This window comes from Centruroides vittatus, unplaced genomic scaffold (genome assembly GCF_030686945.1).
Source record: "Centruroides vittatus isolate TY-2023 unplaced genomic scaffold, ASM3068694v2 contig_345, whole genome shotgun sequence".
NCBI classification, from domain to species: domain Eukaryota; kingdom Metazoa; phylum Arthropoda; class Arachnida; order Scorpiones; family Buthidae; genus Centruroides; species Centruroides vittatus.
The window spans coordinates 2,978,440-3,039,387 of NW_027122170.1; the positions used below are offsets into that span (position 1 = coordinate 2,978,440).

At 34.3% G+C, this 60,948-nt stretch overlaps 4 protein-coding genes across 5 annotated transcripts in view; 1 reads left to right on the forward strand and 3 right to left on the reverse strand.

The window, feature by feature from the left end:
• Positions 1-1,706, reverse strand: part of LOC136974236 (UPF0547 protein C16orf87 homolog) — an 8,843-nt gene extending 7,137 nt beyond the window's left edge. The window contains exons 1-2 of the mRNA XM_067269063.1: positions 1,635-1,706; positions 1,498-1,575 (exon numbers count right to left, since the gene is read on the reverse strand). Of these exons, the coding sequence (XP_067125164.1) occupies positions 1,498-1,548 (51 nt within the window). The 5' untranslated portion in view covers positions 1,549-1,575; positions 1,635-1,706. The remainder of the gene's footprint in view (positions 1-1,497; positions 1,576-1,634) is intronic.
• A 7,976-nt stretch (positions 1,707-9,682) lies between these two features.
• On the reverse strand, positions 9,683-15,034 carry LOC136974237 (toll-like receptor 13). 2 transcript variants are annotated; one of them, XM_067269064.1, is made up of 3 exons: positions 14,871-15,034; positions 14,118-14,296; positions 9,683-12,281 (listed from the first exon to the last, which is right to left on the reverse strand). In XM_067269064.1, exons 2-3 carry the CDS (start codon positions 14,265-14,267, stop codon positions 9,993-9,995), a joined length of 2,439 nt encoding a protein of 812 aa, XP_067125165.1. In that variant the 5' UTR covers positions 14,268-14,296; positions 14,871-15,034; the 3' UTR covers positions 9,683-9,992. The 2 variants fall into 2 exon arrangements, with proteins under 2 accessions (XP_067125165.1, XP_067125166.1); XM_067269065.1 differs by lacking the exon at positions 14,118-14,296.
• Positions 15,035-19,849: 4,815 nt separating this feature from the next.
• LOC136974238 (methylmalonic aciduria type A protein, mitochondrial-like) lies at positions 19,850-34,170 on the forward strand. The gene is made up of 6 exons (XM_067269066.1): positions 19,850-19,994; positions 23,055-23,417; positions 25,608-25,730; positions 26,259-26,429; positions 28,323-28,558; positions 33,782-34,170. Exons 2-6 carry the CDS (start codon positions 23,075-23,077, stop codon positions 34,067-34,069), a joined length of 1,161 nt encoding a protein of 386 aa, XP_067125167.1. The 5' UTR covers positions 19,850-19,994; positions 23,055-23,074; the 3' UTR covers positions 34,070-34,170.
• Positions 34,140-54,474, reverse strand: LOC136974240 (coiled-coil domain-containing protein 22 homolog). Its single transcript, XM_067269070.1, is given in 16 exon segments — positions 34,140-34,506; positions 35,320-35,394; positions 35,459-35,518; positions 35,590-35,685; positions 35,759-35,866; positions 38,711-38,812; positions 38,929-39,165; positions 41,314-41,490; positions 41,566-41,754; positions 42,067-42,236; positions 42,319-42,389; positions 42,391-42,395; positions 43,482-43,609; positions 43,698-43,830; positions 43,919-44,090; positions 54,282-54,474. Coding segments are annotated over 16 exon segments (1,890 nt in total). The 5' UTR covers positions 54,332-54,474; the 3' UTR covers positions 34,140-34,389.
• Between the last annotated feature and the right edge of the window lie 6,474 nt (positions 54,475-60,948).

A 60,948-nucleotide genomic window follows, 5' to 3' on the forward strand; every position in this document is an offset into this window, starting at 1 on the left:
TCACCCAGATTATATCAGATTACAATTATACAATATCAGATTTATATCACCCATTTTCAGAAATTTAATTAATCATCCGACGACAAACGGCATAAACCCAAAAGCAATCGAGGTAAATCCGATTTATTTTTTTAATCCAGGTGTTTTGATCAAAATCCGAAGTACCGAAGACCTTTCATATAATCTGATTTAACTAATTCATTAAAATATAAAAAATTTAAAATAAAAAAAGAAATTTCGTAAACTCCCGATTTCTCATTCGACGTGAGAGAATCTCTATCGTTGCACAACACGCGTCTTAAAGTTGGTTGTGGGACTATGGGCAACAAAAAAAGAAAACAAAATTTTCATTACAAATATACATCAACCAAAGCCAAATATAATCGGACGAGAAATGGCTATAATACTAATAATTTAATAGACAATTTGGCATTAGAGGTAGAGGTATTGTTTGATTATTTTCATTACATAAAATGAAAGAGAATAGAAACAAACTATAACTAAATTAGTTTGTTTTCAAATATAATTAGAGAACAACATTACAACCAAACAACGGTAGACACCGGCCAGACGGCCAAACGGTTCGGGCGGCAACCCACCGATCCACGAGACTAGGGACAGAATCCGGACGAGTCAAAACCCCCGGAAATTTTCCGAGAGGCGTCCGTCCGGATACGTCGAGCCCCGTCCCACGCCACCCGGCCGACCCGCCGCAGGCCGGCAAAACCCATAACGGGCAGATAAAAACCTTTTGTAGTTCCCACGGGTCAAAATGTTCAAAAAACAAAACAAGACAAATGGCAGACACTTATAGACCTCGAATAGTTATAACCAAACAACTACCAAATCCTTTAATGCATGACAATTTTTTAATTCAATTATTTTTTTACTAAATGTTCAGCTACTTAAAGAACATATTGATCTTTTTAAAAAGTTAATAAATAACTTAATATTTGAAAAATGAGGAAATTTTATAATTATGCAAATTACATAGTGTCTTGTACTACTTTATTATGGGTAATTTATATATACAGTAGATGCATTTATATAAACCCATTTTATAATGGAAAATTTAATAAAATATAACTTTAGTTTCGAAATGTTGTTATTATTTCGCTAGATTTAATCACGGAATTGCAATTATGGAATTCCTTCAGGCAGACACTTAGTGACCATCATCAAAGATGATGAGAAATTTATAATTAATTACTGTGCGAGACATCAAAAGAAGTATTTATAACGATTTAATAATACATCTTTAATTAATTTCTTTAAGAAATTTCATTAAAACAAAAAAAAAAAAGTTCATTCCAAATATCCCTGTTAACTGCTTTTCCTTTTATGGGTGTCACAGACACTTATTTTTGACATTTTGTCTTAAAAGTAAGACGATTGGCCATATTCAAATTAATCGAATTTCTCTAAGCCAATGGGAAGACTTAGTATAAAATAGTTATCGGGATGACAGTTAATGAGAAATTAATCAACGAAACTCACCTGCTGTTTACACTTGGGACATGGTTTTGTCACCATCTTATTCTTTGGCATTTCGAATTATAAATTCATTATATTCCACTATAAAACAATATACGATATTATTTTAATAAGATAAAAGTAAATAACTGTGACCTCACCGAATGACATCATACGAGGAATTGATGCCAAATTGATTATTAACAAATACTTTGGGCTATTTTCGTTCACGTGACAAATGACTTCATTATTTAATTGTTCTCATTTTTTCTTAGCACACTTAATCGACACTACTTTTAGATAAATAAAGATTTAAATGAAATTTTTACTTTAATAATAAATAAAATTTCTTACAAATTAAATTTTTCAAATAAATTCATTATTAAATTATCATTTAATTAATTAATTTTTTTTGTATTAAAGTGAAATTCCGGGTTTAATCTATTAAGACATAATTAAATCTTATTTTCGTTTTGTTAATTTTTTTAGGATTTATTATTTAAATATAATATTAATTTATATTGTAAATAAAAGTTCAAGCTAAGATGGTGGTATGTGCAATGTTTCATATTTATATAGAGAGAGACCGGTTGCTCTCTATATATAAATATAAAAGATGGTTCAAAATGGTATAAAACACTTGCTCTGGTTCTAAGTTACATAAAGTATCCTCCCACATTAATCAAAACGTCGGGCCTAAACTGTAATTTACGTGCAAATGACTGATTATCGAGGATTTTTGCAACAAACCAGTCATATAAAAGTTTAGATAAGTTATTCAGTACTTCTTACAAGTACAGTATAACTTGGCCTTACATATAAACTTCCCATTAAAATTTTCAAATGCAAATAATCAAAAATAATTATGAATTAATAATAGGAAGGCAGGCTCAATAATTATTAATTCTGCTTCTGTAAAGTATATCTATACTTCTGTACTATATAAATGTTATATACTGTATATATCATTTATTTCAAATTGATTTTAAAATATTTCGGTAAAAATTGTAAAAAAACCGAGTTAATAAATATATAACGTTTAGTTTCGTTTTCTCTACAGTTCTCGGTATTTGTGGAAATTTATAGGACTGATGTAAGAAAGAGCCTACTAAGAGAAGAAATACAGTATTATCGGATATGAGATTGGGAAATACAGTACTCATTGTGCAATAGGCCTGTCTCCCCGAAAATATTGAAATTTGAGGTCTTCAATATTCCTGAATTACTGTTTAGCTACTTCAATAATACAGGGTGTACTGTACATAAAAGAGTATAGCAGTTTGAATTCGTTATAGTATCACTTATGTAAGGTGTGAAAAGTTGGTTATAGGCTAGAAGGAAAGAGCGAGGAGAACAGTTTTAGTTGCACGAGATTGGTTGAATGATGTTGTCACTGACCGCTGGATTGGTTGCCGTGGAATCGATGACGGGGCTTATCTCGTACGGACTCCAAGATCATCCGGTCTCACCACCCGAGATTTTTTGGGGGGGATTTTGTAAAGGACCGAGTCTACGTGCCCCCTTCCTACGAACCTGCCCGAGGTGAGACACGGGATTGAAAAAGCTGTTGCTACCATCACTCAAGAAATGCTTAAGGTATGGAAGAATTAGCCTACAGGTTGGATGTGTGTCGCGTTTAACGGAGCTCACATTGAACACTTATAAGATAAACTGGAGATATTACTTTTTCTTTTCACATTTGGTTTGGTTTAAAGTGAAATTAAACACCTTTGAAACTGCTATATTCTTTTATGTACACCTTGTATATATTTAAATTAGGATTTACGTACTTCTGTATATTTTCGTGTGCGTATTCGTTCGAAGGACGGTTAATTTGATACGATACGATGTAAGGTAGGGGAACCCACCAAGTTTAGGCTATTATTTTGAGGAACTCCAATTTTTTCGGAATTCATTTGTATGAAGAAATGAAATTGCCATTTTTCATAACGTAAACATTTGGCTTTGAATTTAATTAGATTCTCTAAAACGTTACATGACTAATTCTAGAACAGTGTTTTTCAACCTTTTCTTTTTAATAATGGAACCCCAAACTTGGTAATTTCTTCTTGTAACACTCCTACTTCTTTGTATATCTTACCGTACTTTAATACGTATTAAGTTACGTGTACAATTAGTTTAAATTGTATACACTATTTTAAATAAATTGATTACAAAAATGTTAAATAATACATTATTTTAATTATACATGAATATACAATAACTTTTAATAATACACGTGGTATTACTCATCGGTTTATTTCATGGCACCCCTGAAGTGTCATTGCGGCACACCGTTGAAAATCATTATCCTAGGAGATCGAGTTTGAATTCGAGCCTTATTCCCAATAAAAACAATAATAGCCGAACATTCGGAGAAATGGAATGAAGAAAAAGTCAATTAGCTGACAGATGGAGGTCATAATCTGATATAAAAAGTTTGTTATGTAGTTTGATCTTTATACATTTCGACAAGATTTGAACAAACGCAATGAAACTTTTCGGGGACCATCCTCTCGTCCGAGGAAAGGTCAACCACTAGTTTCGGTCTAATTAACTTCAACCCCTCGCTGGCAACAGGCCTTCTTTCTATCCAACCAGCGGAATGGCGCATTCAAATAGGAAAAAATTCAACAACGAGTCGCGTAACTTTCCCGGCAACAACATTTAACACTGCGTGTGTCGCCATCTGTTATGATCTTTTATTTTAAACATTTTTTATATTTTTAATTATTATAAAATGGCAAAAAGCTTAATTTTGAGGATAGGGACGAGTTTTATGTGTGTAGGATCGTTTGGATCGGATAAAACTGGCGATCTCCACAGTTAAAACCAAGTTTAAAGTTGAGAGCAAAGAGATATGTTTAACTGTCGAAATGAAAAGTATTTAAAACTTATAGATGGTAAATAAAAACATCATTACTAAAATATCCGATAATCTGAGGTTAAAAAAAAAATATGCATTAAGAAACAATTTTACGAGATTATACGGCGTGTACTCTCCCATTTTGCCGTTTTGTGAGCAATTTCATTCACAGAACAAATACGATTCGATCCTACTTGTACACTTTCCGCCAATTAAAACACACGACAAAGACTGATCCAATCTAACTTTTCGTTTCAGATCGATCATCGATCCATCTGAAACGAAAAGTATGTGCACCCCTATCCTCCGCGCGGATTAGTTTTATCACGATCCATTCGTATATGTGGAAAGAGATCGATCAGATCGCTACAGTTCGTTTGTATACGGGATTTGAACAATCTCGGATCAATGATTTTAAATGTAGGCCTATATGTATCCAAGGCGTTTGTTTAACACATACTAAATTATTTACGAATTATTACAGTAAAACCTGTCCGAAATGAAACACGAATAAAGAAAAACTGTCTAAACGAGAAAACTTCTTCGGAACGAAGCGATTTTCTAGGTTAAAAAAGAACCTGTTCAATCGGAAAAATATTCGTGCGATTCCGATTTACACAGGTTATACTGTATTATAATTTTAAATTTTCAAAATTTTTTAAATAAAAATTTCTTTAAAGATTTTAATACTTTAACAATAAAATTTTTATTTGCTTTTTACATTTCTTGAAAACATAATTTGTTTAATTTAAAAAACATATAAATGTTGTTAAAAAACAAAAAAGTTGTTTAATATGCAAACGAGATTAAGAAGAAGCTGGTGAAAACCAACATCACCAGTGCGCTGTCGGGAAATTTTAACTGTAAATATGTGTATTTTAAAAAAGGATGTGTATTAGTTAGCACTTCTACTAAATGTCTTAAAGAAAAAGGTACTGTACATTGTAATTTACCATTACAGTAGAGAGTCGTAAATCGGCACCCCGGTAATCAGAATCGCCGGTATTCGGCACGATTTTCAGTCGGACTGTATCGTGCTGAATCGAACGTTTTTGATACTAAATTTACTTCTAAAGTATAATTTTCATGTTTTTATATTCTTCAATATATTTATTTTGTTTGTACAAAATGCAGAAATAATTTTTAACGATACGATAGCCTCGATTATTATTATAAAAATTTTCGTTAGGCTTAAAATCGACGAAAATTCAACACGAAGCGACACGCAACGGAGAAAAATTCAACGCAAAGGGACACGCAACGGAGAAAAATTTGAACATCGGACAGGTTAATATATTTTTTCGTACATAGACCGTAATCGGAACAAATCCCTAATCTGAACAACCCCAGTCCCCAATTGATTCCGATTTTCGGTTCTCTACTGTATATAAAAAGCTTTGTAGGGGAAGGTCGGGTAGTATCGGACAAGCTTTGTTTCTAACATTTGCTGCAGGTGCAGAACCCGTGAAGACACCAGCGTGTTGGGTGAAGAAAGAAAGTTCGGTTAATGTTACCTATGGTTCCAAGATGGCGGCTCGTCTCTGATTCTAGCAAGAAAACAGTGGGGACGCACGTTCTAACCTAACCTAACCTATTCTAATAATTTTGTTGGTAATGATTTCGGTAATTTATTAGAATAGGTTAGGTTAGGTTAGAACGTGCGTCCCCACTGTTTCCTTGCTAGAATCAGAGACGAGCCGCCATCTTGGAACCATAGGTAACATTAACCGAAAGTTCAAATTCCGCCATATTTAGTCAAGCAAAAAATTGGTTTTTTTAAATAGTGTTTTGAGTGAACGAAGATAACTTCTGGCAGTGTTCAGTAACGCAGAATTCTTGTTAAGTCTAGTTACGCTGCGATGTTGAATTCGTTTCTAACTATTCGCTTGTGCCAGTAAATGTAGGTGGCGTATGAGTCGACCAAAATGGCTGCCACAAAGGTTATAACGTGCTTGACAACGTACGAGAGTTACTTGCCTGTTGTCTTTTTAATAACTTTTCTCTCTGTAGTCAAAACGTTTTATTCGCATTTGTATCCGACATTAATCCTAGTTGAATTCGTAGTTGTTTAAGTCACGATGATTACACTTTGTGGCATTTTAGAATATGTGGCTGATCGAAAAAGATGTCTTACAGAAGGCGAGAAAATACTAAAACTGATAACTTCACATCTATCCAGCTCTTTCTCAGAAAACAATTCACTTCAGTTTCGCCACAGCTAATTTTTCTGAGCTTAAAATTCTTTTATACAAATGTTTTCACCCTATCTAATATAGGCCATCGTCAGGTTTAATATTATAAATGTTCCAAAATGGAACGTACCGTTTTCGAATATTTTACATATTTAAAATTTAAAAAAATAATTTAACTTTAAAATAAATTGAAAGAAGTGTGTATATTAAATAAATAAATAAACAAATAAAACATAGAAAATAAAGCTAAGTAGAAAGAAATGATTTCAGGGTTTTTAAATGCCATTCTTTTTTCTATTATATATTTCCACGCTGTTGGAAGCGCATTAGCATCCATAGCATTTAGGCAACGGTTTTTCATTTTACTTTTATAAATTTCCACCTTTTCCATCTCCAACGCAATGGATGGAGAGTGCACCGTTTAAATGACTTTAGCCTCTTCTCATTTTACAATCGCTCCTTCAGTCTGTGCCATAGTTGCTAATAGTGTTGTGTCCTTTGTCAAAATTGTATGTGTGTTCTGCAGACGTACCGCCAGGTTTCTTCTAGTCACACCCACATAATCTTTTTCGATTCCTAACTGCTGATTTTCAAATGAAATTTTATATACCGCAGCTTTACCTTCCTTTTTTACGCTGTCTTTATCGTTACGTGGCAAGCTACAGATATTAGGTGCTCTTTTATAGATCATTCTCGAATTTTATAAAAAAAAACAAAAAAAGAGCATTTAATACAACTTTCACAAACGACACAACACAATATTATCAATTATAGCACAGACTGAAGGAGCGATTGTAAAATGAGAAGAGGCTAAAGTCATTTAAACGGTGCACTCTCCATCCATTGCGTTGGAGATGGAAAAGGTGGAAATTTATAAAAGTAAAATGAAAAACCGTTGCCTAAATGCCATGGATGCTAATGCGCTTCCAACAGCGTGGAAATATATAATAGAAAAAAGAATGGCATTTAAAAACCCTGAAATCATTTCTTTCTACTTAGCTTTGTTTTCTATGTTTTATTTGTTTATTTATTTATTTAATATACACACTTCTTTCAATTTATTTTAAAGTTAAATTATTTTTTTTTAATTTTAAATATCTAAAATATTCGAAAACGGTACGTTCCATTTTGGAACATTTATAATATTAAACCTGACGATGGCCTATATTAGATAGGGTGAACACTTTCTATTCTAACAAACTACTTTATACCCATAGCAGCCGCCATTATGTAGTTCGCGCTAATACCGCTAGGTATCAGATCTATCGTTGGCACAAGCGAATTGCTCGACTCCTCCCATCGCTAGACTTCTAGCTGGTTCAGTTAACTTTTACTAGTGACGTCGTTGTTTTTGTGTAGTCGTACGATTCGCAAGATGGCTGCTCGTGATGGACTAAACGTATTTTATAACAATCACAATGTTATTCTCTCATTCTAAATCATTAACTCGTAACAGATTCCGAATACATTTTAACGGAAGATGGCGGTCCATTTCGTTGATTACAATTAATAATTGCTTCATTAATTTCATCACCATTGAGCGGCTCCATTTGAGACCACTTTCTTATCACGTATTAACTTAGTTTTAATTTCTGTAATTTGTACTTTTATAAATTTCTCAAAAATAGCTCTGCCTAATAATAAAAAGTTGTTTGTGAAACCAAAAGTAATTCTCTTCTTGAAGATTTTTTCCGTGTCCGATACAACCCTCCACAAGTAAAATTGATAAAAATGTAAAAAAAATAGTTAATATTTTTATCTTAGAAAAATGAGTTTTAACAGGTGTTTTTATAAAACAATGAGGTTTTGTATGGAATGTAATCTGATCCAACTGAGCTGTAATAATATTTTATAATATAGGAGAAGATTAGGTGTCCGATACTACCCGACCTTCCCCTAATATAGATAATACGTGTTCATATTCTATTATGTAGCCGACGGAAAAGGGGCGTATGTCCGAAACGCGTGTCGGTGTGTAAGATATTCCCGAATAGAAGGTGATGTTAAAGACGCCCAGTGTCTACTTATGCACCCAGTTGTGAAGTAAAGAATTTTGTAATCAATTTTATCTGTAAAGGATATAGAGATAAAGTGTTGTGGAAATTATCTATAAAGACCATTTCACACCAAAGTTTTATGCGTTTTGCGGGCGACCTGCTCGATATTTTCAGTAAATAGTTTTTTTTTTTTTTTTTAATTTAAACAAATATATTCGCATCCGTGTGGTTCTCTATGGCGGTCTTTTAGGGAAAACGCGCCCCTATTCGGGGGTTAACGGCGTGACGAAAACCCCGAAAACTTTACCAGCCAGCTCTATGGCATTTTAATGTGGTATCACTGGTATGCGAGAGGAGGCTGTAGCTCATATGTGGCTTTATACTCCAGAAGAAACAGGAGATGATCGCACAGCGACCGAAGAGACGGCCTTATAGAAGACAGCCAATCCGGGAAGACAGATAAGAGGTCGCTGATGCAACCAAAGTCGGCCTTATCTAAGACAGCCACCGCGAGAAGGGGGGATAGGGAATGCCTTCCGGGAGGACTTGAGGGGAAGCTGGCCCCTATTCAGGCGTCATTGGCGAGGAGGAAAACCCGGAAAAACTCCCGCTGCCAGCTCGTCCGAGTGAGGCGCGAACCCCCGATCGAACTGCGGTGTTTAGGGTCTGGTCACCGCCAGTATGAGCGGAGACGGAGTCCACTCGCCCACATTTTAATGTGGTGCTAACTCGAAGTTTTTATACGTCGATTTAGCGCCGTCGTTTGTTCTCCTCCGAACTATTTTGGAAGCGACTGAATACAGGTTTGCTGACCCCCATACAGTAGCCACTAATGTACTGTACAGGTTAGCTTAGAAGTCGGTTAACTAATTTTGGGGCTCCTCTCTATATGTCTGAAATATTCATTTTGTAGTGCCAATGATAAATTGTGGGACCGGCTTCGTACTCGGATCCCCCATTCAGTCGACTCGTTTATTGGCTGCTATTAACGTTCAACGAGTTATAGTGAGGCATTTCTTTGTGAATAATTTAATTGACAAAGGAATATTTATGTACATAATACGTAACTAACTTGGTATATAATATTCTTAATATTTATGTGCTGTATAGCTTCCATTAAAAACGAAAGAATAATATTTTCGTAATAAATTTATATTAAATTACAACAATTGAGAAGAGCGATTACGAATAAATTCCAATAATTACAACAAACAAATCTCGATACAGCACCAATGTATAGGCTACTTACGAACGGATCTTCCTCATAAATATTAAATGTGAATTACTAATTGTACCTGTACGTTTATTGCAATCGCAAGTTATACGATCCGAACTGCCGGACTTTTTTGTACAGACCTCGTTACTGCATGCACTAACAGGATTCAGATTGGAACGAATGGTGGCGCTAAATCGAAGTTCTAGCCGTAATTTAGTAATATCTCAAGAAGGAATCTGTTGACTTTGTCAAGTCGAAGAAGACACGTTCTTTTCTAAAATATGTATTAACCTCTCCCAAAATAAACGTTGTCCCGCGGGTGTAACCGCCCAACTCAAGTAAGTTTTCGTTTTCAGCAAATACTGAACAATCCTCGACATTTTTTCCTTGGAAATTGTGTGTAATTTAATGATCAAGAGATTATCCTGCTGTTCGACCGCCATCTTACTAATGGCCATGTTGAGTTCCCACATGCACCACTGACTCAGAAGAAAATCCTCGGTTAAGACGGCAATAAACATTTTACTCTTGTCGATTCCCTCGAAAATATTATCTGTGATATTTTTCCCGGCTTCGAAGTCTCTTTCGTGTACACAAAACCGAAATCTGGTCTCTAATCGGGGTATAAGTTCCTTCTTAACCCAGTAACAATCTTTCTCACAGTAGGATATAAAGGCATCGTACAAGTGGGATTTCTTTCTTTGTAAGGGTTTGTTCCAGTTTTTCAGATGGCACCGCGTGACGTACCATCGATATCTTAAATACCATCTAAAGTTGTAAACAAACCAGCTCGCAGTGACGATTAAAATAAATAATATCCCCATGGCAATCCCCAATGGTACATAATTAAAGGAACTATTCTCCTGGCATCTTAACGGTACGGTACTGTTTACAACGTACAATTCACCTCGGAACGTATACAGACACTTGTATTCCTCAACCCCTACATTGAAATGCTGCATCCAATCTTGCAAATTAATTACCTCGCAGTCGGAGCAATTGTAAGGATTGTTGCTGAAGTCGCCGTAGTCTAAGGTTAGTAGATCTTGTAACATGGGTGTACTTATTGTCTTAATCTCGTTGTTTTGAAAATAAACAGTCTTTAAACTGTTGGATTTGGGAAATGCTCGCCATCTCCACCCCACAATTTTATTATAACTCATGTCCATGTATGTTAAATTCGATAAATCGGTAATTAACCATGGCCAAATCTCGCAGAGTGAATTGTATTGGAATTCAATTGTCTGCAAGTTGTGCAGAGATAAAAATGGATGATTGTGCGGATAAATTTTAAGGTTGTTGCGAGACAAATTGATGTAAACGAGAGAAAAGAGTTCTGCAAACGTATCGTTCACAATTTCAGACAGGAAATTGGTAGACAGATCTAGATGGAGCAAGGAATGCAAACCACTGAATGAATATGGCTCTATCGTTTCCAATTGTGCGTTTTTTAAGGCCAAATACTTCAATTCCCCCAATCCCACAAAAGTGTGAGATTTCAATTCGATAATATTGTTGTTTGACAAATCCATTGCTTGTAGAGATACCATTATATCGAATTTGATCTCTTTTACATCGAAAATTTCGTTTTTGTAGCCATTGTACGACATGTCCAACTCTCGCAACGTTTCCATCCTCAAAACTGTCGAGGGTACCGTTAGCAGATTGTTTGCTGATAGATTTAACGTTTTCAGTTGGGTAAACACTCGAAATGCACTCGGGGCTACGGTTGAAACCGAGCTTCTTCTCAAGTCTAATAGTGTCAGATTATGTAAGGAATCAAAAAGATTTTCGCCAACCGTTGAAAAATCATTTTGATCAAAGCCCCGGTCTTCTTCCTCGTTACCCAAGTACAGTTCTTGCAGTTGTGATTTCTCCATTTTTAGGCTTAAAGTCTCCGATTTCAACTGATTGTTGTTCAGATATAACCTCCTTAGACTCACAAAGGATGTCAAATTAACCTTTTTTAATCCACAGTTTCCTAATTTTAACGTTTCCAAGTTTTCCAGAACCAAATCTTCAGGTTCTATACTCGAAAAATTGTTGCTGCTCAGGTCTAAATAGTACAAGTTGTGCAGAGGAAGTAAAGCTCGATTGAGTGGTGATAACGCATCGAACCTATTGTTCTTCAGAATTAATACTTTCAGGCGAATACAGTCGGAGAAGATGGAAGGGGGCAAAGTTTTTAGTTGATTGTCACTTAAATCTAGTTCAGTTAAGGTTCGAAGTTGCTCGAACACAGTGGAGGGCAGTTCGGCGATGGAAACGTTCAATAGAAGCAAAGTGTTTATCCTTGTGAAATTATGAAAGCTATCTTCGGTTAGCTGAAAATGGGGTGAATTGGATATGCACAAATACAAAATGGAATTATTTATGTGCTGAAATATATTAATATCGACATTTTGGAGGCAAGTTTCGGTGTTAGCAGTAGTGGACCCAATATGCTGCAAGCTGGAATTAGTTATGGAAGACTTGATATTGACGATATGTCCTAAAATAATCACGCAACTGATCACTTCGGATTTCAGTTTCATGATCTGCAAATATATATATTAAAAATTAAATATAATTATCAATAATTTAGTGTATTATCTATTGTCTAATAGTCATACACACAAATGAACGTCTTTAGATTATACCGCCATCCACAGTTAAGCCCATTATGAACAGATCCAATCCGAAATACAGATGAGAGATGGAGAACGATACCTTACCCGAATTACTCGTGCTAAATTAGGGAGTTCGAACCCGAATCCTCCGTGTGTACATTATTATCATCAACAAGTTAATTTATCTAATTAATTTCATACGGTTAAGGCCTGTTACAGAGAGGTTTGCGACTGGCCTTACGGTCAGTCGCAAACCTCTCTTAGAGGTGCATCTTTAATTCGACACTGGCTCATTTGTGTACCACCAAAAATTAATTTATGTAAAAGCTAATATTGCATATTAATAATGTAAAATGTTTACCCGTCTTCGAGGCCCGAGAGAAAGGAGAACTGTCGGCGCAATAACCATTTTGGGTCCCCCTTTCGGAGACTCTGCTTATACAAATAACATAATGAAAGGCCTTACGAGACGGGGCCTATCAAACGGACCTTACGAGAGGGGTTACAACCCCTCTCGTAAGGCCCGTTTGTATGATTACGTAATAAGATATTGTCTTTTATTGTATGACTTGTCTTATTGTACGACTCTATATAAGATAATATATAGAGTCATACAATAAAAGACTGGATAATTTGTCATATTCTAAAGCAATTCCACCCAATAATAATAGAAAAGATAACGCCTATTACATGACTTAAGCAGAATTTAATCGATGGACAACGAACAACTTCATTATAAATATACGAAAATTGTACTGGTGGGATGAAGCGACACAACACTCGGGCATCCGCTAAGGGAAGGACACTACGAGAAAACCACCCTATTTAGGTGAAGAAAGCCGGTAGTATCCAACGTGGGTCCCATCTCACCTCCCACAAGACCGAATTTCATATACCGCATATTTTCCACATTTCTCGCCCTTTAAAACTTTCTTTTATTTATTCTAAATTTCAAATTTCTAGGATCGGTGAATGCAAGTTTTGAAAGAATATTTTGTAATCCAATTGTGAAATAATTCACGTTTATTTTTACAGATTTACGAAGATAAATATTCTCGATCAAAAGTTTGTTCAGCCGATAAGAAATCTCGACGAAATCCGGAAGGGTTCAACGCTAAAAGGGGGTTAAATATAATTTAACCACTAATTACAATTAATTGTTTACCGCAGCGCTGTAAGCGGGTTTATTCGGAATATAATATAAACAATATAAAATTGTCGAGAAGACATTAATTTAATAATCTCAAACCCTGTGATAACGCATCACTCGATATTTCGAAATTGCTCGAATAAAAAAACGGGTGGAATTTTATAATAGTTGTCAGGCTCGGATCTTAAATATGGTCCTGTATATTGAAGTATAAATACAATAAAGTCTAAATTATTGTTAACATTGGTTCTAGATGAAGATTCTTACATACAGAGGGTGGCCCAAGAATTAGTTAAGCGAGATTTGTATCGAATAGCTCGATCGCTTCCAACGAAGCTCCTAAACCACGAATGACGCGGCATGCGGGTATATAACGGGGTGGATTTTGGGCCACCCTTTGTTTGTGAATATACTGTACCGAGACGCAGGGATAATTTGGTTTGCGGATTATCCGTGCCTCTTAATACCAGTAAAATGTTGTAGTATCCTACAATGGAACTACTGTATTGTGTTTATGGCTTGAAATGATGTATGTGAACGAAGCTGTTTTTCCCTATATAAACGGATTAAATAATTATTTTACTTAATAAAAAAACAAATTGTAAAACCCTTACTTTACTGAAGGGCCCCGTGATTTTCCTAAAAATCCTGTAATACTGTCTGCGATCCTCGTAAAACTCGTGATAGGGCTTTACTAATCCCTCGTGACAGGTTTCTTTATTCCTGTGATCTTCGTAATTCTTCAGGCTCACTGTAATCCTCATAAATCTTGTGATGTGACCCTGCCGATCCCCTGCGATAGAAAACCATCGAATTTACTAGAGCTTCAAATACGATTGTTACAAATTATTCATTCCGTTATAGTTCTCGTGTACTACAAATCTTTTTAAATAAAATTAAATAATTGGAGGCTTTTTAATTGTGCCAGGCCCTATACAAAGTGCGACCCGCCACTCTCCCCTTTTTAAATGTAAATTTATATAATTTGAAGTTCGTATGGATACTTAATACGAATACTTAAAAAGGGCCCTACCAGTTCAACCTTCTAAAGAGTGAACTGGTAATACTAGTAATGTCTGAGGCCCCAAAAACGCGAGGCCCTAGGCAAAAGTCTGGAGTACTGTGCCTTTTTTGTTCTTTGATTTAAAGCGTAAAACCGAATTTAAAACATACAAAATCCACCCCTTCTTGTGATTAAATCCCCCCATTCACCTGTATATAGCGATGTGCCAGATGCATCAGTCTTCCACCCCGTCACAAACGGGCCTTTGGGGCCGCGATGTCGATGACTTCCTCCCACCCGTTATAACTCAACTCGATTATAGAACACTTAAACGTAATTAAAACGAATTATAATTAGAACCGACCTTTTCTTATGTTCGTCCATTCTGAAATAAAAACAGAAAACGTCAGGAAAAGGAGGAAAACGTGTGTTTGCTTTCCAGGAAATTGTATAATCCTCTCTAACACGTAACTCGTGTCGCAATCTTCGATCGTAAAACCGATTCGATTCAATAACACAAAACTGTGATTTCGGTTACTTTGAATTAAATAATATATTGTATTATTATCTTAAAAACTGTTTACAAATTGCACGTATCGGTAACACGCTATTGGATGTTACGGCGATTTGTCAGCGTCACACCTAATACATATGTATACATTTTTATGTAATAGAAAGTAAACATACCTCTGTATTGTTTTTAAAACTAGATAGATGTGTAAGAGCCTCCTTAAATACAGTTTATAGCCAGGCCCTATCGCGGAGGCCTCACATCTTAGTGTCGATTTCCCAGTGGCCTCTTCCGCTTTAAAATATATTTATGATAGTTCAATTGTCTTTTTAAATTCTCCTGGCGCTAAGAAGGCCTTTTTTAGGGCCCGTTTGTTTTACTGCGGGTTGGGCCAGCCAGCCTCGCACTATGTTCGGTTTGGTTTTATTTGTTTGTATACGTCACCGAGTGTTCGGTGGGCTTATCCACTCGGGCACTGGTGGCCCTACAAGTAATTTGAAGGTCTTTCCGCCCCGGCTCCTCCGGAGAACGTATTATTTTTATAAGAAGTTTAAACAAGAGTTAAAAAGTTTTGCTAAAGTAAATAATTTTCAAAAGGTGATTAAATAGACTTTCATTTTAGAAAAGTCGTGTTTAAAACTAGAAGAAAAACAACTTACGTTGATGAATTTCACATTTTTACTCATTTTTTGCTCGCGAGAAGTCCAAATTATTACTATTTTTAGGGGGGCAAAGAGTTCCAAGCTTCTTGGAGACCTATTTTTGATTTGGGACATATTTTTAATATTTGAAACAGGACGTATCCAGGATTTTGAGAACGCGATTCTTGGAAGATCGAGGCACCCCAGAATACGTGTGAACCCTAACTTCGAGACAATGGGCGCTCCCTGTTTTCGGAGGATTTTACTCTATTACCTTAGAATTACCTTAGTTACAAAATTGGTTGATGATATCAAGGGGGTCCTGCAGCATCACGAGCACTCCCGCGGAGGTCCTTCCCACTTGGAATTTCGTTTGGTGTCTAGATCTTGTTTATCCTTACTATCTTTACTATAGTACGACAATGAGTGTTTTTAAATGGTCTTTATTAAATTCCACTTTAGGAAGTGTAGTAACTGTTACGTTTACCACACTTCCTAACAGCATTTCGAGAAACGCCCTTTATTTAGGCCATTCGTCGTCCAACAATTGAGCTTTTAATGCACCTCGACTTAGAATGATGCGACTAAAACTAGAAACCTCCCAAAATCCAATCAACGGGGAGTTTCATTCATCGTAAGCCGATGCTGCACGAATCGTAACGTTACACCGATTAAGGAGGACGCAATTGGGCGTGCCCATTCGTAAGGTTCTTCGGTTAAATCCTTAAATTTCCTGTCATTGCGAAGGACTCGAATGCTTCAAATGCTAAACCACCATTGTATCGAGCTATGAGCTTTTACTAACAATTTACAAGAACGTGAAGATAACACCTTACTAATTTACTTATGTATAGGTCTAAAGCTCGGTGGCATCGGGCACGGCCCGAGATAAACGAGGCCTCTTTCAATTACATTTTATGGAAACTTTAGTTACAGTTCATGCCAGCGTGTGGAGCTGTTTAGAGCTATGTATGAGCCCTATATATTACAACTACGTTAAATCTCGTCGGTCGCGTGATATTAGGGCGCCATTTTGTCCCTTGGAAAACTGCTGTATTTGTACTAAATGTAAATTTACTCACACGTATATTTGTCAAAACTGCTGTATATCTAAATACAAATGTATTTAGGTATGCCGATTTGAGTAAAGTTAGAATGGATTGTTTGGGCTACGCGACACTCGAGCCTTTTTCCACAAGGGGCCTTCCGAGAGGACTTTCTACGGGAAAACTGACACTCGTTTAAGTGTTAGGCACGTGGAGAACACCGGCCTAACTATCGTTATCAAGAACAAATACACGAGTGCGTCTAAGCCTGGTCGAACCCGTGACAAGTCCTCTTAATACCAACAACGGACACGCAATTGCAGTCGTTACTCGATATTGATGGGATAATTACACAGAAAGTGCGTATCCTGAATAGTTTTGCCACTTGGGGCACGCAGTAGGGTGTCCCAGTAGTAAAACTATTGCTATTTTTTCAAAAAGTATTTTTGTTTTTTAATTACAAAATTCTTACATTATACGTTTGGGTGTTCCTAGAAATAAATTGTGACATATACAAAAACTTTATTTGGACGGAAATGAATGACATGTTGTTAATATATATATATATATATATATTTATTTATTTAAATATTATTTGGAGTAATTATCTGAGATGATTTGGTACAATTAAGATGCTGAATAAGGATTACGGTGCAATCTTCTTTCGACGTATTACCTCTCATTTGTAATTTAGTCTTTCGTATTTTGTATTATACGGCAATAAATCGGTTAACTGTATACAACTTGATACAGTGTGGGTGTTTAGATCATTTAGTTTGTACAGAATAATTTCTCCTACTACAATAGGAGAAATTGTTCCGTGTTTGTGTCATTATGTTATGCATGGTGGGTTGAAAGTAACTAGGCATTGAGAAATCGATATAATTTTGTAATAATCATGCAACCGTAATAAAATTTGTATGCTCATGTAGGTACATCAATCGATAGAATTTTATTATTCCCGCATCGGTGGTGTGGCAGTGACCGAGAAAGGCCGCACGTGGCGTAAAGGATGGCCAATTGCCCATCTGTTCGGGAGCGGGTGCAAATCGTTGCACGCTACGAAGTGTGGAAATCGGTGGTTTCTTTGCAGAAAGTGGCGTACGGTGAAGGGACGTCGTGCCACAATCCGTCCGGAAAGAATCGAGAATTGTCAATCGAAGGTAGACTGACCACCGGTTCGGTCGCGGACGCGCAGAAGTGTGCCTGTCCATCCACATCGTAATCCGAGGAAAACGTGTCGTCGGTGGATGTGCCTACATCGATCTTTAAGATATGCACCCGTATTTCCATTTAACAAGGTGCGCGTCAAATAGCTTTCATCAACATTGCTTTAGGAATATAGAAACTATATTGATTTCTCGATGCCTAGTTACTTTCCATCCACGCTGTACAGTACGCATCTAATTACAATATACTGAGTAATATTTCATATAAAGGGCCGTCCATAAATTACGCAAGGGCGATTTCGACCATTCCAGATCCCCACCCAGCCCCGTGTAAGAAACCATAATATTTTCTTTGATCCCCCTCTCCTTTCCTATCTTACGTAATATTTAGGCATGATTTTATAAAAAGTTTTTAACAAAAACAAATTTTATATGAAACCCTAAATACTTTAGGTCCAAAATATATAATTATTAATTAGTTAATTAATATGTACTATTATTTATAAAAGACTTTATGTGAACAAATTTAAAAATATAAAAATTTAATGAATTCGAATGGACAGTTTAATTTAAGAACTTTATTTTTTAATTATTAACAATCTTTTTATTATTATCATTAATCAGCGTCATAATATTCATTTTTATATTTATTTTAATTTTCACAAAAGAACGCAAAAGACTTTGACAGATCGACTGGCTAGTGCACGTGTAAACAGAAACGTCATACAAAATAAAACAAAAGAGAATAGAGAGAGACCACATTCCGTTGTCATATTGGTTACATCCTGGCTAAGGCCAAGAAAATAAACTACACGCTGCTAAAATGTGCTAGGTGCACCCGGGGACTAAATCGTAAAGCATGTAAAACTATATATAATGGGGCAATACAAACAATGCTACTTTACGCGGCCTCTAGCTGGGGTCGTGTAACTAGTAAAGATTCAGTAGCCAGTAAATTACTCTCTCTTCAAAGACAGTTTGCCATCAGAATTTCAAAGTGCTGCAGAACTGTTTCTACTAATGCCTCTCTGAAACTAGCGGAGCTCCTTTCTTTGCCACTATGTACTGTAGAAAAGGTTCTAAATTACTACGTCAGAACTATAAACATCGAGGCTCAACAACGGTCTGTACTCCTATCTACGGCTGTTCGTATGCTACCACATTGCAATTATCCTACTGTCTCTGATCGTCACCCCGTAAACAAGGTTATCCCCATGTTACATTTGGTGTCATCCGCTTCCTCCGTGGATAACCGCGCAGACATTAATATCTACACTGATGGGTCCAAAAGCCCCCTTGGTGTCGGCTCCAGTATCTGTATCTTCCTCCAAACTGACATTTTACTTAAAATATGTTAGAAGGTACAGATACCCCCCGCATACCTCCATCTATCGAGCTGAAGATGCTGTGTGCCAAGCTGTTCGGAGGGCCACTTCGCTATTAAACAAAACTCTGTCTATCGACATTTACAGTGATTCTCAGTCTGTCTTAAAAGCTCTATTAAATCCCAATTGCAATAGCAAATAAAATCACACGATATTAAAAATCTTGTAAATAAGATAACTTTTATATTTGTTCCTGGCCATAATGGCAATGGAATATTATTATTGATAAGAATATTACGTAAGACGAGATCTATTACCCCCTACCCCCGAGTAAGAAATCGTAAGAAATCCTCGATCCCCGTCCACCCCAAAATATTTTACGTAATTTATGGACGGTCCCTAAAGACAATCGCATTAAGTTCAGTTAAAGTAAATTCCGTATAAAGTTATCCCAAGTACCAGGGGCGCCCGTACATAGGGGCACGTGCCTTTTTCCTTATCTCAATCTTCATTCTCCCATTCAAATCTTCGTCTTCCGCCGCGCAGTTTACATTATACGAACCACGTGACTACTACGTCACAAATAATTGTAAATAACGTGACGTTCGAAAACTCGTCATTCCGATTGGTCGATTTGATAGAGACCGACGGTAATCGCCGATAGAGGCGCTGACGGTCGGATTGTGGATTACGGGGAATTCGCCAGCGAAATTGATCAAATTCGGGAATTAATTTGAATCTTATTGGCTGGAATCTTGTTCTCGGTGAGGAACCACGCCGGAAACACGTCACGCAGGTAAAATTGTAGATAAAATCGATGGTTATCGTAAATAACGGCGATTTTTACCTGCGCACGTTAGTCAAAACTGTGTTCTAGCTGTTTATCTTCACTTTAAATGCCTAATTATCCATTTAAATTGATCCATCTTATTTAATTTTGTTGCTAATAATGTAGTTCCAGAATGTAACGTTGTCTAGAAGATGTGTTTAAAATTCCATCCAAAACAGTTTTTATGCTCTAAATTCCCATTTTTTAACTTACTCAAATTGATGCTAATGCGAGTAATGTGGAGATTTTTAACATTTCGGGCCATTTGAGTGGAAATTTAAATATAAAACAAGTATTTGACCGAGTAATTTGTTAGCGTGTTGGTGCCACCCGCCGAGAATCCTACGGGGGGCCTTAATTTCCTGTTACGGATCGGCTCGGCCCCGGATAGAGTTGCCGGCGTGGCGAGAAAACCGGGACTCGTACGGATTGGACCGACGGATTTTCTGTGCTTCCGATCCGGGTTCGAAACCGGTCCGTCGGCATTCCGGATTGCGCCTCCTCGGTCCGGCCGACGGACGCCGGAAATAATTTATATTATTGTTTTGATTCTTCTAACAAATGTTAAAAAATGTCATTGATGTTTATCTGTGGGGAAAGCTAATATTCGATATATTAACTGCTAGATATTTTTTAAAATACTTCAAATAAATTTATTACACACGAGGACAATTTTTCTTTCGATTTCGTGTAATTAATACAAATGGAATTTGGTGGTTGTTACGATTTAATTTTGACGTTATCCGATGCCCAAACGTATAAGATTAAAACGAAAGACGTGTTCTTTTATACGTTTGTTTGGCTTTGTGATTTATGTTTTGATATTTTGAGTCTGGGTAGTCTCGGATATATAATTCGGTAGTAGTTCTCACAAAAAGTTTGCTTAGGGTGCTATTTTTGACGAATGTATCTACTGGTGGCACATCCAGAGGGAGCCTCCTTGGGCCCAGGCACTCCCAAAGTAAAAAGAAAAAACAACTAGTAAATTTTCTTAAAATGTTTTTCCAATTAAAATTTATTTTTATATATATATTGTGTGATGTCTTCTATTTCTACATTACTTATGAATTAGCAGTCACATAAGGGGAAATTTTATTGAATTCTCATTAAAAATGTCTTCTGTTGGTTCAACTCTGCTCCCCGAGATAAAATCCCAAGTGTGCCGCCGGTATCTACCTCGCCGTATTAAATGGGTACTACTTGCGTTCTTAATATTCTTCCGTATATACTCTTAGCTATAGTTTTATAATAGTATTTTTCATTTGTCATTTTAATTTTTTATTTAAATCATTTTCTTTCGTTAATTAATACCAAATGATACCATAATACATTGGGTTATTTTTCAGCTACATTACTTTAAAACATTTAATTATTAATTTGTTACTAGAGGTAGATGTTAGGCACCATCTCTAATTTAATTTAATAATTATAATTTATTCTAAATTATTTATTAACTGTTCATTTTCTGGAAGAAAAGAATCGGCCCGGATTGGGACTCGAACCCGACTCCCACTTACCGTGCAGATGCATTGCCAGTTAACGTTATCTGGACCCCGGAGTGATTCTTCGCTTCCAGACATTTTAATCTTAGATATAGCTATTCGTGGTTACTCGTGGTGCCGACCGGGGACGACTCGTGACTCCTATGCCCGTGACCTTATAATCGTCCACTCTGGCATCTATGCATTATCGTATCGTTTGGCATTAACTAATAACTATTCCATACTTCACAATTGGGTGCATAGGTAGACACTGGGCATCTTTAACATCACTCTTTATTCGGAAGTGATAAAGAATGATGTTAAAGATGCCCAGTTGTGAAGTATAGAACAATAAATTAAAGGAGACACGGTTTCAGAATAAGTCAATTAACTAATAACATTGAGTAATTTATCATAGTTTATTGTATAATAATAAGTTAACACATAGTTATGATAATACCACCAATACCCAATGAAAATGAATCGACTGGAGGAAATAATGGTCCAGAAATCGATAATATCCAAAGTTTGATAAGAAATGTAAATAGTTTACATTATTGTAAATACGAGCGAAACAAACACTATACTTTTGTATCGACGTAAAGAACAACTGGACAACGAGCCGTCCGACGGTCGTTTGTGCATCGACGAGTCGACTTGGCATACCGTATTTCCACTACAACTTATGCCTCGGAAGAAGCAGGTTTAGACTGTTATTTTTGAAGGTTGGCGTATTTATAAAAACAAAAAAAATTGCTTAAAATGAAAATAAAGTTTGATATCTGTTCTTGTTGATAACACTCTGTCATGATAGATAACAGATTGTGGTAACTTTGGCTAGCAGACTCGCATTAAGATTGATTTTTAGGGTCGTCTTTAATGTGCCAAAACAAGTTAAATATTTTCTTGGTCGTCCTAACGCTATCTATCAATCAGTCTATTTGGTTTTCTACTTGGTGCAGTATTTCCAGAGAATTGCATCGGAACTCCGGAAATTTTCGGCAATGGTACCATTCAAATCTTACTCTTTCGGTATCTAAATCTGAAGTTTTAAATGAATTTTATACCCGAGTCATTCAAAATTGATCTATAAGTTGTAGAGTAATAAGATTATCTGTTCTAGGATTTCAGATTTTAAACTTTATGTCATCATCATCTATGCTTTATTCTAAATCTTTCTACTTTAGATTATATCTTTGAACAGAATATGGTTTTCTCACTGGTTTATGTATTGTTTCTGTCAGTTATTTTTACATTGAATTTCTATCTTATATCTTGAATATTTTCATCTCAAAGTGTTATGTTGCTCATTTTAAACAACGTTATCATCATTTATTTTAAAAATGTCTACTTTTATTGAAAATTTAAAATTGATAATTTACATTAATGCTTTTATCATTTGAAAGTATTAATTATAATTAAAGTAACTATAGATGAGCTAGAAATTTTTAAGGCTCTTTCTATATATGTACATAATTATTATTTTATATAATTTCTTTAAGTTTTAATTTAATCAAAATATTTAAATTGGTTTATTTTGTTTCAGGAAGGAAGAAAAATAATAAAATGATATGTATGAATTATGGAATATTCAGGAAAATTGGACATTATTCACAATTCTTGTGCAAATCTATTCGTAAGTTCGACTTGGAATTTTATAAGAAACTGTCAAATGTGCCGTACGTGTTTCCGATCAGTGTAGGAGAAACGGAAGGTGACCCCAGAGTTCGTCGGCTGTATGCGGGACTGTTAAACAGAGACAGAGTCTCTCTTGCCGAAAGTATAACCTTAGTAGAATCTCACCATCCCAAGAAGAAGGCACAAGCTAATGAGTTGTTGTCATTAATACTGAAGAATGCAGAAAACAAATATCAAAAGCTAGGCCAGAAATCATTAAGTTTCAGAATTGGTAAGTGCCTTATAACATTATATGAACCATATAAGAACACACACTATAGTTTTCAGCCACATAGTTGATTATTGTAGTAAAATTAACTAAACAAAGCTGATGTTAAAAGAATATAAAATACTGTAAAATCCATTTTGTGTAACTTGCTATAATTGAAAGTTTTAATAGTCAATTGAGAGGGAGAAAACACGAAGAATAATTTTTTTTTTCACATGAGAGCTACAGCCAGATATTTGTCAGAATATTTCTTTTAACAATTGCATCCTTGTTACCAAGCTGACTTGGCATATCTTTAGGGAGAAATGTGCCTCCTATAATGAGTCAAAAGTTCTTAAAGATGATCCAGAAACACTCGAATGCTTGGGACATAAACATTAAAAGAACACTTCAATAGAGCACATCCAGTCATATTTCTTGTGTAACTCAATTAGACGTGTCTTTAACTCCAACTTTCTAATTGTAAATGCCTTCAAGATAGGTGTGGTGACGACACTAAAGTCGGTAGTAATTTACAATTTGCAGTAAATGCCACAAAACATTTCTAAAATAAAATTGATCCTTTGCAAGACAATTTTGTTGTTATTTCAGAGAAAACATATCAGATTTAAGCAGCTATTAGTTTTGTAATTACTTTTAACAAAAAAGCACAAAATCTTTGATCTGCATTATTTGCAGCAAATTTTTTAAAGTGTGCACTGAATAAAATACAGGATGTTTCACAATGTTTTGACGATTTCAAAGTTGAATAACTCACAAACTAATCGCTAAAAAAAGTTGAAAATTTTACACAAGGTACAAAATTTATTTGATTTTACTTATGAAATATTACGTCGGACAAACGATAACCATTTGTGGCTACACAAGACTCACCCAGCTTTTGAACACATTTTTCGTTACTGCTAGAGGACTTCTGGAAGTTTCATCTCAAATTCGATTTCTTTATTGTTCCAAGCTTCTTGGCCGGTTGGAGTACACTCTTGCCTTCAAATAACCCCATAGGTAAAAGTCTGGTGGGGTTAAATCAGGCGAGCGAGGTGGCCATTCAAAATGAGTGCGTTTGGAAATTATGCAGTTGCCAAAAGCTTCACGGAGAACTTCAAAAGTCTTGTTGGCTGTGTGGCATGTTGTGCCGTCTTGTTGGAACCAAGTCGACCGGAGATGTCTACGATGGCAAAGGGTAGGGATTAGGAACGTATTCGACATCTCTGTATACCGAACAATGTTTACAGTTCCTTCAAAAAAATACGGGCCGACGATGCCACACCTGCCCGTACGATTACTCGCTCGTCGTGTAACGGCTTTTCTTCGATGGCCTTGGGATTATCGCTCATAGGAGCTCAGTAGTGATAATTTTGTTTATTCACAGCGCCAGTTATTAACAGGAAGTGCATCTCGTTGGTCATCAAAATTTTATCGGGATCAATTTCTTTATTCTCGATTTTATCAAGAATCTCCTTGGCGATTCTTTTTCTTCATAGAATATTTTTGTTTTTTAATTGTTTTGTTGCATACAATAATTGCATGCATGTTAACTTTCACCCTGTTTTAATCATTAATAATTGAGATATATGACAAATTAAAGGCTATGCTTATTATTTGGACAAAAATGTAATATTTATAAAGCTTTATATAGATATCTATAAACTGTTTGTTTCATGATAATGTATATGCATGCAATATTTTGTAAATGCAGCTTCATTAACTTAATAAAGTAATGCATGTGCATTCCCTGTGTGTGTACAGTTCCCTTGCACACACACAGTACAGTATTGTGTGTCACAGACTTGCAACAGTAATAGTTCAAACACAGAGTTAATTTTCACAAAACTCAAATCTTACTCTTGTTTAAATCTTCCATTTTTATAAGAAGAAATTAATTTAAATTTGGGGAAATTAGTAAGTATATATACAGAATTACCGAAATATTCTTTTTTCTTTATTATATTAACTGTGATGAAATAAAAGGAGAAGCAAATACCAAATAAGAATCTCTGTTCAATGCACATCATGTCCAAATTCTCAAAAAAATACATCACGTCTACTAGCAATGTCTAATGTTGGAGGATAAGGTGGATAGAACCTTAAAAGTAAATGGAGAAAGAAACAGAAATTTTTTAATTCCAATATACCACAAATTAGAACCAAGAATTTTATGAAATGTTGTAATTAATCGATTTATAAATTTTCCAGGGCTCACCGGTCCTCCCGGTTCTGGAAAATCGACGTTCATAGAAGCTTTTGGTAAAATGCTGACGAGTGCGGGACACAGGGTGGCAGTTTTGGCCGTCGATCCTTCTTCCTCGACTACCGGAGGTGAGGTAATGATTTTTTTTTTGTTTATATTTATTCAAAGTTTATTCTTACGAGACAGTTTTAGTAAGAATTTTTTTAAATAAGTTTGTAAGTTAAGCATAAATAATAATATATGAGATTTAGTCAAAACATTTTAACACAATTTCTAATGAGTTTTATTATGTGTGCAAAAGTTTGTTTTGTATACATAACACGGTCGTCAAAATAATTACCTTTGCCAACACTCGTGACACTTATCAAATACACTCTTGTTTAACACTGAATGTCTCTTTTTTATCTTTTCTGTTTTTTTTTTTTTTGTTTTTGGATTCTCAAAAAATCTTCAGGAGCTAGATTGAGATTGAAGATGGGGTGTGGAAGAATGTAAATCTTGCTTTTTATTAGATATGTATTTATTGAGAGTGGCCAGCATGACAGAGAAGAGTTAACAAGAACGATACTAAAACATTATTAATAAATTTGACAGTATTTAGATCAATAATAAAATTTATTGAATAATAACTAAAGAAAAATTTCTCAATCTTGTAGGTTCGTTGCTGGGAGACAGAACAAGGATGCTGGAACTCTCGAGGGATCCGAACGCTTACATCCGACCCTCTCCGGCCGGCACGTACGCCGGAGGGGTGGCCAGGAGCACCAACGATTCCGTTCTGCTGTGCGAGTCGGCCGGATACGACGTGATAATCGTGGAAACCGTGGGTAGGCGATGCTTTCTTCTACAATTTGTATGTTATTGAGAGCTAAAACCATGTAACGTAGGCAAGTTTTTATTGATAAACAGATAACATAATTATCTACGAAAAAAATACGTGATTAAAAATTGCCTAAAAGGTCGGCTTTGTTGTAATCCCTACATTTTTCAAAATTAAATATACACGTGTAATGCTTGATATGTGCAATTTCGGTCGGCGAGAGTCCATTCCGAGGGAAGTTCGACTCCGAGCTAGCGGCAATAAACCGATCGCCTCTTTCCACTCCCGCCGGCTGTTAGTTACTAAGAAAAGTGAACCTTAATTTTTTTATGAAGTGCTTTAACGTGTCTGGTTTTGATGTATGCAATATACTTGTGGAACTAATTGACTGTATACATCAAGGATTATCCATACTTAGTTGTATGTGTGTATTGATAATTTTATTTATGATCTAAAAGGCTTTAAATTTTTACTACAAAAGTTTTTCTTTTGGATTTTTCTTGTGATAAAAACTCAGATATTTCAATGCTAACTGCTACTGTTTTCATTTGTACTCAGACTGTCTTTCTACTTAAATAATTATATTGTAACTTGTTTATTTTACAGACAGTGGCTTTGGGCATTTTCTTTATAAAAGAAATATACATAAAATTTCTGAGATTTATTGCCAGTTAACATGCAAATTTGTATAAAATCTCAAGAAAGAATTAGCGATATTGCATGCTATTATTCCTTTTAAAGAGCTCTTTTTAATATGAGTTGACCACCAATTTTCTGGCATGCTTAGTTTTGGAGATGTATTGAATTATTGTGCAACCTCGGTTGTCTGGCAAAATTATTGACTCTACGACAAGTTCCTAATTCCTTAATTATATGTCCATTGTGTCTCTAAAGCATTATTGATCTTAGAAACTTGCATTTAACCCTAGACTATGACTTCTAAAAAAGCAGAAAGTAAAATGAACTAAACTTGTATGGTATAGATCAGGGATATGCATTTAGTGGTTTAGGGGTATGAAAAACAGAAATTAACGATGGCGGATATACTATAAGAATATTCAGATTCCACATCGAGGCCTTTGGAAATGTCACGGCACTCGATGCTTAGTTTTAAATAAGAATACAATTATATTTTTATTATATTTATCTGCGTCCTCCGTCAAATTTTCAATTAAGAAATCTTTTTTTTACTTGTAATTGTACGGCACCACTATTTGACAAACGTGAAATAAAACTTAGGAAAATGGGCCGGCAAAGGGCACACGAGTCAAAAAAGGTTGGGAAGTGCTGGTATAGATGGATTATCTACGCTCAATTATTGCAACGCCATCCAATGAACGAGTCTGGCAGTACGGAAATTTTAAGTGACATCTTGTAATTCCGTCCAGATTAAAAGAGGTCCCAGACTGTCGGGTGCATGAAAAACAATAGAAAATTTATATTTTAGAATCTTTATCTAAAAATTAGAATAATGCAAATTATTAAGTGATAAAAGTGTAAGTCCATCAGTGTATTGTGTAGTTCCTGCTTTTTATCTCATATTGCTAATCATTATGCTATTTAAAAAAAAATATATTTACAAATGATAAAACCAAATTTAGATAAAAATGCAACATTTTAGTAGCTAAAATGAATACAAAAATAATTCATTCAGTTTTAAGATGAATTGGAAATTTTTGATTGTTCTTCCATCAGAATATTGTTTACTGTCTGCTGTTTGGCAGCTTGGGAATTTTCCACTAGATTTGCTATTTGGCTTGTCTCGTTATAATTAACCGTCTGTGAGGAAAATTGTTGCACATTTACTTAAAAATTATCGTCAATAGACTATTAAAGTCGTAATAATTTCTAGCATTTTCGTCTCCCTCGACTAACCCTTCTTTATTAAACTTTGTTTCAGGGGTGGGCCAGTCCGAATATGCGGCTGCCGACATGGTGGACCTATTTGCCCTGCTGTTGCCGCCCGTGGCCGGCGACGAGCTCCAGGGCATAAAGAGGGGAGTGGTGGAACTGGCCGATCTGATTATAGTTAACAAGGCCGACGGAAATCTGGTCAAGGACGCCCGCCTCAGTCAGACGGAATACACGAGTGCCCTGAAGTACGTTCGTAGTAGATCCAAAGTTTGGAGACCAAAGGTGAGTTTTGTCGTGGCATTGTTTTATTCCAAATCTGTTGGTTTGTTTGTTTATTTTGTTAGGTTACGGAAATGCAACGCTCGGGCAATCTGCCTAGGGCAGCGTTTCTCGACCCGGGGGTCGCGGCGATATTAAAGGGGAGTCACAAAACAATAATGAAATCATTTTACGAGAAAAAATCATTTATTATAAACTTATAAACGAAATGTTTTTCATATTTTTTGCTTCTTCCACACCTATTAAAACACTGACCATATCAATTGCAGCAGGCAATATGAGGTTTGGACATCTTAGCTACTGTTAATGCTACAAGATAAGATGCTTCAAGTACACTTTTGTCAGTATGGCTTAACTTACAAATAGAAGTTTGTTGATTTTTCAAGGTATATAATTTTCTTTTGAAAAATTCCAAGGGTTTGTTTTTACGAGCCGGATATTTAGTTTCCAAGTGTCAAACTAATTTTGATGGCTTCCCGCTTTTGTCGGAGAGAACTCTAGAGCAAACAATGCACCGTGTAGTTTTTTCTTCATAAACCCAATTATTAAAGACGAACGAACTGCCGAATTATCGGGCTACAAGCTCAATGTTTCTATTAAAGCAGCCGAGGTAGACAAATCAAGAATACTAGAGAGCAAAAGAAGTACTACAATCTAGAAAATGAACTACAAATCTTCCAGGCTAAAAAAAACATCTGTCTTCTCTTATATGCATTAAAGACTATTCCACCCATACGAATTGAATCGGAAAGGGCATTCTCGGTAGCAGGCTTTTCATTAGTTAAATAAGAACCGGATCGAGTGATCGGAGTATCGACCATCTTTGCTTTATAAAATCTTCTTATAACACAAAATATTATTGTAAATTTTTATGTTTTATTTAAAAAACAAAAATTACCTTTTAAGTTAAAAGTTTGATCTAATTTGTTTTTTTTTAAATTTTCAACTCAATTTAAAGCATTTTTTTGTTGTATGCAGTTTCTAGCAAACTTTAATAAATCTTATCTTATACAGCATTATTAATGATTTTGCAGGTTGCAGAATGTATTAAATTACTATATCATTTGATTTCAAGATATTTTGTATATCTGAAAAAGAAATAATTCTATCCCGGAAAACAGTTCACTTTCCTCCCAAAATCCCGGGACAAGTAAAAGACTGGGAAATGAGAAACACTAGTCGGAACCCATTCGAGTGCACGGAATAAATTAGAAACGGATCTTCTTCGGAAAGTCGAACGCTCGGAAGTCGTTATTGCACGTGGAGTTTAAAATTTTATTTAAAAACATTTGGTGCCATTTATGCAACGACTGTGCAAATGGCATCGTTTATTATTTGTTCCTAAAAAGAACTTAGGACGATAAGCATCGTAGTTCTATCTTTATTTGTTCAAAACCTTCAAACGACATCTGCCAAATCATTCGTACTCTCCAATCGCAGTTAAGTTAAAACCATCTTGACATGGTTTGGCATGTTTTATGTATTGACACAAGCCATGCTGTAATGCGTGACTAAACTTCTTTTGTTTTTTTTTTCTTTTTGTTTCTTGCTTCACTATTTTAGAATCAAGTCAGACTACTTTTCTTTTTGTAGTTTCTCTTGAATTTGTGGTAGCAAGGATCCATTTTAAATAAGAAACAAAAATTAAAGTAAGGCTGCGTTTCTTTATGCGGCGAGAGTGTAGCGAAACGACGTCGCGAGCAGTATCGGCCGATTAGAAACCGGTTTTGGCGCGTTTGCCGTAAAGCGCTTCTCGAGCGCCGCATAAAGAAACGCGGGGTAAGCGATACGGTCGGGATAAACTATATCGATCGTGCGGCAGAAAAAAACCCTGCCGTCCGTATAATTATTCTCGGATGCCATTTTTTCCTCGTCTCCTCTCGTTCCGTTCCGCCAATCCGGCCGCACGGACGTCTTTGCCCCGTCGATTTGTAATTTAATTTCGACGCCACTAATCCACCTTTCGCCGTCTCCCTCCTCGGATTTCCCGACGTACTCTGCCGCATCTTATATACCGATCAAATCCTCTTTTTAAAAAGTAAACGTGTCATTAAATAGTTTATAATTACGTATCCAAGAATTATAAACTATTGCCACAAGAATCTAGATCTTAAGGAAAAGAGACTAGTTATAAACATGATATACCATTGTTGTATTAGAATACACATTGCAGCTTGGAACAAATTTGTTTTCATTACAATTGAATGTTTAGAAATAATTTATTTTAATTGATTGCAGCTCTTCTAGACTAATAATTTAGTTATGCTGGTTGTGACAGTTAACAAGTTATTGCTAACGTGAGATATTTTTTGTTTAGAAGCTTATTTTAAACTTTTTACTTTACGTTTTGTGCAAATAAAATTGAATCAAGATATCGTTTGCAAAAAGCAGTAAAAAATATTCATAATGTGTACGGAGATGCTCCCAAAATTTGAATGTGTCAAATGTGGTTTAAAATATTTCATTTGCATTCTTTACTTTGAAATTTCCCAAAATGTACACCGTGCCGAAAAACTGTGGGTAGTAATGGTTAAAAATCGGGAAAACGCAATATGTTTAACCGGACACCGAAAAACGCGAGTGTAAAGCAAGAGACGACTTAGGCAAGCAACAGAGTGCAGTTATTTTTTCGGTGCATCTGCAGTCTAAACTCAAATTAAATTTTGAATGCTAGAGCTGTTGGAAGTACAAGGTACCACCATATTGGATTGGCCATTGTGGTTTGTACTTTTTTTTTTAACACACAAAAAAGAAATCTTTATACAAACATTGGCGATAAGTTATTCTGGTAGCTGTGGGGATAGTATTTTCTGCTGGGCACTCAAATGGCTGAATTGCCCGGGAAACATTTTTCAGCATACCAGTTTGAAAATTACAAGATTACCAGTGATATGGAATGGCTGGTATTTTGCCAGTTGTTGAAAAAGAGGCTTCTTGTTCTGATATTTGCAGGTGTTGTGTTTCTGAACATGTATACTACTGGCCAAAAGTAGAGCTACCCTTGACATATGTTTTTAAAAATGCGACCTGTATTTTGTTTACCACCTACTACATAATTATTATTGTGATAGTTTGAAAAGAGCACAAAAAAGTCAAAATACTCAATTGAATCAAAACAGATTTTATTTTAAATCTAATTTACGAAAGAAGAAATGAAGTTTTTATATTTTACACCGTGACAAAAGTAGAGCTACCAGAGGAAGTATGCAGATTTGTCCAGTATTTTTAGAACGAAATATTAGTATTTTGTGACGTAACCGGAGCTTCTGATCGCTGCATCGCATCTACGTTCCATTGAATCGAATAAGTTGCCTGGAGGAATACAATTATCAAATGATATCAAACAAAGAATGGTGGATATACATTTGAAGGAAAAAAAAGACCTTTAGCAAAATTGGTAAAATCATTAATGTGGATAAAACTGTTGTTGCGAACGTGGTGAAGCGTTTTCAAATATATGGGACCGTCGTTTCTGCCAAAGAGTCGGGCAGACCACGAAAAACGACGACGCGGTCGGATCGTTTCGTCGGGCGTACGAGTGCGGCAACCTTTGTTTGACCGCTTCGCGTATTAGATGCGAAGTGGGTAACCCAGATATAAGCTTAAGGACCGTACGAAGACGTTTGACCAATTTTGGATTACGTCGGAGATGACCGGCAAAGAAACCGCTCGTCTCTGCAAAAAAACAAAAAGTTGAGATTAGAGTGTGCACGCAAACGTGTGACTTGGACCGAACAAAAATGGACCAAGGTGTTATGAAGGGATGAATCTAAATTCAATGTTTACTCTAGTGATGGTGTACGATATGTCGGACAGTCAGTGAACGTGAGATATGACCCATTTCTCTGCAAAGGGAATTGGTCCAATTCATAGAATTAATGGAATAATGGGGCAAATTGCAGAATCGAATGCTTCCTCGTGCATGTCGTTCGATGCCGAGAAAATGGATATTCCGGTGGGACAACAACCCGAAACACGTGGCAAATTTGGTAAAGCAATGGTTTTAACGGAAAAGGGTGAATCTTATGACGTGGCCGACCTAAACCCCATAGAGAATGTTTGGGACGAACTCGAGCACCGTATAAGCCTGCGTACATATTCAAATCCGGACGAATTGTGGTCTACCATTCAAAAAGCAAAGTATGATATTCCCAAATCACTACTTGACAACTTAGTTGATTCAATGGAACGTAGATGCGATGCAGTGATCAGAAGCTCTAGTTATGCCACAAAATACTGATATTTTGCCCTAAAAATACTGGACAAACCTGTAAACTTCTTTTGGTAACTCTACTTTTGTCACAGTGTAAATTACAAAAGAAAAAACAAAGTTTTTGTACATCAGATTTAAAATAAAATCTGTTTGATTCAATTGAGTATTTTGACTCATTTTTTGTGTCTTATCAACTATCCCAATATTAATTATGTAGTAGGTGGTGAACGAAATAGAGGTTGACATTTTTAAAATGTATGTCGAGGGTAGCTCTACTTTTGGCCGCTACCGTAAGCAAATGCTTCTTAAATACTTACTCTTGACCGAAGAGGAACGGCAACTTGTATTGTTTACGACTAGGATCTATTCCCTCGTTCCGAGGAGCCCGGCGGCGGCCAAGAGGATAAGGCTGCCGAACCTCCGTAGTCTGTTGCGGGTTTGTGCCCGACGGACGGGTTAGTCACGTGGAGTTTTCCGGGTTTTGTGCGTATCTTACCCGAATAAGGGTCGGTTTCCGGTAGAAAGTCTTCCCGGGAAACATCCCCAGCCAATTGCCTGCATGTTGCATTGCCATATCTCGAACCAAATCTTTCTAGATGTATTATGAAATTTTACCTGCAGACACTAATAAATTTCTTGCAAATATTGCTCTAGTGTTGTAAACACTAATTTTGTAGAAAAATATACAAATCCATTCAAAATTAGAAATACAGTACAAGGACATCATACTGTAGCTTCAATATTTCTACGTACAAATGCATAAGAGTTTCTACTGCCGTATCGGAACCGGTAAGGTTCGGAGTGATCGGTTGCCTTTGCTTGGCACCGAAGCTAGCATTATGTACTCTCTGTTCTAGCAGGTGGGTATGTTCTTTGCTTGCTTTGTGGATTTGTTCTCAATAGTCGTGTGTGAATTTTCCTAAATAACACGTTATTATTGTCTTAAATAATTTCAACAACACAATATTAAGAATAAGCACTTAAGTTCTGAATATTTTTTTAAATCTTTATAGGTTATGAGAGTGTCGTCAATTAAGAAAGAAGGTTTAGATAAAGTATGGAACGAGATGCAAGACTTCTGGGACGAAACGCTGGAGGCAGGAGAACTAGAGGCAAAACGGAGACGTCAGTATCGGGTCTGGATGTGGAATCACATCGAGCACCATCTCAAGCTCTACTTTAGACGGCATCCCAGAGTGAGTCCTTACATAGACGAGACGGAGAAGAAGGTGACCGACGGCATCCTGACTCCCGGAACGGGCGCGGACATTTTACTACACAAACTTTTTGCAGAAAAGTGAGGGGGAAGAATCGTCGTATAATAACTGGAGATTTGTAAATTCCATTTGCCAAAAGTTCCTTTATAATAAATGCCAGACGAAAAATCGTTTATTTGAGACGATTACATTGTACCAGAAATTTAAACATTGCTTTATTACAATCCACTTTGAGAATTCCAGACAATTATTGCAAGGATCTTTATGGCCATGATTTTTAAGAATGAGTTCATTTAAATAATTACTACAGATTAATGAATTGCTCATTGTTATAGATTAATTTTATCAAAAAATAGTGATAAAATTATTTTTTTATATGACAAGTCCCTTTAAACCAAATCCGTCTATCGGTGTTCCTTTAACTGGCTCATCAGCGTCTCGTTTTCCTGTTTCATCTGTTTGTAGTCTGCTGTAATTCTCTCCAAATTTGCAGCCACTTTCTTTTGGCTCTCTTGTTCGATCTACAAGTAATGTTGAAAATTAAACAGATTTTCTTAAACTTTTGGGGTGTACTATAGATTACCACCTATGGAATTTCAGAACTTTCATTATGTATTTCAACTCGGGACCGAGACGAGTTCAACGGTACCCTATTTTTGGACCGGAGACGAAAAATTATCATACTTTTTAAGTTGTTATACTTTTTTAATGCTCTCACAAAGACGGCACCATAGTTGCTAGTACTGCCATTTTGCGTGTAAAGTCTGCAAACCACGACGTCGGACTACGGTCGTCTCCAGTAGGGTTAAACACGTGATACGAGAGCGGAGAGAGCGACGCGACTTCCGATCGTCGCGCGATCGCCTTTTCGGTTAATGTTACTTATGGCAGCGAACGTGGCAGCCATTCCCACTGTTCGTGCTCCCGACTGACCTCCCGGAGGGGAGCCGCCATGTGCTAAACGTCACTAGTTATTGATTCACGGTAGTTCTTGAACAAAGTAAAAAAAGAGGAAAACGTCTACTAAAGGCAATTTTAACGGCAAGCAACGCGACTCCCAATTGTGATAGCGAGGCCAACTTAGCGGAGAGGGCGACGCGACTCCCTATCGTCGTGCGATTGCTGGAAAAAAGTATGATAACTTTTTTATTTTTCGTCTCCGGTCCAAAAGTAGGGTATCATTTAACTCATCTCGGTCTCCTGAGTTCAGATATATACCCAAAGACCCGAAATTCCATAGGTGGTAATCTATAGTATCCCCAACTTTGGTCACACAGACAACATTCTATGGGGAAAAGCCAGATTTCATTTTAAAAAAATACAAAACTGAATACCTGATCTTCTAAATCTCTAATCTCTCTCATGATAGCACCAGTCTCCTCTACTGTCTGCATTAGCTGGCTACAATTCTGGAAAAATTACATAGTTTAGCAATGCAACGTGATATCTTTTTATAGTAATTTACGTACGTACCTCGTGTAAGGCAGCAAGATGTTTGTACGCTCTTCTGACCCCTTCGTCTTTCTTTGCATCCTGTTTGGCATGTAATTACGGCCCATTACAAACAACAAGAACGGCAGCAAACTAAAACAGAATCAAACTACCTTGAATATGAGTTCGTCCGTCACGGTAAAAGTCCTGTCTAATTTTCCAGCCAGTTGATTGATTTCTTTCTGCACCACTTTCGTATCACATAAAACCTAAATTGATAGCAGCGTAAAATAAGCATGTACTGGTACATATATAAAATCATTGGGTATGTACAAATCTCACCTTGTCTATTTCTGCCTTCTGCTTTTTGATGTTTCCAACAATCTCTATGATTCTCCTGGTATATGAGGAACGATTGACATCTTTAGATATTCTTTCGTATTCATTTATCTAGAAAAAGAGTAAAAAAAATTCTGTCGCATTTCATGCAATATTCTACAACAATAATTCAAATTACTATTGCAGAGATGTAGTCAGATATTTTTGAGCACGAGACACCCACGGGAAAATTCTACAATGCTGCAGGGAAAGGAGCTTTTGGATCAGCATAAATTTAAGTCAAATTTTGCAACTTTTCATTATATAAACATGTGTCCTAGTCAAGCAATGTGTGGAACATGGCAAAAAGCATAATTTTCAGGGAAGAGATGGGTTTTAAAAAGTAAACTAAATGCCAATAACAAATAAAATCTACATTACATCCGACTCCACACGAGATGTGACACACGACACCCCTATCTTTCTATCTCCCTCCATCTTTCAAAACCAAAATTTATTAGCATCGATGCCCCTTATACGCGAGCTACCGTGCAAAAGTTTGTTTTGTCGTCGTTACACCGTCCCGAGATATTAAACAAGACAGCTGCCATCGCACGCACACACGTGCGTACGTATCTGTGGAAATTTCCCTATTTTTGGTTTAGAGCAGCGGATCCCAAAGTGGGCACTATCGCCCCGTGGATGGTGTAGGCAAGGTACCGAACAGTAACCATAGGTGATGATTGGGGGAGTCACTAAACCTTTTTCTTCCCTCCATTAAAACAGGTAAGAAGAAACATTGCATTTAATGAATTTCATATATGGAAAACAATATATGGTAAGGACACAGTGTGAGGTTCATAGAAAAATTTCTCTAAGAATATTTCCAAGCCTTTCTCACACAAGAGAAAATGGATTAGGAGCATTGGATAGAAGTTTATGGGACCAAGTAAATTTTACTAATCAAAAGGTAACCTGCTAAGTACACCTTTTTTTTATATGTGTATTTTTGAAGCGTACCAAAAATTTTTACAATTATTCAAAAATTCCATAGTAGAATTTTATCATCATAGTATTAATCTCAAATTTTCTATGTAATTTATGATTTTACGTACAGTAGAAACTTTTATAACTACTTAAATATTGACTATTTTTCCAACATATTTGATGTGGTTGCTATTAGGATTGCATTACTGGTAATCTGTTTTTTAAAAATCAGTTAACACAGAATTTCTTAAAGCTGAATATTTATTCATTTACACTTCAAATAAGTTTATGTTTATATATTAAAGACAAAAATGTCAAATATTTTTATTTACATTGTAATTGTGAGGTACCAAACAGAATTTGAAATTGTGTTAAAATGCTAACGAATATCCAACAAACTCTCACCCTTCAAAAATAAAGAAGACAATATTAACATTTACCATGCTAGAAATGTAATAATGTCTTCCGCATCCTTTGCAAAAAACGAAAAACGTAATATTACATTTCTCAATATATCCTGTTATTTCTAGCTCTGAAATGTAAAATTGCATTTTTGGCAATGAAAATACATTTTCTTTGTGTACTTTAGTGTGTCTGTTAATAAACAGTGGGCACTATTTATTCAGAAATTTGAAATATAATCACAATCATTGTCTGATTCGGAGTTTCCTCGCCATATTTTGCAAGCGAATATCGAGTCGTTTTATTTTTTATATAGGAGTTAAGTTTAGATATGGCGCATTAACGTACTAACTAATAATTGTTCGAATTCGTTAATAAAAAATCGACAAATATAGTGTCGATTACATCGATTTATCCGACGAAAATGTGACGATTATGATTTAGGCCAGCGGTCGGGGAACCGGGGTAAAAATGAAATTATTGGGGGTAATAAGGAATTTCTCCAAAACCTAAAGAGTAAAAGTTGTCAATGAAATTAGTGTGTTCCAAAATGATAATTTTATTTGGTTTGTCTATTATTTATTATTTTCATTAAACTTTTTTCATTTTCAGTGTAAAATGTTTGATAAATATGTATCAATTTTCTCCTTTTCAAAATGAGGGGGTAATGGCTAAAAAAGTTCCCCACCCCCCGATTTAGGCCTAGCTGAGATCGAAAAAATACAAATAAGCCACGTAATTTTGTTATTATTTCAAACCTGTATAGTTTATATTATATTACATAATTTATATACTACTTAGATATTATCAAAACAAAAGTCTAATTCCTATATTTCTGATAGTGCTAATGCCATCTTACGTACGGTATATTTGCCAAATCGACTCGATTACGAAAACAGCTACTGTCGTAAAAAAGTCTACTAATAATATTGATACAGTAGATCGTTATTATGAATAAATTCATCAATGTACTATATATTTCATACGTAAAGATACGAATTTTAAAGCTATATTGCAGTTTTTAATTTTTCTTCATTGTATCTTTATCTCTAAAACAAGTCCAAATAACATTAAAAGCATAATACATAAAAATAAAGCCAACACACATCAAAGTTGAGTATCAAACTGTTTTTACTTTTTACCTAGCTTTAGTCAATCATTTTTTATTTTCTGTAGAAAATACTGTAAAATTGCTTAAATCAGTCATGACACAGGTAAGGAACTAGGTCAACTGGACCAGCGCAGTAAGTGTTAAAAATGTAAACAAAAAGCTGGAATTACAAGGGAGTCTTTCAAACTTTAGATGAACACTATCCGATCGGCATCTGGTCGAGCATTGACGGTGACCTCTCCTGCAACACGAAAGGTCTCGAACCGTCGCTCGGAGACAAGGGTGGCCCAATCGGAAAGCGGCGAGAGATATCATTATTCAAAAATACATTAGATTTTACATCTAATGTATTTGGTTTATCAAACTTAACCAAATCATCAACTGAATTTTGTTGCTCTATTAATACAGTTCTTATAATGGTTAACTGTATTAGATAATAGTATAGTAAATTTTCTAAAGATTACATTTCATCTTACCAACTGTTTATGAAGCTCTTCTTTATTATGCACATCGTCTTTGATTTCTTTCACTTTTTCTTGAATTATTTTTATTTCTTCCAGTTTTCGTTGCGTTTCGCTCTAAAAAAAAGAGTAAATTTAAAGTTAAATCTTGCTTTTTTATATATTATGTTATGTAAATGTCATAAAAAAATCAGTGCAAAAACTTCAAAAATAATATGAAATATACTACCTACTAGCCTTTGGGAGCTGAGTTCTTTTAACTGGCGATATTCTTCTACGAGAGGGGCCCGGTGACTCTCCCACTGACCGGCCAGAGACACCAGTTTCTGGCCGTTTGCCTCGACCATCGCCTGGAGTTTCTGCAGGTTGTTGTCTGCGTCCGGCAAGAGGTCGAATGTGCGCTTCTTCACTCGGTATGCTTCCTGAAATTCTTCGATTTTCTTTTCTTGGGAAATGATTTGTTCTGCTATCTAAAAAGACAAAATTTAATGTTTCAGTTTAAATAAACAATATTACTTGAAAACAACTTTCATCTTCAATATGCCTTTTTGAGTATATCATTCATAAATGTCAATTTAATAGCAAGAGACTGCAAGATTTTCTAATTACTGAAATATTTTTGATCAAAGAACATGCCATTTCAAGCAACCTGCACTTAAAGGATATATAGTCAACCAGTTTTTCCATTATGTGGATCCAATTCAAAATAAAAGTCAATTCACATGGCAAGCAACAAATATTCAATAAGAAAATTCAAATTACCCTCAGAAATTATGAGAATCTAGATACCTCATAATAGGATGGGAATACAGTATGATCATCTATATTCTGATCACCTGGGCTATCCTTCAGCCAGAACATACTGGTATGGCTTACATAAAAGTATCAAGAGTTAGTATGCAGCAGCAGCAGGCACTTGGTGAAAAAATTCCATATGTTTGGGTGAGAAGTCCGGTTACTGACATGATAAAAATAAATGAAACAAAACTGGGCCACCACTGACCATGGCTAACGCGCCTTGGGCCGATTGGAATCAACGTTTAAAAAAAAAGGGGGGGTGGGAATAGCCCTCTATCCTTGGAGGACATCTTTTGACAAACAGACAATACTGTCCACTAATTGTATCTATCCAGGCTAAATTCTTGTCAAGAAATGAGGTATAGAGAAGCATTAATGATGAAAGGGAAAGGAACTGTTTTTGAAGATTAAAATATATATATATATTTTAAAGGAAAAATGTTTATAGTAAATGAAACTTTGTTTCGATATTATTATTTGACATATTTTCAATACATTCTACTTATCAACTGTCAAATTTTATTTACTATTGCACTTAGAAATTTTTAAAAGGAACAGCTTTTATTCTTCATCTGTCATTATGGTCTTTGGAGGCCCTTAGCCGCAGTCACAATCCTTTTCCATGTTGTTCGGTCTATAGCCTGCCTCTGCCAATCTTCAATTCGGAAGTCTTGAAGATCTTCAGTGACTCCATCTATCCATCTTCTTCTGGGACATCCTCTTGGCCTCTTCCCTTTCCCCTCATAGCGGAGCCCTTGCGAAGCCATTGCCATTGTAGGAAGCCTTACGACATGGCATAGCCACTAATCTTCTGGCCTTAATCACCTGTGTGATCGTGAGCTTGTCGTAGGTTGTCTGCAGTTTCTGGTTTGTTCTTCTCCTCCATATTGGTTCTCCATTGACCATGATACCATTATCATCAAAGTCTTCCACAGATCCAAAGATTTTCCTTAGTATTTTGTTTTCGAATCTCTGTAGTTGTAGTTCCTACTGCTTTGTCATTGGCCATGTTTCACACCCATACAGAATCGCAGGTCTAATCAGTGACTCATACAGTTAGCTATGTCCTTTTACTAAGGTGTCTGCTTTTTAGTATGTTTGTGAACCTGAAGTAGATTTTGTTTCCCTGTAGCAAGCAAGTCCCTATCTCCTTCTCGACATAATTGTTTCTGTTTTTGTCAGTCCCTAAGTATTTGAAGGATTCCATAGTGCTGAATGTCATATTGTTTACAGTTAGATGTTCTTTGTGGGATTCTCCCTTTATAGAAATAACCATGTATTTAGTCTTCTCTTCATTGATGATCAGAAACATGCTCTTGGCAGCTATTGCTAATTTTGACATTAATCTCATTGCCTCCCCTTGAGATGCTCCAATTATGACAATGTCATCCTCATATGCTAGTAGTGACAGTTTGTCTCTTGAGTCATTTTCCTTTTTATTGTATTTCCTGGGCCATTCTGACAACTTTTATAGTGACAAAATATTTTAAGGCATGGTCATTAACCTAAATATTTTACTTAGCATTTGTTTACATGAAATATTAAAGTACTTTAAAGTTTAAATTGAAGCATCTAGTGTACAATGTCTAAAAATAATTTGTAAGATTTACTTGTATAGAGAATATTTTAAATACAAATGCACAATTAAAAGTCAAAACCAAATTTTGATGAATGCAATAAATCAAGTTCTGACAAATTTAATAATTATCTAAATTAAAGAAATTTTGTAGTATTAAACATAAGCAAATTTAAACTCTGAAGAATTACCAGTTTTTATTCTAAGCCTGAAGAGAAATTCCTTAATTTGAAAAATGGCAAACCTGTTGAATGGATGCATGGAGATGTTTTGCGTCTATTTCCTTCTGCTCCAACATTTCCGTCAATTCGTCAACTCTGTTCCTCAGATCCAAAATCTGCTCTTCTTGACTCTTCTTCACTTCCTCTTCCGAGCTCACAACCGGAGCAATGCTTTTTGACTGATCGTTTGATATTTCATCCTATAAAATTTATCTTTGTTGTATTTCCTCAAAAACTTAAAAGCAAATTGTTTTAATTTCAAGAATTTCTGTTACCTGCGTAAATTGCAGTTTTTCCGAATGGGTGAATCTCGATCCCTTCTGTCTTAAATTTTTCTTCTTGGACGTCGCCAGTGCTTTAAAATTACTCATTTCTTGAATTATGGCTTCTGCACTCTGTACAGAGTGTCTCAACTGCTCGGCAATTCGCTTTTGTAACCTATCCGCTTTTCTTTTTCTATATTCCTAAAGTTAAAAAAGTTCTTTTTTCATGTTCTAAAATTTAAATATTAAAAGAATATATACATATTTTGTAGTAAACAGTCAGTTACTTGAACTGAAATTTAAAAAATTATTTTTCACATCTTGAAAACTTTCTGATTGGCTTAGACCAAGTTTCAGACATTTACAGTTAAGAATAAAATATTTCCTACTTAACATAACTACTTACAGAATACAGAGTCAAATAAAACTCTAATTAAACATCAGAATAAGAAACGAAATACATTATTCAATAAATCTAAAAGTTAAAAGTACTTTGGTTCACAAAATTCTCACCTGTTCTGTCAATCTGGATGGTAACCCATTTTGATTCCATTCATTATCCCATTCTAACGAATACACCACGGATAAAGTATTATTTTCAAAGACAGAAGGTACAAGTTGACGGGGTAAAGGCACTTGTTTGGTTACTAACGGAACATACTTGTCGTAATACTGTTTTAATCCTAGAAGAAATAAATTTTGATATTAATAAATATATTTATTACAGTATAAATATTTTTTTCCAATTATTATAAAATATACAACCTTTAGACAATTTGAAATAATTCTCACGAGGACCAATCAACTTAGAAGTGTGGGAATGGTATGGCATTTGGATATCCCTGTTAATTATTCATACATTGCGTATATTAATTTTAAATATGCGATTAGAGATAAATCCATACAAGTTAAAACAAACACAAATTAAAAATTTTTCTTTATACTATACGATTATACTAACATAATAAGTACATTTTTAAAAAATTTTTCAATTCGTATTTATATAATTTCATGACAAGCACTGAAAAAAATTTATTTAAAACAATGCACAGTGGGATCAGTGATATCAAAATCTCTAAGAATGCATTTTATATATGTGTACTTAAATACCACACACACACATATGTACTACATTTCTGTTATATATTTGAAATTTTGAATACACTATTAATGTTGAATGTTGGTGAAAAGTACACTTTCAATCAGAATGTTTTAGTTAAAGCAAAGTGTAATATATTTGTCGTTTAGTGAAATTTATTTTTCTCGAATTCTTTCCAACACGGTGACAATACCTTTAGTTATATTAATTAAATACTCATTAAACACACATTTATCATTATCATAATAAGTATTAAAAATGATTTATCAGAAATCTAAATTTTGTTGATATTTAATATTGTTCCCAGTTTCTCCTGGACTTCAAATTTGGTGATTATTTGGTATTAGCCATTCCAAATGAAAACAGCGTGCCCTTGCCTTTTATTGTCATTCATTCTTAATAGCTTCTATCTGCACTTCAATTTTACAAACCAAATTCTGATGTTATGAATTTGTTTCATTCTTTACAGGATGGAATTCAACTTATTTCTTTCAGAGAGAGAATTATTTGATACACTGTGAAAAATCAGACTGCATTGCATTAGTCAATCAAACTGAATATTCAAAAAAATATATTGAAAAATGGATATCGTGTCCAGAAGAGTTTCTTCTCGATCTCTATTGGACAATACTAAATTGAAATTTTAAAAAGATGATTATAATACAATAAGAAAAGGACAGTTTTATTGCAAAAAAACTCAAGATGGCTTGAAAATTCAATATCTTATCCATGTTATTCAAAAATAAAGATGAAAGCAGAAAGTCATCAAACCAAAAGAATTTAAAAATTGAGAAAAGTTCATATAACAGAACATATCAGTATAAAATACCTCATAATGCCATAAATTGTGATCGTTCCAACGAATACCATTAGTTTTACAATAGTTAGGAAGCCAAGGTAATTTTAACAGACGAGATAGTTCTGCCTCGATAGCTCGACTGATGAGTGCCGCCTTGCCTGAAAAGTTTCACATCTCTTTTATCATCGTCCAAATTTCATTTTTAATCTAAAAAGTTATCTATTAATTAAAATGTCAAACATTTACCTATTGGTTCCTCAGAAACTTTTTCACTTTCTTTTGGTAACTTTTCAATCAGGAAGACAAATATTCTTCTAAGTTCAGTTTCATTAGAATAAAGGAAAGTTTGATATCCGATTTCGCCATTATATCCAAGTTCCTAAACATCGATATTTAGAAAATAATTTAGGTAAAATATTGCATCGCAAAATTAGAAGGTGGAAAGGGTCACTGATCTAATATCTTACCGTACAATTTGTAGCTAAAGCCGTGCCCAGTCGATATCGAGCCGCCATGCTCGGCGGAACGTGCCTCGGCAAGTCCAGAGAAGAATTGATTTGCTGCAGACATCTCACGACCCCCTCAATTACCAATTCTGTGTTAAATTCTTTCAAGCTGCTGATTTCATCTTCTATATCACTGAAATTAAAGATATTTTTGTCAGCTCTGCCATTATTTTTATTCTGTCTAAATTAGTCCTATTAATTGAATGACTGAACTACATAATTTGGCCTAAAGTGAAAAAATTAGGCAACTATCTTATACTAATATTAATAATTACATTAATTTTATTAATAGAATTAAATAAAATTTAGGATTTTCTGGAAGATTAACCTAAAGAGGTCAGCAACCTGTGGCACTCCGATTGAATAGAAATGTAGTAAAAATTATATTTTAATTCTTAATTACACATTTAAATAGAAGTCATAGTTCAGTGTAGGCCATGGTACATTAAAAATGAATCTCTTGCTTGTATGTTTATATTACAGCACATGCATTTACATTATGTTGCCATCTACTTGTTGTGCATGAGCTTCACACCTAAGGACATAATTCAATTAACAACTTCAAAATTATATATTTTTGAAGTCCATTATAACCAGACCAATTTTCATTATATATAATATATATATATATATATATAACAAAATTGGTAGAATGATGACACCTAGAACAACACTATCACTAGGTTTGGCACAACACTGCCAAAAGGTTGCCGACCCCCGACCTAGAACACGACTTAAACCTGCAACTTTATTTACTGTACAAATGTATTATCAGTTATGCTTTCCAGACCTCTAATTTTAGTACATTGGGCATTTCAGCCAATTTTCAGATACTACAACCATAGTAACAGAAAAACAACTGTGATAAGTTTTGACATCTCTGAAAATGGACTGGAAAGCCCATAATACTAGAATTTGAGAGATATTTCTTTGTTGATCTCCAAGAAAGCAAAGAAGTTAAGGTTAAGGTTATTGGCAAAAGAAATAAGTTGAACCTGCCAATGATCTTGATTCAGTTACTGTTCAAAGAAAAGCTAAAATATTATAATGACTGATTTACAAAAAATAACAAGTAAAACAGCAAGGCCGTATTTGGGACAAGACTATGTCTCGGAGACTCACTACTAAGCGGGATCACTGCGACGCTCACAGCGGATCTCGTTCTCATTCTCCAATCGTCTTTGGTATCGCTGGTTTTGAGCGCAATCATTCAAACTTTTCCAGCCACAGCTACAACCACAAGGTCATTCATGATGCATTTTTAGTGAAATTAACCTATCCAACGTTGAAATTTCTCTCCATTGCACGACGCCTCAGGTTGAATTTTCTCAATGCAAAAATTTCCCATTTTTGAAAAAAATAATGGTGGCTATTGCATCGTCCGAAATTATTTTTTTTTTATTTTGCAGAAACAAAATATATATTAATAAATGTAAAAAGAAAAAATAATTATATTTTGGAAGTTAGTTTTAATATAAAATTATAACGATGTGCCATCTAGTTTCAAAAATGTTCCGACGACGAAACGAGATATCTCCGGTCAATGGGTCAAGGTTAGCACGTGGCGACCAGAAATATGTGGGGAATAACACGGGACAGGTAAATCGGTTTTTTCAAAGATTTGTCTGTCAAAATTTGATTTCACAATATTCGTATTTCCAACTTCCCAAGAAACAATGCATGCGCAAATCTTGTATTACTTCCTGTTTGTAGAGAGTGTCGCCATTTTGTATTTTATTTTGACTCAGTTCTCGGTCTCCCGACTACCTACAAGTCTGATTTTTTATGCGTGCATGATTTGGGCACCTAATACTCTATGCCAAATTGCAACTACTGACGTGTACTCCTTCATACCTCTAAGATGGTAACACAGCAAGCAGTACAATTTTATAAACAAGACATAGTCTTGTCAAAAATTCCATATAAATTGTTTTATACTAAAAACAATTATGAATTGTGATTATGAAAAGTTACAAAATACTAGAAAATAAAAGTTGTTTGCTAAAAACTAATAGTGTAATATTACAAAATAGTAAAAGTTACACTTATTCACAACTATAAAGATAACTTTTACTTATTAAAAAATTACATAAAAACCTTTATCATTCTAAAAAATTTTTCCTTTTCTATGCAATATAATAAAAATTAATACCAGTTGGCAATATAAAAGGTAACAGACATGTAGTGGTGGCTCATAACCATCTAATATGGGAATGCTGAGAAAAAGTAATGTAACTAGAACCAATATTGGGGTACTAGAGTTAAACTATGCAACCTTGCATTCACCTCATACTACCATGGATGTAGCCACTAGAACTGTAAATGAAAAGTAAACTTTTAGATATTGCATATACATTTGTATGTGTTGATGTATTCAAATGTTTTTTCCTGCACTTAATTGGTTTCTTAACCATTTATCAATTTACAAATGTAGGGTGCTTGACCACTCCTGGTATGCATTATTGCTGAGTAGCAACTACTAGTTTATATAATAAAATATATATATTTTTAATTTAATTAAAATTAATTAATTCAAGATTTGAAAATGTTTTTTTCATATTAACATTTACAGATCGTGGATTCTGCACCTGTTCTGACTCAATATTTGGCCACACTGCTTGCATGGACTGCCGTCTCAAGCATTTCACAAGATGTGGCGGTCATAGGAGTGGAAGGTGCGAGAGATGGCCTTGGGAGCACTGTTACTATTATATATAAAAACTTACCTAAAAATATGGAGTAAATTACCTCAAAAAACTTCCATGTATGATAGAAAATGCCTCTGACAAAGCCTCTAGATTGTTGAGTTTCAAAAAATGTGTAAACTTATTACTAACCTAAATCCTGTCAACAGCATTAAGTACAATTATATAGTACTCATTCAAAACATTAAACATTTTATTAAAATAATTTGAAATGTTCATATAAAATGATGTTATATCAAGGTCCTCAGTTTTGCATTCACATGCCCCTGCTCCTGCCTATTCTTGAACCAACTTGATTTGTTTTGAAGAAACAAAAATTCGGTACGTTTTCTTAATTTCAATCCATACTTAACTTTCAAAGTAGATTTGTTTCTTCCTTAACTTTAAATTTTGGGAGAAATCCATAAAACTAACAACTTTGATTATAATCTTCTAAGGTCTATTTTTCCTTTTAACACATCTCATTAAACTTCACCGGTGCCCAGTGATAAAGATCACGGGTAAACAAACATTTTTGGGCTCCTCCCGAGCTCTACGTTTTCTGCGTTCTATGAATAGAACATTCAAAGTTCTGCTTCAGGTTTTCTGCATTCTATGCATTGCAATGCATTTTCTATTCATAAAATGCAAAAAACCTGAAACAGAGCCCAGAAGGAGCCCAAAAACATTTGTTTACCCATGAAAATTCACTGGCACTGGCTAGGTTTAATGAGGTGTGTTATATAGTAAGTCCAGTGGGAAGGAGAAGAACCATTTTTCCTTTTAACTAATTGCCTTTGGTTAAAAGAAAGTTTTACTTTTGTATATAACATCCACTAACCCAACCCACACCCAACATCCACTATTAAGCCAAATGAATTACCAGATTATCAGACTTATTTGAACAATTAAATAAACACTAATTTGACTAGAGATAGGTAATTAGGCAGTCATCTTTTGATAAATTTAATAATTATAAATAATTATTGATAAAAAAATAATGATAAAAAACTTTTTTTATCATTTTTTTTAATGCGAAAGCACTAGATCCTAAAATAAAAGATCGGCATTTTGATCATTTTTAACTTTGTTAATTTTTTTAATAATCTATATACGACATTTAAGGATGATTGTTTATATCTTTAAGCTAATTGACTGTTATTTCTGAATTGCTCTGTGAAAGGGATAAAAAGAAATAGACTGAAAAAATTATATATTTTTAAGTCTTCTATAGCTTCAAATGAAGATAATCCCAGGTTATGTCATCTTTATGCAAATTATGAATAAATTCATTTTAAATTTTAATTTAGAAAGTTTGGAAGAACAGAAAATTTTAAATTATTTTCTTTTTTTATTAAATTTATCAACAGATCCAACTGCCTACCTCTAGTCAAATTACTGTTTATTTAATTGATAAAATTAGCTTTAAAATAGCCTGAAAATCCAGTAGTTTGTTTGGTTTTACTTTTGAATTTTATTAATTTATGAAGAAAGTTTTTTAACATACAGAAATAACTGCCCTTGGATTCTTATTAATAAGCATCTAAAAATATTTCTAAGTAGAATTTACCTCTAAGTTCTAAAAACTTTTAAATCTGGAAGTAAAAACCTCCAAAATGACCAATCTACATTGTTTAACAATGTTGATGCAGGAGGGTGTGCAGCAAGCGATCGTCCTAATAGAATCGTTTTTATTTTGTACACTGGTTTGATAAAATAAAAAAAAAAAAAACATTAATTTTAATCACGTACAATAATTTATATTATTACTATGTAATAGAAATAAAAACGTTATTTTGTGATTTTATTTTTCTTTGCCGATGCTGCAGTTGTGCAGTGCTTATCACACGCTGCTGCCGCTACAACTATAATAATGTTCTACAGTTTAGGATAAGTAATATATAATTTAAGTAGTCCAACAAAACAATGTATTACTGATTAGAATATCTATTGTCAATAGGTATTTAAATTCAAAGAATGTTTAAAAATGAAAGATAATATAACACTAATTTTCTAACAGATGATGACACATCTAGTTTAAAATTTGAAAATCATTGAACTAATGTAATTTATCTAATTTTAAATCAAAAATTAAACAAATTACTAGATCTCTTGAGCAAAAAAGTGCATACCAAATTATTCCTGTCAGTCCCTTGGTAATAATGGCTACAAAAATTAAACAGAATAATACTAGAATCTTCCTAGTTATATAAATATGACATTAATTAAAAATTTATTTATCTACATTGAAAATGAGATTAAAACCAATACTTCACACATTAACAAGATGAATATACAGGGTCTTTCAAAATTAATGCTACCATTTGAAATTACTGTAATTATCATAATAATTAGCAAATGCATTTGCAATCTCACTCAATCTATATATATATATATATATATAATCGAGACGAGTTGATGATAATAATAATAATCGGCACAGAGCCCAAACGGTTAGGAGTTGAAAGTTGAAATTTGGTACACTGTTAGGGTACGTCACGAGAACGCACACTAAGAAGGGATTTTTCGAAATTCCTCCCCACGGGGGAGAGGGATAGGATTAAGGTTTAACACTTCCATCAACAATGGAAGTGTTAAGTAACAATGGAAGTGTTACGTAACAATGGAATTGTTAAGAGAAAGCGACGTGCAAGACGCAGATGCAGTTTTTTTTCGTTTTTGCGGGAAATCGAACATATTTTTAGACCCATCTAAAAATTCTCTAATTAGTCTGGAAACAGGGAAACCCAATTCTTGCATTTTGTGAAAATGGGTAAAGTTGACTATAACGTAATAATCTTAATCTTTGCTATCGTTACTTTTGCCCGAGCAATGCCGGGCCTATCTGCTAGTTCTATATATTTGTTATTGTCTACTAAAATTTATTAATTGTCGCATCATTTTTCTTTTAATAATATTTACTGATAAATTACACAATTCCTCTGGAAACTAATCGTACTGACAATCTGAAAATCAATTACTATAGTAAAATCTATCAGCATTAAGCTATCTAATTTCCAAAGTTAATTTTCTATGAAAACTTTTGATATAGCCAAGGACGTAGGAAATGCCACATGGTAATGGAACTGATATATAAACACACGAGAATGTGTCTTTTGCAGATGCATGTATTTGGCAACATTCACCAAAAATCCTTTCTGACAGATTGTTGGCTAAACATCCAAACATAGCATCAATAGCATAAGTAGCATCCATGGTTGTGTATCCTCTCCCACTATCTATATGGTGGCAATTATTTGACTCATAGCAACCGTAATTTAAGTAATTAAGTTAATTCTTATCTGAGAAGTATGCGACCTACACCAAATGATAGAGTACCATCCAATTTTCATTGCCCATCTGCATTTGAACATCTTGTCAACTGCTGTAAACAAAAATATCAACACCACAATAGAGAAAGCATTTTGCATTCTGCAGTTTGCAAAGTCAGAATCACTTGTCACTATGCAACAGGAATAATCTGCAGGAGCTATAGAATTGTGGCTGCCATAAGAGGCGTGACAACAGATATGCCATAGCAAGCAAGGAAGAATTTGAGTATCGGTTGGATGTGCACCGTTTTGACACAAAATGTACGTATTGAAAAACCGCAATGGGCAAATGTCAAACTTGGACAATTTTCCAATGTTTTAATGTATGTTACAATGTTTTCAGATAATAATTAACTTAATTACAATAATTTAAAATGGTAGCATTTTTTTAGAAGACCCTGTATAAACAAACAACAACAGTTGAACAGAATAGATTTATATTAAAAACAAATTGTGGAATAAATAATTATAAAACTTAAATATTAATTAAAGGAAAAATTACATATACTATGAAGATAATGCAAATATTCAACTATTAAAATTACTTTAAAAAGAATAAAACTTAAATTGTTAACAGAAATTATAAATAATAAAAATTCAACACTAATATTTCTCTGAATATGAACATAATGGCAGGTATCTGAAGCTTTCTTTGGCCTGCAATTTGAAAAAATTGTAAACCTATAAATTCCCACGGTTGTCCGTCCGTCTTTGCTTAATCTCGAGAATGGAGTTAGATAGACGAAAGACAAGATTAGATATGAAAACCTTAGGGGCAGGAGGCTCCAATTAACTATTCACAAACTTCCAATGAAAAACTGGAAATCACGTTATTTCAATTCAAACATTTCTCCCTGAAAAATGTTAGATAGACGACTGGCACGACTTTATTGTTAAAGAAAAGTATGATGTACAGGGGCAAAACACCACTAATTTGAGATGGAGAGCATATAAGTTAAATAAATTAAAAATATGATTAAAAATTGCATCCCAGCATCGAGACAATGTCACAATAAATAATTGCTCATTTAAAATTAAAAACTGTTGCAATTAGTTTCAGATTTTCATACTTTAAAATGATAACAGTACTAATATAATTAATTTCTTAAGAATAAGGCAAATATATAAACATATTGTCAAATTTTAGGAACTCAAACAAAACTATTATCTTATCTTATATATTGTATTTATGTTCTAAAACTGTGATTCAATAAGATAAATGCAATCCACAAATATTTAAGAGCATAGTAGGATCTGGATCCTCAATGAACATCAGATTTTATAAATTATTTTTAACATATCTTAAATAAATCAGCTTAATTTAAAACACATAATTCATCTAACCTTTATTTGGTCTGCAAAAACAGCCAAAAATAAGAAAGAAAACACACTCGACACTTATTTTAATGCAAAATGAATTATTTCTGTATTGTTGATACCAATGATTTTCTTTCTTACTTTCAGATTCTTTTACGGATAGCAAGTCTTGTCATAATGTCTACAGCAGAAAGTCATGTCCTAAAAATCAATGACAATTCAAATTCAAAAATTTCAGTGTTTCAAATTCTGAAAATACATATTGTTGCAAGAAAAATGTACTCAGTTTAACTCTTAACAACTTCTAGCTTTATTTTCTTAATTTTAATATGATAACATTATCATTTAGATTTCAGTTTGATGTGTATTTTTTGGACACACTTTATATTAACATCTTTGAAAGAACATTTTTAAGAAATATATAAAACACGTATCAAAACAGTTACTTAATATATTTTTAACATATCAATTAATCAAAATGTTACAAGGTTATTCTATAGAATAACTACTTTATCTATTGATATTTCAAACGCAAACATGAAAGTTACAAAATTCTGTGCACATTTAACCTGTATTATAACTTTCCATTTTGTGCCTTTCTTCATGCCATCATTGATTTTGCTAAGTCCACAAAGGAAATCTGATTATCATCATCATCATATCCACTTCCTTATTGCCTTGATCAAGTCTTGTTGTGCTTAAAGCCAAACAATTGCTTGATTACATCATGCTATATTACTACTACTTAATAATTAAAATACTAAATAATTTGGTCTAGAGGTAAATGTTAAGCACCACCTCTTACTAAATTTAAGAATTATAATTTAATATTTCTTCTTAATTTAATATATAATTTAGAAGGTTCAGGAAGAATTGGTCTGGAGTCAGTCAAACCCACAAACTCCCACATACTGTGTAGTTGCATTGCCAGTTATACTATCTAGACCTCTGTCCAATCTTCACCTCCAGAGCTATTAATTTAATTTAGATAAAACCATACCAGTTACTAATGGCACTAAATGGGGATGACTCAGCATCCCCAACCTATAACTCCCACTCTGGCATTCAGTCAGCTATCATTTTACCCCAGCATTGTAGTACATACACTCAAACCTGTTTTTGTGCAATTTTTTATACGTGCAGTGTGTTTTGTGCAGTATACCAATTTGATTGAAATTCATATACCGCACACAAAAAATCACACAAAACAAATCGCACAAAAAAAATCGCACAAAAACAGGTTTGAGTGTATATAGGCCTATATATATATATATATATGAGTTTGCAGGTTTGAGTCCTACCTACTCTGGACCTTTTCCCCCATAACCTTCTAAATTAATTATAATTATTAAATTTAATGAGAGATTTTGCACTAGGCCAAATTACTTAATATCTTAATTATTAATAGTAGCAATAATAGAGCCTAATGAAATCTGGCAATTGTTTGGCTTTAATTTTTTGACAATATTTTTATTTGTTGTTTATTTTATTGTCATGGGGTTTATTGTTACACAGAGATGGAAATCTTTTCTCTTACTCAGACTTTTCCAATTGTAATTATAATAAATAAATAAATAATATAACTATCAGGCTTATAGATATTTTTTACTTGTGATGCTTTCTATAATTGCTGATGATGATTGCTTCTACAGGCATTTTGAAGCTAAGTGTAAGTTTGACTTTTGCTTCCAAAAGAACCCTTACCTGCATATTCAATTCTAAGATGCACTACAGGAATAATCATCTTTAGGCATCACAGGTTAGGATAAGTCATGATTCAATCTATGATAGAATTTACAAAGGGAGATAAGTCTGCAATATAGTATTTGTAATGTATGCAATATTCTTTTGATTTCATTTTTTCGTTTCAAGTTAAGAACAAAAGCAAATGCTTCCATTTCCATCATCTCTGACAATACTTCTAAATATTAGTGGTGTGGAAGCTGTGGAAGCGCAGCTTCCTTTGTATTTTCTAAAATATAAATACATATTGTGCAATTATTTTCATATTTTAACATACTTTGAATTACTTAAAATTAATATTTTGTTATAACTGCATTATGTATCTTATTACAAATTTCTATACTACTTGTGAAAAAAATGATAAAATTGCTATTGTATATTCAAATATAAATTAATATATACATATTCCCAATGGAAGTGCTGTATTATTGAATACGGGACAACTTCCACAGCCAAAATATTTGAATTGTGTAAAGCAGCCAGATTACAGGCACTGGTGCATGAGCTTTACAAGAGCACCAACCTCACGCAGTTTAGCTGGTGTATGCTACACGTCAAAATATCATATAATGCTTCCAATGATTCTATCCAGCTTCCCTATCATCAAATGTCACCGCACACCACCGGTAAATATACAAGGACTTTTTAGAAAATCTGTTAATAAATGGTGTTCTGGAGAAATAATTGAAGCCATAGAATTACAATATGTGAGAGATATGTTAAGTAAAATTGGGATAAACTAATGTAGTAATTTGCAGGTTTCTAGATCATGGAAATTTGGAAGCCATTATACATATATCAAGTATTGAAACTACTAATTGAAGTTCATTAAGTTGCTACACATAAATAAGATCATGAAAAAACACATACAATGTACAGTACGGGCTCAATGTACGGGCTCAATGTACAGTACACTCAACTCGTGCGGGCTTAGCGGAACGAAACCAATCCCAATCGCACGCAACCCAGAAACAGACCGATTTAGGGGGACCGTATGTGGCGAAGGGTCGCACCTAGAGGTATGGTTCCTTCGACGTCTTTGCTCCTGTGGGTACGGTCTATAATTCTGACAAGTTCCCAAGCGACCCACTCAAAGATGTAATTGTATCCAAAATAAACGTCACCCGGACCCATCGTTTATACGCGCATAAAAAAATGCTTGCAAACTTTATAAAAATGCTACGTAACCGACATTCCTTGGCATATAGTTAGTGTTATCGTTATTAATTGAATCGACTAACAACTTACCAGCCGATCTGTCGAAGCGTGTGAATCACGATATTATCTACTTCTTCCATTTACTCCAGAACGTAAATAAACGCAATCAACAAATTCGGACAAACACACTTTTGTTAGAAAAAAGCCTCCGTGCAATCATCCCGTATATTCGTACAAGTAATCATTTAGTCGGGAAACACCTCCGACACCACCATCGAAGCGCCATCTCCGTTTCGGAATTAATCGTTAATTTTTGGAATATTTGCGTATTACTTTAAATTATTTTAAACTTTTTATTCATTGTCAAATAAAAAAAATCAAACTAAATAAATAAGAAAGTTTTATAACAATTTTTTTAGATTTATATTTAACGGCTTTATATTGTCTCGATCATTTATAACTGAAGGTTGGATGGACGAGAAGTTAATATAATGCTATGTACCGTATTTTCGCGCGATTTACCTACGGGTTATCGGTGTTTAAAAGCATTTTAAAATGATGCGGATTATATGCCGATTTTAAATTGCAATTACGAAACTTGTGCCTACGGAGTAGCCGTTGTTCCATAGATGCTGATTATACGCGTTATATAAAGGTTTCGCCTCAAGCCCAAGGTCCTAGAATATATTCTAGGACCTTGCCTCAAGCCGGCTCTTGCGGCAGACCGTTATCGAAACAAAGCATCATAGTATCGATAAACCTCTCACACGAAGCGAATTAAACAATGCAAGTCGGCAAGTATGTACTGTACGTAATCAGGGCCGGCTCTAGACCCTATCCAAATTGTTCGTTAACCGATTATCGATTTACCATAGATTTTTGTGGGAATTTCATTAATTCGTTCTAGAGACCCCAGAAAATGAATAAAAAATTGGTTAGATTTACCTATGGTATACAAAATGGCGGCTCGTCTCTAATTCCAGCAAACAGAAGAAGGGAAACGGTGGGGACGCACGTTCTAACCTAACCTAACCTATTCTAATAATTTGGTTAGTAATAATTATGGTAATTTATTAGAATAGGTTAGGTTAGGTTAGGTTAGAACGTGCGTCCCCACCGTTTCCCTTCTTCTGTTTGCTGGAATTAGAGACGAGCCGCCATTTTGTATACCATAGGTAAATCTAACCAAAAAATTATATACCTTCTTACTATATTTATTTAGCGGCCGGATGGCCGAGCGCTCAAGGTTAGCAACCTGCCGCCCTGGGGGACCCGGGATCGAATCCAGACGGGTCGAAAAATCCCCAGGAATTTTTCGAGGAGTGGTCCGTCCGGATATGTCGGTCCTCGTCCCTCACCACCCGGCCGCCCCATTATGGGCCTGGCCGAACCCATAATGGGCTTGCTATAAGAGGCCCTCTTAGTGCCCACTGGGCGGAAAGAGTTACAAAAAAAAAAACTATATTCGATTTTTTGGGGCCCGGATTATATGTGTTTGAGTTTATGATATCAAATTCTACTTTATGCCATAACTTTTGATCTGGCTTCTTATGAATCGGCTTCGGAAAAATGCTGGATTCGTATGGATCGACATCCTGACGTAACGAATTTTTCTCTTTATATAAAACAGCATCTCGTCTTGTCAGACTGCGGAAATAGCTCGTCAGAAAAGCATATTTTTTAACTTTGTCCATGATATGAAAATACTATAGTTCTATTAAGTTTAAATAGAAAAATAACGCTACCAACCTGTCAAATAACAAACCGCGCGCAAACCAAGCAAGCAAAGGTACCATAAACATGGCGAAGAGGTGGAGCCAACGTGCGTTTTATCACGTGACATGCGACCTTGAAACCCCTCTATATCGGAAATACCCTCGGCACAAAAAATAGCAAATACACCAACACCTTATTTGCTGAGAAAAACATATTCATGTTAAGTAAAGACTGCTGTTAAAGCCGCGTTAATTAAAACTTCAGCCGCGTATATAAAGGGATTGTCGCAATTAATTTTGCCCGTTAAGCAAAGGATACCTGTATTTTGTGTTGCTGTTTTATTCAAACATTTGCCTGTATTTCTTAATTACAGTATTTTACGTGCTAGTTGCAACTCTCTTTTTTAAACTCTCCGTCCTGTGGCACTAAGAGGGTCTTTTATTTTACCAAGTCCATTATGGATTCGGCCAGGTCCACAGTGGGGCGACCGGATGGTAAGGGATGGGGACCTTCTTCTTCTTGGTCTGGCATTATGGGCCTTGGAGGCCTTATTGGCCTTGCAGTCACAATCCTTTTCCATGTCATTCGGTCTATAGCCCGCCTCTGCCAATCTACGATTCCCAGGTCTTGAAGATCTTCAGTTACCCCATCTATCCACCTTTTTCTGGGACGGCCTCTTGGTTTCTTCCCTTTCCTCCCATAATGGAGCCGTGGTGAAGCTATTGCCATTATAGGAAGCCTTACGACATGACCTAGCCACTGTAATCTTCTGTGTGATCGTATACTTGTCGTAGGTTGCCTGCAGTTCCCGGTTTGTTCTACTCCTCCATATTGGTTTTCCATTGACCATGATACCATTATCATCATAGGCTTCCGCAGGTCCGAAGATTTTCCTTAGTATTTTGTTTTCAAATCTCTGTAGTTTTAGTCTATCCTGCTTTGTCATTGGCCATGTTTCATATCAATACAGAATCGCAGGTCTAATCAGCGACCCATATACAGTTAGCTTCGAAGGAGTCTGCGTTTTAGTATGTTTCTGAGCCCGAAGTAGGGATGAGGACCACCCCGAAAAATTCCTGGGAATTTTCGACCCGTCTGGATTCGATCCCGGGTCTCCCAGAGCAATATACTGCCATCTTAACCGCTCGGTCATCGGCCGTCAGTTGTTCTCCTTTGCTAAATTTCTGGTATGTCAGAAATGCCCGAATACTAGAAAGTATTTGATATTCGAGGTAAAAGATAATTTTATTCGAATACTACGAATACCTCCACTATCGCACCACACGGACAATCGTAGTGACAGATCCAGAAGTATCCAAATGAGTGGACCGACTCAATAATAATTGAATAATTAATAAATGCTTTTCATTAACACGCGCTCGACAATTTTATTGCAGATGGCACAACAAACCACATTTGCCATCATAAATGTTTTTAAAAACGTTTTGATGTTCGAATAACATTTTTTTTTCTTGTGCGTTTCTTGTGCGTGGCAGAGCCTTTGAGAAGTTGTATACGGCTCAAGATAGAGCGATCCCCTTTAACCATATATTTATTTATTTTTGAACAAATGAAATCTAGTAAATTTCATTTATTTTTCTTACTTTATTAATATCTTGGAATAAATATTAAATAAATTATTAACCAAGTTACATAAGGTAATAAGTATTCGGGGTATTCGAATTCGAGAAAAGTTATATTCGCCCACCAATAGTATGATGGAGATTTTAGATTCAGCCAATTTAATCATTTTTAAAATAAACGAGCCGAGCTGTAATTTTTAATTACATTCTTAATTTAAAATACTGTATATGTTCCCCATCTCAAATTTGTAGTGTCATGCCCCTGTACATCAAACTTCTCCAGATAACAAAAGACTCATGCCGATCATCTATGTATCTCCATTCGGGGAAAATTTTTTTAAATTGAATTCTTATATAGCTAATCGGAACCTCTTGACCCCAAGCTTTCCACATCTGGCCTACATTTTCATTTATCTAACACCGTTCTCGAGATTAAGAACCAGTGGGAATTTACAGGTCTACAATTTTTTTCAAATCGAAGCCCACTTTATATAGCAAACAAATTTCTTATAGAAAAAAAACTCTTATGCATTGTCAAATGTTTAAATAATTAATTATCGGAAGTATTATTGGCAAAAAAAAAAAAAAAAAAAAAAAAAAATTCGGAAGACGCCTTCCTGTCAATTATTTATTTCAACCAATCATATCGAAGAAAAATGTAGCGTCATTAAAAATCTTATGCATTAGTTCTTACGTACATCGCACACGACGACATATATTTATTTTCTTTATATTAAATTCTCACGATTAAATGTAATTATTTAAAACTAGTCATAATAATGAAACGATCAAGTTTATGTGAGATTTTTTAAAACTAAATTTACTTTCATTTTTTAATTAGAGATTTGCAAATATTTGTTTTACGTGTTCCTTAATATATAAAAGAGGACAAAGAAACTAATTTTAATTAATTTATTACATGAATATTGCATTTATTTTGTAAATAGATATATAATATCATTCAAAATTTAAAAGTTGTGATACCAATAACAAGAAATAGAAGATATCACTTTAAAATACAATAAGTTCTCAATCTGAGCTTTCATTATCACATGGTCTAATAGTCAAACAAGCAAAAGAAAAATTAAATAGCAATTTATAAGCTCATTAGGTGGTTAAAAATATAATAATAATAATAATATAAAGATCACAGAAAATGCATTAAAGTTACAGAATTTACACAATTTCAGTTACAGATAAATGTGTATATATTTATTTTGTAATTTTCATATTAAAAATAATTTATGTATTGCATTCACATGTATTATATAATTATTATTATTTATAAAAGTGTGCAATGATTATGCTAATCTGGTTATTCTACGAAATTCCATTTTAAACTCATAAGTGAATCCTGTGCATCAGAAGTGATTTGTACAACTTTACATTCTATTTCACTTAGTATTTTTGTAAGATTTTGACAATTCAGTCAATACCACAGAAAAAAATGTCAAATACAAAATAATGCCATAACCAGGGCTAGATTTACACATAAATTAATAAACAAGCTACAATAAAGGTCTTACACTACAAAACTATAACTAATGACCTTACACTTTTGCATTATTTGCTAGAAGAGAAAGGTCTTTTATATATTTAAAATTTAAGATCGAAAGTCTAGATCCGGCCCTACGCGGCGGAAGCAAAAGTTTGGAGCGGCTCGACCTTCAAAGTCCATTATGCCAGTCCCGATTATAATAATGCTTCTAAGCGAGAAATGAAAATAAGTTAGTCAATTTGCAAAATCTATTAATTTATTATTAAGGCTTCACTTATGAATTTACATTAGAACTTAGTAATAAATGATCCAAAGTAAAATATTATATTTAATATAAAACAATTGTCCATTTTAGGTAAAGGATATCAAAATTTTAAGAAATTTTACTTATACATTAATATGACAATAGTAAATATATTAAATTATTATTTATATTTTTCTAATTCAAGAACAATAAATTATCTTCACTGCAATGATAAAATAAAGTTGAAATGTTTTCTGAATATAAATCAGATTGAAATTATTTAGTTCAAAACCATTAATATCTTGAAAATAAAAACACGAATAAAATATAAGACAAATCAAAATAATGTTGACAAATTTCACATCGTCGGGTAATTTATGCAAATATAGCATTTTGTATTATAATAATTGCATTTTCATTGAATTTCGGTATTGAGATTGAGACAAAAGTGAAAAATCAGAACCCTCCTATCTACATAAAGTAACAAATAATGGCTCTTCTTCATAAATATTAAATAAAAGACCTTTGCTCTCTGTGAACTACCAAATGTACAATTCTGCATTGCAAATATCATTTATAATAATTAAATTATATAACTTTCAAACTGTCAAACTCAATTTTACATTATATAATTTAAGGTTAGATTAATGTTAGGTTTTTGTACATTACATAATGTACAAAAACCTAACATTAAATTACATAACAATTAAAATTAAAATTATATAACAAATAAAATTTTTATTGTTTAAGCTACTTTAGTGCCATGCTCAATTTAATGCCAATTTCGTAGGTAAACAAATGGTGGTATTAGATCAAAGTTTGAGTGTGAATACCAATGAAATTTGTTATAGCATTCTACAATAAAAAAATAAATCCAATAAAGCAGTGCTATTCAAAATGGATTTTTGCATGAGGTGTGCCATTATCTTTTAGATTTTTCATGACCTATCACATGATTTTAACAGTTACAGTTTGAATGATATTATTAGATATAAATAATTGAAATTCTGATATGAAATATCTTAGTATTATAACATTTTTTACATGAATTTCAAAGCTCTACTATGATTTAGCAAAAAAGAACTTGAATAATTTTTTAAAATATTTTTTATAGTTATTATTCCATTAAATCAATATTTTCTTTATATTTCTAAAGGATTTTCAGCTTTTTCTTCAATAATTAATTAATTACATAAACATGAAAATTGTTAATTTTACAAATTATTTTTCAGTAATATTAAAACAACATGGCAAAGTATTAACTGAATAGAATCATAGAACCAATTACAGATATAAGGTCTTGACTTCGGCCATCATTTAGACCTGCTTTGAGGCCAGATTAAGACATAAGCTGGAAGCTTATGTCTTAATTGGTAGCGAGGAAGGGCATCTTAGCTAAAAGTCCTCGACAATTCGAAATCCAGCTTTTCTTATCTTTACTTTAGTCTAAGTTACAGTTTTGACATGAAAAAGAACTACAAAACTTACAATTGCTAACCGCTTAACAAAGAAGGATTGTCGTACGAAAGACTTAGCCGTGATTTAGATTAATTCTGGTTTCCGTAATGACCATACAAGTTTGTATTATGCATCATTGAACAAAATTCTTATAGGAAAAAAAAATGATATGTAGTTACTGATTTGTTTATTGCATACTCTAGAAACTCAGCTGTGAAATTTGTCAACAGAATTTTGTTACATTTGTGTACTATATTT

Excerpts from the sequence above, each read along its gene's own strand:
- LOC136974237 (XM_067269064.1), bottom strand. The coding sequence starts at position 14,267 with ATGAGGATTACAGTGAGCCTGAAGAATTACGAAGATCACAGGAATAAA. Across the intron at positions 12,282-14,117 it reads TCACGGGGCCCTTCAGTAAA|ATCATGAAACTGAAATCCGA; the intron begins GTAAGGGTTTTA and ends ATATATTTGCAG.
- LOC136974238 (XM_067269066.1), top strand. The coding sequence starts at position 23,075 with ATGATATGTATGAATTATGGAATATTCAGGAAAATTGGACATTATTCA. Across the intron at positions 26,430-28,322 it reads GATAATCGTGGAAACCGTGG|GGGTGGGCCAGTCCGAATAT; the intron begins GTAGGCGATGCT and ends ACTTTGTTTCAG. Across the intron at positions 28,559-33,781 it reads CCAAAGTTTGGAGACCAAAG|GTTATGAGAGTGTCGTCAAT; the intron begins GTGAGTTTTGTC and ends AAATCTTTATAG.